Source organism: Moschus berezovskii, chromosome 25 (assembly GCF_049115385.1).
Source record: "Moschus berezovskii isolate FMDL1 chromosome 25, NW_MosBer_1.0, whole genome shotgun sequence".
NCBI classification, from domain to species: Eukaryota; Metazoa; Chordata; class Mammalia; order Artiodactyla; family Moschidae; genus Moschus; species Moschus berezovskii.
This window is the reverse complement of record NC_142484.1, coordinates 2,601,619-2,656,927: the sequence shown is the minus strand read 5'-3', so window position 1 is coordinate 2,656,927 and position 55,309 is coordinate 2,601,619. Positions and strand designations below refer to the sequence as shown.

At 56.6% G+C, this 55,309-nt stretch overlaps 1 protein-coding gene across 4 annotated transcripts; it reads left to right on the top strand.

The window, feature by feature from the left end:
* Positions 1–8,982: 8,982 nt before the first annotated feature.
* Positions 8,983–53,644, top strand: CARS1 (cysteinyl-tRNA synthetase 1). 4 transcript variants are annotated; one of them, XM_055415258.2, is made up of 23 exons: positions 8,991–9,073; positions 16,663–16,911; positions 20,082–20,173; positions 21,071–21,159; positions 21,469–21,565; positions 21,962–22,060; positions 22,873–23,022; positions 36,285–36,425; positions 36,620–36,708; positions 37,308–37,429; positions 43,664–43,776; positions 44,171–44,299; positions 44,571–44,700; positions 44,780–44,883; positions 45,205–45,302; positions 45,486–45,675; positions 46,084–46,152; positions 46,420–46,501; positions 50,564–50,644; positions 51,167–51,234; positions 52,432–52,491; positions 52,810–52,893; positions 53,382–53,644. In XM_055415258.2, exons 1-23 carry the CDS (start codon positions 9,049–9,051, stop codon positions 53,514–53,516), a joined length of 2,496 nt encoding a protein of 831 aa, XP_055271233.1. In that variant the 5' UTR covers positions 8,991–9,048; the 3' UTR covers positions 53,517–53,644. The 4 variants fall into 4 exon arrangements, with proteins under 4 accessions (XP_055271234.1, XP_055271233.1, XP_055271232.1 ...); XM_055415257.2 differs by having other exon boundaries at positions 20,079–20,173; XM_055415259.2 differs by lacking the exon at positions 16,663–16,911 and having other exon boundaries at positions 8,983–9,073; positions 20,079–20,173.
* The last annotated feature ends 1,665 nt before the right edge of the window (positions 53,645–55,309 follow it).

The window sequence follows — 55,309 nt, the reverse complement described above, 5'->3', positions numbered from 1 at the left end:
CTCTGTACTTGGACATCACAGATGGTCAACACTGAAATCAGATTGATTATATTCTTTGCAGCCAAAGATGGAGAAGATCTATACAGTTATCAAAAACAAGACCAGGAGCTGACTGTGGCTCAGATCATGAACTCCTTATTGCCAAATTCAGACTTAAATTGAAGAAAGTAGGGAAAACCACTAGACCATTCAAGTATGACCTAAATTAAACCCCTAACGATTATACGGTGGGAGTAAGAAATAGATTAAAGGGATTAGATCTGATAGAGTGCCTGAAGAACTATGGATGGAGGTTCATGACATTATATAGGAAACAAGGATCAAGACCATCCCCAAGAAAAGAAATTTAAAAAAGCAAAATGGCTGTCTGAGGAGGCCTTACAAATAGCTGAGAAAAGAAGAGAAATGAAAAGCAAAGGAGAAAAGGAAAGATATACCCATCTGAATGCAGAGTTCCAAAGAATAGCAAGGAGAGATAAGAAAGCCTTCTTCAGTGATCAATGCAAAGAAATAGAGGAAAAAAATAGAATGGGAAAGACTAGAGATGTCTTCAAGAAAATTAGAGATACCAAGGGAACATTTCATGCAAAGATGGGCTCGATAAAGGACAGAAATGGTATGGACCTGACAGAAGCAGAAGATATTAAGAAGAGGTGTCAAGAATACACAGAAGAACTGTACAAAAAAGATCTTCACAACCCAGATAATCACGATGGTGTGATCACTCAAACTCACCTAGAGCCAGACAGCCTAGAATGCGAAGTCAAGTGGGCCTTAGGAAGCATCACTACAAACAAAACTAGTGGAGGTGATGGAATTCCAGTTGAGCTATTTCAGATCTTAAAAAATGATGCTGTGAAAGTGCTGCAGTCAATATGCCAGCAAATTTGGAAAACTCAGCAGTGGCACAGGACTGGAAAAGGTCAGTTTTCATTCCAATCCCAAAGAAAGGCCATGCCAAAGAATGCTGAAACCACCGCACAAGTGCATTCATCTCAAACACTAGCAAAGTAATGCTCAAAATTCTCCAAGCCAGGCTTCAACAGTACATGAACCATGAACTTCCAGATGTTCAAGCTGGATTTAGGAAAGGCAGAGGAACCAGAGATCAAATTGCCAACATCCGCTGGATCACGGAAAAAGCAAGAGAGTTCCAGAAAAACAACTTCTAATTATCAACTATGCCAAAGCCTTTGACTGTGTGGATCACAACAAACTGTGGAAAATTCTTAAAGAGATGGGAATACCAGACCACCTGACCTGCCTCCTGAGAAATCTGTATGCAGGTCAGGAAGCAACAGTTAGAACCAGACATGGAACAACAGACTGGTTCCAAATTGGGAAAGGAGTACATGAAGGCTGTATACTGTCACCCTGCTTATTTAACTTATATGCAGAGCACATCATGAGAAATGCTAGGCTGGATGAAGCACAAGCTGGAATCAAGATTTCCGGGAGAAATCAATAACCTCAGATATGCAGATGACACCACCCTCATGGCAGAAAGTGAAGAACTACAGAGCCTCTGATGAAAGTGAAAGAGGAGAGTGAAAAAGTTGGCTTAAAATTCAACATTCAGAAAACTAAGATCATGGCATCCGGTCCCATCACTTCCTGGCAAATAGATGGAGAAACAATGGAAACAGTAACAAACTTTATTTTGTGGCCTCCAAAATCACTGCAGATGGTGATTGCAGCCATGAAATTAAAGGACATTGCTCCTTGGAAGGAAAGTTATGACCAACCTAGACAGCATATTAAAAAGCAGAGACATTACTTTCCCAGCAAAGGTACATCTAGTAAAAGCTAAAGTTTTTCCAGTAGTCACATATGGATGTGAGAGTTGGACTATAAGGAAAGCTGAGCACCGAAGAATTGATGCTTTTGAACTGTGGTGTTGGAGAAGACTCTTGAGACTCCCTTGGACTGCAAGGAGATCCAACCAGTCCATCCTAAAGGAAATCAGTCCTGAGTGTTCATTGGAAGGACTGATGCTGAAGCTGAAACTCCAGTACTTTGGCCACCTGATGCGAAGAACTGACTTATTTGAAAAGACCCTGATGCTGGGCAAGATTGAAGGTGGGAGGAGAAGGGGACGACAGAGGATGAGATGGTTGGATGGCATCACTAAATGACGGACATGAGTTTGAGTAGACTCCAGGCATTGGTGATGGACAGGGAGGCCTAGTGTGCTGCAGTCCATGGGGTCGCAAAAAATTGGACACGACTGAGCGACTGAACTGAACTGAACTGATGGGGTCGCAAAGAGTCCGAGACGACTTAGCAACAACATGATCCTGGAGGCTGGAAGTCCCAGATCAAGTCGTGGGCAGGGTCTGGTCCTGCCGAGGGCTGTGGGAAGAATCTGGGGCGGCCTCTCCCCGCTCCTTGTAGTCTCTGGAGTTCACGAGGTGCCTTGGCTGGAGAAGCACCCCATCCCCGTCTTCATCCTTGGAGACCTTCTCCCTGTGTCAGGCCCTGTCCTGTTTCCCCTTTTTATGGGGCGTCCAGTCCTGTGGGGTGAGGGCCCACCCTAGTGATCCCAGTTTGACTCTGTCATGGAGGAGGACGCAGTTTCCAGATACGGTCATGGTCCTGGGTCCTGGGACGACTTTAGCATCTCTGGGCAGGGGACACATTCAGCCCTTTACGGTCCACAGCATGACCTGCTGTCTGAGGGGACGTGGGCCCAGGGGGTGCCGAGGCTCAGGGTATATCCCGGGCGCCGTGGCTGGGAAACAGCAGGACTGAGGACGCTCACCCCCCTGGTGCTGGACGCTGCAGCCTCCAGAGGGGCCAGCAGAGCAGGCTGTGACGTGTGGAGAAGGAGCTGCAGGGGCGGGGCCGGGGGCTCGATCCCGTGAAGGGGGCGAATTGTCTCGGGGTGGCCGTGTCAGCTGTGTTGAGCGGGAAGGGAGCGTTCCCATCCTCTGCGGTGTCCCAGCTTGGTGACACCCAAAGAGAGTTTGCCAGCTGAGCAGACACCCGCCCCGTGGCCCTGGGGCCAAGCTCGAGGGCATGATGAGAAACCGTAAGGCTGGGCGAGGGTGGGCATTGAGGGAAAGGGCGCCTGAACGGAGATGCTGGGCCCCTGCGCCTTGAGGACCCTGACACTGGAGTCCGTGAGTCGGGACCTCACTCATCGTCTCAGGGGGCCGGCCTGAGGCCCTCTTTGATTCTCCAATGGACCTGAGACGAATCAAATGTGCAAGTTGGGGTCCCCGGCCGGTGTCCGTGGGGGACACTGGGAGGGTCAGGGTGGGCAGGCTGCTCCCCGGGTGTTCCCCCCGGGGCGGTGCTGTAAGAGGGCACTTGTGCGTACCTTGCTCTTCCAGTCTTGGGACGGGGGTGAGTCCCTGCCCACCATGGGCAGAGGCAGAGCTGAGATTTGAACACAGGGTCAGGCTCCCAGCTTCAGGCCCAGGTGGCTCGACATTAAAGGGAATGCCTGCCCTGGTCCCGGGGGAACCGCATACTTGGAGCAATCTCTCGTGGTGGTTCCTTCAGGCAGGTGGTCAGTTTGTCAGTCTGGAGCCCCGTCCAAGCTGATCTCCCTGAACTGGGAAGCTCTGTGGGGCCATCGCTAGCGTTTGTCCACCGAGCATGTCTGTGGACCCCTGCCCTCCCCACAGTAGGATCCCGAGAACCGGCGCCCCCAGGGACGGCCTGGGTCTGGAGAAGTTGTGAGGCCAAGTGCAGCCCAGCGCCGAGCCCTTGGGGCAGGTGGAAATGCCTCCAGGAGTACACTCCCAGGGCAGAGTCACTAGATACTCTTGTCTTCCAAGAATATAAACAAGCTCTCCCTTTTTTTCCCCCCAGCTATCAATAAGAACTTGTGTGGTCTGACATTAGTTTTCTGAAATGAACTGGAAGATGTGTATGGGGTTTACTGGATTTGAAGAAAATGACAAGATGTGGAAACACAAGTGAAGTCGCTCAGTCGTGTCCGACTCTGCAGCCCCATGGACTGTAACTTACCAGGCTCCTCCATCCATGGGACTTTCAAAGCAAGAGTACTGAAGTGGGTTGCCATTTCCTTCTCCAGGATCCTCCCAACCCAGGGACTGAACCCAGGGCTCCTGCATTGTAGGCAGACGCTTTTACCATCTGAGCCACCAAGGAAGTCCATGGAAACACAAACATCTAGCAAATTTTGAAAGACTCCTCAGGAGGAGGAATGGACTAGGGAGGGACGTTTCTATGTTTTGTGAGTTTTTTTTTTTATCTGGCTACGTGGCATATGGGACCTTAGTTCCCCCACAGGGATTGAACCTACACCCTGCAATGGAAGCGTGCAGTCTTAACCACTGAACCTCCAAGGAAGCCCCCATGGAGAGATGTCTCTAAATTCATGGCTGCCTTCCATAAAATGCAGCTACAGATATGGTTGCAGAATATTATAAACAAATTGGTTGCTGACAACACCTTAGATAGACCTGCAGAGGCGGCTCAGCAAACTCTTTTTTGGCCTAAGGTTGTGGCTATAGGCAGTATCCTGGATGGATGAGATCTGAGTTTCTTTCCCAGTTCTGATCCCATTGGAAACTTCATGAATCCCAGACGGAGCTGTGGCCTTTCTCCACATCAGTTCAATTCAGTTCAGTTGCTCAGTCGTGTCTGACTCTTTGCGACCCCATGAGCTGCAGCACGCCAGGTCTCTCTAGCACCAGCTCCCACAGCCTATCCAAACTCATGGCTATTGAGTCGGTGATGCCATCCAGCCATCTCATCCTCTGTCATCCCCTTCTCCTCCTGCCGTCCATCTTTCCCAGCAGCAGGATCTTTTCAAATGAGTCAGCTCTTCGCATCAGGTGGACAAAGTATTGGAGTTTCAGCTTCAGCATCAGTCCTTCCAATGAACAGGACTGGTTGGATCTGCTTGCAGTCCAAGGGACTCTCAAGAGTCTTCTCCAACACCACAGTTCAAAAGGATCAATTCTTTGGCCCTCAGCTTTCTTTATAGCCCAACTCTCACATCCATACATGACTACTGGAAAAACCATAGCCTTGACTAGATGGACCTTTGTTGGCAAAGTAATGTCTTTGCTTTTAAATATGCTGTCTAGTTTGGTCATAACTTTCCTTCCAAAGAGTAAGCAACTTTTAATTTCATGGCTGCAGTCACCATCTACAGTGATTTTAGAGCCCCCCAAAATGAAGTCTCTCATTATTTCCACTGTTACCCCATATATTTGCCATGAAGCGATGGGACCAGATGCTATGATCTTCGTTTTCTGAATGTTGAGCTTTAAGCAAACATAGATTCTCTATAACATTCCGGTGGGAAGGTCAGCTCTGCATGTCAGCAGAAGTGCTGCTCTGCCAGGGCAGGGTGGGTTGGGGCACTGCCTGTGGCGTGACAGAGCTAGATCCCAGTGGGCGGCTTACTGTACTGGGTGAGCTCACATTGGGTTGAGGCCAGGAGACTTTGGTGGTTGTCCCTCTGTCCCCAGCAACTCCTTGGTCTCAGAGTCATGCTGATGTCTCCACGGCCTAGGACAGGACCTGGCATTGAGGAGGTGTTCATAGATAGTAGGAGCAGGTGATGGCAGGCGGCCTGGCAGCCACTCTGCGCACTCACAGATACTGGTCCAGACCTGGCACTGCAGGAAGACTATCCCAGTCAAAGATGGACAGAAGACTCTCTTTAATACCCTGTGATAACCCATATGGGAAAAGAATTTGGACAGTAATGGATACATATATGTGTGTAAGTACGTCACTTAGCAGGGTGCTCAAGGACACAGGCTGCAGAGCAGTAAGAACAACTAGGGCACATATACACAATGGAGTCTTCAGTTCAGTTCAGTCGCTCAGGCGTGTCCGACTCTCCGCGACCCCATGAATCACAGCACGCCAGGCCTCCCTGTCCATCACCGACTCCCGGAGTTCACTCAGACTCATGTCCACAGAGTCGGTGATGCCATCCAGCCATCTCAGGAGTATTACTCAGCTCTAAGAAGGAGTGAAAGTGGGTCATTTGTAGTGATGTGCATGGTTGCCGTCTACGGGGTTGCAGAGTTGGACACGACTGAAGCGACCTCGCAGCAGCAGCAGCAGCAGCGTGGATCTAGAATCTGTCATACAGTGAAGCAAGAAAGAGAAAAACAAACATTGTACATTAACACATAGGTGGAATCTAGAAAAACGGTGCAGATGGACGTATTTGCAAGGCAGGAGTAGAGACGCAGATGTAAGGAACTGACGTGGATGCGTGGGAAGGGGGAGAGAGGATGAACTGGGTGATTGGGATTGATACGCTGCCATGTGTGAAATAGCCAGCTAGTGGTAAACTGCTGTATAGCACAGAAGGGGCTTCCCTAGTGATCCAGGGGCTAACACTGTGTGCCCTCCACATGGGGTTCGATTCCTGGTCAGGGAACTAGATCCCACATGCTGCAACTGACGACTTCTCACGCCACAACTCAAAGACGCTGCACGCCAGAAGAAGCTCAAAGACCACTACAATTAAGGCCCAGCACAGCCAAAAAATGAACACGTTAAAAAGCTGCCTGTAGCACAGGGAGCTCAGTTTGGTGCTCTGTGACTACACAGAGGGGCAGGATAGGGTGTGTGGGAGGGAGGGTCAAAAGGGAGCGGAGGTTGTGTGCACATGCGGCTGTTCCAGCTGGTTCTACCAGAGAAACTAAGAACACTTAATAATTATGTTAGGGGAGCACGCTGGTTGAAACCGCCCACTCTGGTCAGGCCCTTTAGTAACCATTCGCATGAGCTGTTTTATGACAATAGATCCCAGTAAGGAATACAGAACTAATGAGCCACCACCAACCGGAAGAGTTCAGGAAAGGTCAAAAGGAGACACCCGGTGTCCGTGCACTTCCCAGAATCCCTCTCGCCAGCAGCCATCTTGGCTGAGTGATGCGGGGCCACCAGGAAAGACTGAATTAGAATGGCCAGACCACCCGGAAACTAATCCCATCACCATAACACCTGAGACTGCGAGCCACGCGGCAGAGCGGTTCTCCTGGGTTCCCTCACCCTCCTGCTCTCCACCCAGGCGCCCTTCCCAATAAAGCCTCTTGCTTTGTCAGACCGTGTCTCCTCGGACAATTCTTTTCCGGGTGTTAGACAAGAGCCCAGTTTTGGGCCCTGGAAGGGGTCCCCTTTCCTACAACAATTATACACTTGTTTTTTTTTTTATTTTTTTATTTATAAAATTTAATAAATGGTACAAAGCACAATGCCATAAACATTAGTTGAATTAGTTCTAATGAGGTGGACGAAACTGGAGCCTATTATACAAAGCGAAGTAAGCCAGAAACAAAAACACCAATACAATATATTAACACATATATATGGAATATAGCAAGAGGATAATGAGAACCCTGTATATGAGACAACAGCAGAAACTTGGATGTGTGGAGCAGTCTTTTGGATTCCGTGGGAGAGGGCGAGGGTGGGATAATTTGGGAGAATGGATTGAAACGTGTATTATCATATGTGAAACGAATCTGACGTGGTTGGGGGCTCCCCACCTCATCACTCTGTGGATTTAAGAGGCCGTTTCTTCCAGAAGTGTATAAATTAGCCTGGGATAGGAACTGCACACTGAATTTACTAATTAAGAAATGAGAAACCAGAACTATAAAGGTGGCATAGAAATATAGGAAATTAATCTTAAGTAAATTTTTGAGGCTTTGAACAGAGTTACAGATTTTGCCATTTGTTGTGGACTGGTATATGTAATTTAGCCAGAACCATGAGAAGGTTGGTATTGTGTGTATTCTGAGGCACTTTCGACATGTAGGAGTGATGTGGACTTTTTTGAGTTTTTACACATTCATAAGTGAATGGTCTGTATCTCGTGCCTTTGTTGGTTTTCTGTGAGCTGTAGTTTCTGGGACGTGAGCAGCTGTCATTCCTGTAACTCTTGTAACCCCGTCATTCGTGTGCCTTCTTCATGAGGATTCAGTGCGGCTGCAGTGCTCTTATCCCTCTGATAGGAACTCTAACTCGGTGTAAAGCCCCAAAGACCTGTTACTTATTTTTATTTTATATTGTACTATATTTTATTTACAGTGTTGCTTGTTTCAGGTGTATAGCAAAGTGATACAGTCATATATATATATATGTGAATTAACAAAAGCAGTTCCCATCTTTCGATGGGGAGTTCGTGGTTTATAATATAGATGGCATTATTTTGAGAGAGGGATAACTTAGGTAAGGCATTGGGTTTTTTTTTCCTTTTGCAGCTTGAGGCAGTTGTAAAATAACTTAATGTAGCTTTTTGCAACTGTGTATTCCATAGTATTCTTTTCATTTGGTGATATTTTAACTGTTTTTTTTTTTAAGAATGACTGGTCCAATAGAGTCCAGACTGTGGGTTGTCAAGAGGTAGGGGGAATGGGGAGGGATGAAGTGGGAGGTTGGTGTTAGCAGATGGAGGCTTTTTAATATAGATTATCCACAGTGTCCTACTGTATAGAACAGAGAACTATATTTCCTATCATACTACATTTAATATGACAAGTCATAAGGGAAAAGAAGATTGAGTATATGTATAACTGTCACTCTGTTGTACAACATTGTTAATCAACTATATAAGTTCAGTTCAGTCGCTCAGTCGTGTCCGACTCTGCGACCCCGTGGACTGCAGCTTTCCAGGCCTCCCTGTCCATCACCAACCCCCAGAGTTCGCTCAACTCCTGTCCATCGAGTCGGTGATGCCATTCAGCCATCTCATCCTCTGTCGTCCCCTTCTCCCGCCTTCAATCTCTCCCAGCATCTGGGTCTTTTCCAGTGGGTCAGCTCTTCGCATCAGGTGGCCAAAGTACTGGAGTTTCAGCTTCAACATCAGTCCTTCCAATGAACATTCAGGACTGATTTCCTTAACGTGAATAAAAATTGAGTGAAAAAAAAAAAAAAAGATTCCCAGCATGCCTGGGGCCAGCGGCGTCGGAGCGCGGGCGGTTGCCTGGCGACCGGGCGGCTCCCGGAAGGCCGGCGGCTTGGGGGCGGGACTTCCGGGGCGGTGGTTGCATCAGATTCTGGGACGCCGCGGCGGCCTGGCGAGTGCGGGTTCGGGTGATGGCAGGGTCCTCCACGGAGCACGGTGAGCGCGCGAGGGGCGGCGGGGCGGCGCGGGAGCCGGGGCGGCGGGTCTCTGCGGGGCGGGCCCCCGGCGCGCAGAGGGCGGCCCGGACCCCGGGTTTCCCCGGCGCGGGCCCGGCCGTGGCCGCCCTTCCCGGGCTCTGCAGCCCCCGACCCCGGGGCTGGCCCTGGTCCCCTGCCGGCCCGGGCCGCACCGCCTGCGGCCCCCGGGATCTGGGGGCGCAGGCTCAGCCCCAGGGTCGTTTGCGGCCGCCCGGCCCTGGGTGACACTCAGGGGCGCGGGGCCGAGGGAGCCGGACGCGGGCGTCCGGGAAGGGTCGGGGCTTCACGGAGGCTGTCCTCTGAGGCTGCACGCACTGGCTGTCCTCTGAGGCTGCACGCACTGGCCGCGGGGACCTGCCCGCCCTTAGTTGCCGCCCCCGGGGTTCCGTGAGCGTCCCAGGCTCTGTCCCCACGCGTCACTCGTGTCACCAGCCGGCAGACAAGCCGCCCCCAGGCAGCCTCCGGGGCGCGCTGGTTCCCTGCTCACCCTCGCTCCTGCAAGATCTCGGGGCGCCGCACAGAGCGCAGGTAGTCCCCGGAGTCCGGGGCAAACTTTCCTTGGGAAGCACTCTGAGGGTGTCCTTTTTGTTCTCTGGCTGCCCTGCTTAGACTGTACACACTTCCCTGGCCTCTGGGGTCCCCCTTGCTCCTGGGGTTCCTGGCAGGGAGCTCTAAGCAGCTGGACCCGGTGACGTGGGAGGCCCTTGATGACAGGGTCGCTGGGGTACCCACCATCCAGGCACCCCGCATTCCACGGGACTGGTGTGCCTGGATTCCAGCATTGGCTCCACCCACCCAGATCCTCCGCCCTCAGAAGTCCACCGGGACTCCTGAAAAATAGCAGCTTGGTTGATAGCCAAGTTTCTGGGGCTGGCAGGGCTGAGGTTCCACCTCTGCCCCTTCCCCACGTGGGGCAAGTTTAAAAAGTCCCAACTAGCAGGATGCAGTGAGCCTTATAGGGTTCCGTTCTGTTCCGTCGCTCAGTCGTGTCCGACTCTTTGCGACCCCGTGGACTGTAGCCTACCAGGCTTCTCCGTCCATGGGATTCTCCAGGCAAGAATACCGGAGTGGGTTACCGTTTCCTTCTCCAGGGGATCTTCCCGACCCAGGGATCGAACCCTGGTCTCCCGCATTGGAGGCAGACGCTTTAACCTCTGAGCCACCAGGGAAGCCGGTAGGGTTTGGTAGAGGTTAAGAACCAGAGAAGGCAATGGCACCCCACCCCAGTACTCCTGCCTGGAAAATCCCGTGGACGGAGGAGCCTGGTGGGCTGCAGTCCATGAGGTCGCTGAGGGTCGGACACGACTGAGCGACTTCACTTTCACTTTTCACTTTCATGTATTGGAGAAGGAAATAGCAACCTACTCTGGTGTTCTTGCCTGGAGAATCCCAGGGATGGGGGGAGCCTGGTAGGAGGCCGTCTATTGGGTCACACAGAGTCAGACACGACTGAAGTGACTTAGCAGCAGCAGCAGAGGTTAAGAACACTTGGCTGAAATGGGTGCTGTGTCCGGGGTGAAAGCCCAAGATTGTTTCTTTTCTTCCTTCCTCCATCTCTCTCTTCCTTTTTCATTTGAGATCAGAAATGGCATATTCAGTTTTTTAGTTCTTTTCAGCTGCTTCAGAACTAGAGATTTTCAGAGCCTTAATAAGAATTGCCCTGTTTTTGGAAGATTGCTGCATAGATTAAGATTAAGGTGTCTGGGCGGCTGACAGGTTGTCCTGGCCCTAAAATTAAGGGCCACAGCTCTTAGCCCACACTCTGCCCTCTCTTGTTTTAGAGCTGATGCCCCCCCCCCCACTTCCCCACATATACCCCTTGTCTAGGCTTTTCTCAAAGACAAGAACCGTGGACCATCCCCTGAGAAAACAGGAAATGACACGGTAAGGGCTTCCTACAGCTGCCAGAGTTCTAGATGTTCTAGGTTTCCGGGTTCTGAAAGCTTTTCTTCCCAAGGTTAGAGTCGTCGCAGAATTTTTAAGGAGTCCCTCGTTTAGAACAACCTTCCCATTTCATATCGTCTTTCTTAAGTTGGTGGTCCCCTGCGATGCCACTGGGGTTAAAGCCTCTCCTTTGTAGCTCGAACACGAGGCCTGTTCCTGGGTGTTTTAGAAAGTTGAGTCTCATCCCTCGTGACCCCCAGGGTGGACTGAGCACATCTCAGAAGCCTTGCCCTGCAGGCCAGGCCTCTTTGGTGGCCGTGAGTTAGGTCAGACTTGCAGTTTAATTTTTTACACAGTAGAATTCAAAGTTGTTCGTAATAACAGTTGTCCAGTTGCTTAGTCGTGCCCAGCTCTTGGCGACCCCAGGGACTGCAGCGCGCCAGGCCTCTGTGTCCTCCGCGATCCCCTGGAGTCTGCTCAAATCTATGTGCATTGAGTCAGTGATGTTCTCTAACCATCCCATTATAGTACAGGAGCATTTAGCATTTTTCTCAGCATGAGCCTGTGCTGAGCACATCGGTGGGGGCCTGCCATCCTCAGAGCACGCCTTTGTGGTTATTGCTACCCTTGCTGTGCAGACGGGAATCCTGAGGTTCAGACCAGGTGAGTGATTTGTCTGAGGCCACACAGCTTGCCAGGGTCTGTATGACAGTAGCAGCAACCTTGACTACTCTGCCTTGATGATTCGGTTCAGATTAACATCAAATGTCCCAGTTCCAGAGGGGGTCAGTGCAGACAGGGGAGCAGGCTGTATTTTCTGTGTTTCCCAGAGAAGAGTGAAATGCCTCTGTGTGCAGACTACAGATGCTTGCTCATCCACGCCCTCCTGTCTCCTGGTGTTTCCAGTCTGAGAGCCGGGGACACAGTGTCCTTGGGTGGCGATGAGAGCGCCCAGTGTCCACGCTCCCGCCCTGCCCCGCCCTCCCCGGGCAGCGCTGCCGTGCAGACACATGTGTCTGGGCATCAGATGGTGATGCGTCCAGGGCCCACCAGTGCCCCATGAAAGCTCACACCTGCTGTTTCGGGGGGAACTTGTCCACCAGTTCACAGCAGCGTGCTCACTGGGTCTGTCGCTTCGTTCGTTTGGGAGAGACTCTTCACAGTAGGGCCTTCCGTGGGTCTGCCACTTCATTCATTCGCAGGTGTGCTGCGGGCACCGGCTCTGCCAGACGCTGCTGGGCGTGGGGGTGTAGCTGGGGGCAAGGCCGGGCGTCAGGCCTTCTTGGGCTTAACGTCCAGCGGGAAGGGGTGGCTGGAGCGCAGAAGCCCAGTGCTGCCCCGGCATGGACCATTCCTTTCTTGGTCACTTCCCTGTGTGGTGCTGCTGGGGGACCTGGCAGAGGGCATCGCAGAGAGCGCTCTCACCTGGCACTGAGGCCTGAGGACCGCTGCGTTGCTTTCCAGCAGGTTCCTGAGGCCAGAGGGTGGGGGAGGGCGGGAGATGGCTGCAGGCCATGGTCTGCAAGGGCCTGGAGCCATTTGCGGAATGTGGGTCTTGCCTTTGAGCCCTGGCAAGGCATCTGGCCCCTCCCCCATGTGGACTGAAGCAGGGAGACCAGGAAGTGCCCAAGACGCTGGTGACCCGTGGCCTGGGCAGTGGCAGCAGTGGGTGTGAGGAGTGGACGGGCTGGTGCGGACGGGGGCGGGTGCTGGGTTTGCCATGGGGAAGGCGGCCATGCCGTCCCTGAAGCCCAGGTTGGAGGCGAGACATGATGGCTGGGGGTACCGTGTGGACAAGTGACATCTGGCCGTCCGGGGCTGTGCTCAGGGAGGTGGGAGCCCTGACTCCCGGGAGTGGGTGACGTTGCCGCCGGTGTGGGGGAGCAGAACTGCCTGCGTCTCTCTGGTCCCCCAGATTCGTGGGGGGGGGAACTTTCGTTCCAGAAGGCTTCTCAGACTGGGAACCCCCCAGGAAAGAGGAATGGGCCTGAAGGGGTGCCCCCGGTGACAGGCGACAGCAGAGGCGGGTGGGGGAGCTGAAGGGGCCTTTGCAGGAAGGGCCTAACCCTCAAGGCTGGATGCCTCCAGGGCCTCGCGGCCAGCGAGAGGGGTGCAGACCTGCACTGCACCAGGCTGGTCTTGGAACAGAAACAGGCCTGGCCTGGGCGCTTAGGAGGAAGACAGGCCTGCCGGGGAGGGGTCTGAGTGTCAGCAAGCTGCCTGCGGGCTCTTAGCTGCTGAGGTTGGCAGGGCAGGGGCCAGGGGAGCCGGCCTTACCCCCAGGTTCCGATTCTGAAGGTCTCGGGAGGGCCTGGATCGGGTGCTTCTAGGAGCTGGAGGTGCTGCCTTGGCGCTGGGCCTTCCCCGAGCGAGAGCCTGGCCGGTGCAGAGCAGGCGGTGAGGGGCTGTTGGCAGGTGCGGGCGGTGTGCACGCTGTGGGCGATGTACACGCTGTGGCCAGGAAGCGGGGGTCACGGCTTGTGTGACTTGGTTTCCTCACCTGGCTCTCAGATTTGTGTAAGTTCAGTTAAGTATTTTCTAAACCGTGATGACCACGGTCCACGCTCAGGGCCTTCCCACAGTCAAAAGCTGTGTGTCTGGATGGCCCTGCAGTGGACTGGCGGCGGACGCAGCACTGGGAGTCGCGCTGTGTGTGTGCGCGGGGCTCCCTGGGGAGGGTCCCGGGGGAGGGGGGTCGGGGAGGCGATGGGCGCCCTGCTCCGGAGTCCACTCATTGCCTTTGGCATCACGGGCTCACAGCCAGACCGCAGTCTGGCCCAAACCCACAGCCACTTGAAAGCTGACCTATTTTAAATTTGTTTCCTCAAGTTAGGCTTGAATGCAGCTACCACAGTGACCCAATGACTGGCCCTCTGGCCTGCAGGCTTCCTGCTCCAGACGGGACTCTTAGTAATAAACACGTGTGTGATCTGTGGGTAAACTCCTCCAGGGCCATTACAGCAGTAATAACACAGGAGCGAGTAAAATAATAATGATGATAATAATAGCAGCTGATGGGCGCGGGCTGTGCGCCCGCAGTATTTCAAACAGTTTACGAGTGTCATCTCACTAACACCGCAGCTTTACGAGGCGTGTGTGTGTGTGCGTGCGTGTGCACCTGTTTACCTGGGAGGGGATCCGCCCAGCCGGGGAGGGGTGCAAACCTGCCGAGCCCTTGTCCCCTGACCTGCTTCGTCAGCGCTTTAAAGCCATCCAGTCGGTGAAACGTTTGACGTGTTTTTCTTACTATGGAAAGGACGCGTGCTTATTGCAGAAAATGCGGGCAGTGAGAGAAAAGAGGGAACTAAAGCACTCTGGGAGCACCCTCAGCCCAGGGTACCACTGTGCAGGTCAGTGGGTCCTAGGGGGTGCCTCTTCCCTGGCTTTCACCCGGAGTGAGGGCAGCCTGTCTGTCCAGTGCGGTTCCAGGGGCACGAGGTTGGGGGCTGTCCCTTCTGCGCTCCAGTCCCGGCCCAGGCGCCTGCAGCAGAGACGGGGAGGGTGGGCTTGGGGGGCGACGCGGGGCAGCCAGGTGCTCAAGGGCGATGTAGCCCCCCCGGGACACGCACTGGCCCTCCCCCCAGCTCCATCCACTCGCCAGCAGGCCCTCGACGTAGCTTCCTGAACTTTCATCCAGTGTAAGAGAGGAGCATGCAGTCAGTGTAGGAAAGCGGGCAGGGGAGTCCGTGTGTCAGAAATTAGCGCTCTGGGGAGATGAGGCAGCAGGAGAGGCCAGGCCCCGGGGGGTGGGCTCTCCTGGAACAGTGACCAGGAGGGCCGGTGGGAAGGGTGACCCCCATGGAGCCTGGGGAAGCAGGGAGGCTGGCCGTGTCCAGGGGGGCCTCAGGCAGGCAGGGGCCCGAGGGGTGTGGGGGACCCCGGCTGGTGTAAGGACCGGGCTCGGTGAGACGGGGGCCTGGAGGAGGAGCGGGGCTGCTCTGGCCTCGGGGCCCCGAGAAGCCCGGACCCTGGGGAGCAGGGGCGCCTGCCTCCCAGGGTCCGGGGAGAGCAGGGCTGAGACCTTCTGGCGGCTCTCCTGAGAGGCCAGTGCTCCAGGCGTGTCTGAAGATGCAGGCCTGGTCCATCCGGTGGTGTGACCCCGGCTGCCCTGAGGGCACCTGGGCAAGGCTGGAGGGGCGCTGAGCTGCGTGCCTCAGGGCTGCCCTGTGCAGTGGGCGCAACGTGGCCGGTCTCCCTGGCACGCCTGGGCCCAGAGCCGGGGAGGATCTGTCCCCGGGGCCCACGCCTTTCCTGTGGATGGAGAAGTCGGGGTTCGGTGGTCCCTGAGGCTGGGCCCCCCGAGGGCTTTGGTCCTCGCTTCCTGCCTCCATCTCGCCCCCATGCCTGGGAAGCCCGCCCCACACAGGGCAGGAGGGTCTCCTGCCTGGAGGAGGGTCTCCCACGTGAAGACCTGTAGGAGAGCAGCTCTTCCCCAGGGGTGCGCTGTGCTCTGCTTGCAGGCATCCTGTGGGCCTGGTTGGGGCACTGGTTCTCCTTCTGGGCCGGGCCCGGCCCGTTTTGGCCCGCATCTCCTCCCTGTCTGGAGCCGCGCCTGTGCTGGGCCCAACATGGTGGCCCAGGCCTCGTGCCAGGCAGCTGCATCTGCAGGCCTCTGGGTCGGGGTGTCTGCTCCGTGCCTGGGGGGTGAGGGCCTGGCTTCTGCTGGCACAGTCAGAGCCGCCGCCCGGGCTCGACGTGTCTGTGGAAGGAAGCGAGACCAGCCCCATCTCCACGGCCATGGGCCTGGTGCCACCCGCTTGCCCCGCCCCCCCGCAGGAGGCGAGGGCACCAGACAGTGGTTGGAGCCATGACACAGGGTCACGCGCTGACAAGGGAAGAGGTGGGGTCTTCAGGGGGGAGGAGGGGCGAGCGGGCTTGGTGGGTCGGGCTGGGATCTCAGGGTGGTCAGGGCCCAGGGCCGTCTGCTGGCATAGGCTGCTGGCTGGTCCTCGCTCAGGCTGCGGTTTTGTCCTTCCTTCCACACCCATCCTCGTGGCTCCAGGGCAGAGCAGTGGCCTCGGGCCCCTGCCAGGGGCAGGCCTGTGCCAGGCACTGGCTGGACGGTTGCTCTCCAGGCAGGTGGAGCCGCCTCAGGCTGCGGGCCTCCTTGGAGCTTGGTCTTGGCTGCTGGAAGCCTGGCCAGTGCCGGGTTTGGAAAGGTCTGCAGTTCTCATGGCTGCCCATCGCCCACCTGGGGTGAGGGGACCTGTCAGCAGGGACCATCTGGCACCCAGTGCCTAGCAGGGCTGTGTGTGTATGTGTGTGTGTGTGTGTAATTGGGGTGAAACTATGTGTGTGTGTGTAATTGAGGTGAAAATCAGCAGCCTGTGTGTGTGCGTGCGTGTAATTAAGGTGAAACTGTGTGTGTAATTGTGTGTGTGTGCGCATGTGTAATTGAGGTGAACATCACCAGCCGTGAGGTTAGCCACCTTAGTGTGCAGCTCGTGCATCTGTAAAATTCACAGCCTCCTGCAGCTGCGTTTATCTGGTTCCGAAACGTCCTCGTCCCGCCTGGAGCCCACAGGCAGTTGCTGCGCACCTGTCCCCCCGCCTCGGGCTCCTGGCCGTCCTGGGTGTCTCCTGCCCGGAAGCGGGAGCCCCGGGCCCGATCCTGGGCTTGCCGAGGCCCCCGGGCCCACTGACGCGCATCCTCTGTCTTTGCAGCTCCCGACTACAGGGCCATCCTGGGCATTAGTGACGAGGCGGCCCGGGTGCAGGCGCTGGACGCGCACCTCAGCACGCGTAGCTACGTGCGGGGCTTCGTCCTGTCCCAGGCGGACGTGGACGCCTTCAGGCAGCTCTCAGGCCCTCCGGCCGACCCGCAGCTCTTCCACGTGGCCCGCTGGTTCCGGCACGTGGCCGCTATCCTGGGCGGCCCCCCTGCTGCAGGCCCGCCCTTTGGGCTCCAAGCAAGTGAGTAGCAGGGCGGCTTCTGGCCGCGATACCCTCCCCACCGACCGCGGGGGAGCAGCTGGTCTGGGGGGCCTGCCAGCACCCCAAGGGGAGGTCAGGACGAAACCCGAGGCATCAACCCCCAAGGATCATGACCCCGCTCTGACTTGACTTGCTGCTTCTTAAGTTTTCCCCGAGGTCACTGGCGTGTGTGTGTCCACCATCGGATCTTGCAGCAGTGTTAGTGCTGTGAGCCCTGGGGACCCAGAGCGAAGGCGTTTCTGGGCTTTGAGAGAAGAGGGGCTCAGAGCTCTTGCTCTCCCCCCGACCCTGCTTGTAGTATGTGGGGGTGGGGGCATCTGGCTTCTGGGTGGCCTCTCCCCTCCCGTGAATCTGTAGATGAATCTGTGGTGGTCGATGCCCTCGAGCAGCCTGGCTTGGGGTGTGCACCCCCTTGAATGGGGGGCGGGGGTCCACGTGCCGTCTCTGTGGTCCCTGCTGGGCCGGGCAGACTGTGGGGTCTTTTCTGGATCCTTCAGCTGGGACGATCCCCTGGAGAAGGAAACGGCTACCCACTCCAGTATTCTGGCCTGGAGAATCCCATGGACTGTATGGTCCGTGGGGTCACAAAGACTCCAGTGAGCGACTTTCACTTTCCCCTGGGATGCTGGGGACCTGCCCTCTGGAACGGGCTGGAGGTGGGTGGTGTTCCTCCAGGCTGGGGTGGGGTGGGCTTTGGTTTCTGGGGGGATCCTGCCGCAGACACCACTTCCCCAGTGGAGGTGGTGCTTCTCCCCAGGGCGTGGCCTCTGGGGTGGGGTCAGGGTGGGCGGGGCACAGCCTTGGCGTGGCCGTCTGTCTGGAGCTGCAGCCTCCCACTGGGGAGCTTGTGGGGAGAGTGATGCAGGCGCCTGTTGGGAAGGGTGGGTGTCTGCCCGCAAGGGAGATGTGGGCTCCCCGGGGCGGTGAGGCCTCCCTGGTGCCCTACACGGATGCCTCCAGGGTGCCTGCAGGGACCCGAGTGGCAGGGGATGCCTGGTGGACTGGGGCTCAGAACCCTCAGGGTCGGTGTCCTCTGCCGAGTCCCTGGGTACCAGTGGCCGAGCGTCTGCCTCGCTGGCACGTCTCTGACGTCCCCCAGCCTGTCCTGGGTGGGCGGGCCCCTCCCCGGGGCGCTCTCTGCCACCCCCCACTGCCCCATCCCCCTCCCAAGAGGAGCTTCAGGACCTGCTCTTCCCCACGGAGGTTGGTTCGTGGCCCTGCGGGTCCCCAGGGTGTGACCTTCTGAGCCGCCCCTCTTGCGAGGCTGTGGTGTGTGTGGTGCCCGGGGCACGCAGGCGTGGGCTGGCACGTCCCCTCTGTCCATCCCCCCATCCACCCCCAACACCCTCCCTGCCCGGAGCCTCACTCTCCGGGCCTCGGTGAGCCAGGCATGCTGGTGGTGTGCTCATGGTCAGGGCTGCGTTTCTGCACGTGCCCAGGCAGGGGTGCCAGGCGCTGGTATGTGTGCTGTTCCAAGCAGCTGGAGGAAGGCTGGGCATGGCTGGGGGGCTGCTCCTGGTGGAGACCATCGGTGCTGGGCATGGAGCAGTGGGTCCCCCAGGGCTTCTGGCGACCCTCCCTTCTCGTTAAGCTGGGGCCCCGGGGACGCCTCCCGACTCTCCCTTTGGCCTGGGGACTGTGAGTGCCGGTTTCCGTGACTGCCCACCAGCTCTTGGGCAGTGGCTGCTCTCTGGGGGGCGCAGAAGTCCGAGTGTGACCTTGTGTCCTGGAGGGCGTCCCTCTGGCCAGGCCCCTGCCTGTGCCCGCTGCTGGATCCTGTCGCTGCTGCCCGCTCGCGTGAGCCTTCAGTCCCTCAAGCCCCGCCTTCACCCCAGCAGCTCCGGCTGGCCCTCCATCACCCCCTGTGACTGCGGCGTCTCTCATGCGGGGACCTGCAGCGTCGTGGTGGGGGGAGCGGCAGGTGGCGTCCCAGCGGGCCGCCCCGAGGAGTGTCGCTGAGTTGCCGGCTGTGTTTCCGGTGAGGCCTGGACGGCCGCTGACCACAGGAGCCCTTCCGTGTGTCCTCGACTCGGGCCTGGAGTCGGGAGCTGCTGGTGGCTCTGCCTGTCGCCCCACCGCCCACGGGTGTGCACACAAGCACAGCTGTCTCCCACCCTTTCACTGGTCAGCCGTGTGCATCCTCTGGGTGGCCAGGGCTGAGTTCTCTGTGACCCTCGGGGAGCAGTGGGCAGTCCTCTGGTGGCCGCGCTCAACACAGACTCCACACCAGGCAGGACGGTCTCCTCACAGATGCGGCAGCGGGGTGGGGGGGGCGCTGAGACCAGGAGCCTGTGCCCGCAGGGGTGCAGGGGGCACGCGGCCCGTGCGGGCTCTGGGCGCAGGCCGCCGAGCTTGGCCAGGTTAGGCGTGCAGCAGTGCCCAGGGTGGCGGGAGGGTCACGATGCTCTGAGTGGGGGTGGAGGATGTTAACATTTGGCGTCTCTCTTGGGGCCTCGGGACGGAGCTACCCCCCAACCCCATCCACCTCCCAGGCTCTCGGCGCAGAGCGTCAGGCCTGCCCTTCCTGCGGTGGGAGGCTTGGGCTCACAGCCACAGGGGCAGGGGAATGGCCAGGAGGAGATGATGGGGGTCAGGGAGGAGAGCGGGGCTTCCCCGGTGACTGTAACCGGAGGAGGTTGGGCTCCATGAGCCCCTGTCCCACCACCCCCATTGCGTGCACCGCGGGCTGTTCCCAAAGGCTCTGGGACCAGGGAGGAGCCCTGGGCTCTGCATCAGAGCCCTGCCCGGGAGCCCGCATGTTACGGGGGTTGGGATCCAGCCGCCCACTGGTGGAGATGGGCCTGGCCCTGGGCCGTGCTACTGACCACCCGCGGCCATGGGCCAGTGGCTGTTTCTGGCCTGACCTGGCTTGTGGGCCTGGAGGTGGTTCCCATCCCCTGAAGCCTCCAGAGAGGCGTCCTCCTGGGGGTGTGACCAGGTGCATTCGGTCCAGCCCCATGGCCTGCCTGTGCACCTGGGCGTGTGGGTGCCCTGTGCTTGGAGCGGGTGTGGCGGGCCGTCTCTGGTGCCACTCAGACGTGAGCAGTCAGAGCGGGGGTTGGGGGCGGTGGCGCTGGATCAGGCCCCACCATCAGAGCCCTGTGGTTTCCTTTCGTCCCGCGCTGACCCAGGTGTGCTTCCCCCAGCAGGCAGAGGGCGGCGTGCACAGCCCGCGTGGTCTCCTCCATCTGGGTCCGAGCCGTGCCAGCTCCGCCTGTACAACAGCCTGACCCGGAGGAAGGTAGGGGGCCGCGGGGGGCGGGGGCGGCTCTGGAGAACCCCTCGGCTGGTGGGCGAGCGTCCTCCGCAGGGTTGTCTTCGGAAGCATGTGTGCACACCCGTGTGGCACGCTTTGAGGGGCTGCCCGTTGGCCTCCTGGCTCTGGGTGTGTGCAGGGCCAGGAGTCAGCGTGCCCTCAGGGGGACATGTGGTGGCACCTGCTGTCACAGTGCCAGCCAAGTGGGGCCCATCGCTTTCGGGAGCCCGGCAGGCGTGAGGGTGAAGGCAGGTTGGCCCTGGACTGGCCAGGGCTCTCTCAGCAGGATTAGAGGCTCGAGGGGTTTTGCACAGGGCTGACGGGATTCAGGGGTTTTGCGCCAGGCTGACGGGTTTCCGTGGGCCAGCACCCTGAGCAGACGGGTGGCAGGGTCCCCCTCGTGGACTGGTTGGGAACAGCGGGCCCTGAACTGACCTGAGACCTTGGGAGGTTGGCGGGAGGCCTCATGCCCTAGGCTGGCTCCTCCAGGAGTGTGGGCCCCAGGCAGCTGGAAAAGGAAAGCTCCCTCCTCATGTTGTTCCTGGGAGCAAGTGCTGGGCAGTCAGCGTGCTCGGCTCTGGCCTGGCTCACAGCAGGTGCCTGATGAACGGAGGCTGCTCTCGTTAAAGCAGCAGAATTGGGGCACCCATCTCCTTGACCCCCGGCCTGTGTCCGTGAGTGGAGTCCCAGGGAGGAGGGGACCTGTGCCCCGGGCCCCTGGGTCATGGAGCTCACCATCGGGTCCAGTGCGGCTCCCCAGCCCCAGCCTGGACCATGGCTTGCTTCAAGCTCTGCAGTCCTGTGAACCTGTGCGAGCCACTCATGGCTGCTGGCAGTGGTCCTGCTCCCCTCATGACGGCCATTTCCTCGTTTCCAACCAAGGACGTGTTTGTGCCGCAAGACGGGAGGAGGGTGACATGGTACTGCTGTGGGCCCACCGTCTACGACGCCTCCCACATGGGGCATGCCAGGTAGGAGTGCACCCGGCCCCGAGCGGAGGCTCGGCGTCCAGCTTTTCTCTCTTATTTTTAAGATGAAAGCTTCTTATTCTATGAATATTCACTGTAGAAAAAGTAGAGAGTCAGATAACCAAGCAGACATGGTCCCCCAGCCCTGACGTGCCCTTTGGACTCTGACCAGACGCTGTCCTTCCTGTGCCTGCGAGTCCTCCCCACCCGCTGCTCCGGGGCCGGCCCGGGCTGGGGCCATGGGGCGAGGCGGGCCCCTCTGCACGCCGCACGTGCTGTGCCGGTGGAAAGGCCTGTCTCCTGTCGCTGCAGGTCCTACATCTCCTTCGATATCCTGAGAAGAGTGCTGAGGGATTACTTCAAATTTGATGTCTTCTACTGCATGAACATCACAGACGTTGACGATAAGGTACAGCGAGTTTTCAGGATTAAGCTTTAAATGCTGTGGGTGGCACAGGGAAGAAATGGCCTCGGGTGAGTTAATAAAGCCACGTTGGCTTGAGCCAGCTCAGCTCAGTACGCTGTTTGAACCCCCTGCGGGACTTGTATTGCGGTTTATGACGCTTTGTGTTCACCTGCTTTGATGCTGTTGAAAACCCTGGTAAATGTGAGCAACCCCTGGGGCGGGGGTGGGCATGGGGGAGGGTGGGCTTGGGCTGACCCCTGCTCAGAAGGGCGAGGGGGAGCCGCGTTCTCGGATGCCACCTGTAGCAGCTGGGCTCCCCGCCACCCCTGACTCAGGGTTGCCCTCTGTGCGGGTACCAGGCACTGCCCAACTGACCCCGCTTCCCTCCTCTGCTCCCAGATCATCAAGAGGGCCCGGCAGAACTACCTGTTCGAGCGGTACCGGAAGACGCAGCCCCAGGCAGCGCAGCTGCTGGAGGACGTGCAAGCCGCCCTGCAGGTGGGTCACTGCCGCTCCGGGTCCCCGTGTCCCCCCAATTCCCCCCTCAAGCACAGGCACCGTCCTCAGCGGGCTCCGTGACACCCAGGGTCACAGCACGCAGGGTCGTGAGGTCTCCATCCTGCAGCTCCCCTGGGCCATGGGGAAAACCACCAGGAGAGACACCCAAGAGCAGGGCGGAGGGTGGCCACTCTGGCCACTTACAGGGTGCTCAGCGCCGGTCACCGTGGACTGCGCTGACCTGGAACCTTCCACATGGAGTCACAACCGAGCCAAAGGCACGTGACCTCAAGAGGCTGAAACTGCCAGGCTTCTAAAGTGGGCAGTCCTGGAGATTTTCAGAGTTATCTGAATAAATTCGTTCTCTCCAGTCTAACATTTTGTTTTGGAAAAACAGTCTTACAGAACATGGTTCTTATGTTTTGAGGTCAGATGAGGCAAGTTCTCTTAATCACTTTCTTTGGTAGTTACAGCAGTGATTGCCCTTGTGCTTATGATGTACTGTCTCCGCCAGAAAAAATAGGGATAAAATTAGAGCTTAGCAGTCCTCCTCTAGCCTGATCAGGGGGGCCTCTGTGGCAGAGGCGTCGTGGGGGACACCCGTGTGTCCTGGGCGCCGCCTTAGGGCAGCGGCCTCAGTGCAGGGTCACGTCAGAGGGACGGCCCGCAACCGTAGGGCCACCGGCCTCCTGGGGTCACAGGGGGTGACGCCCTGGGGACCCAGACCCCGGAGGCCTCTTGCGCGCGGAGCCCCAGGGAGCGCGGGCTCTGCTGAGCGGGGCTGACTTGGTGGCCTCTCCTCCCTCGCGCAGCCCTTCTCCGCGAAGCTGCAGGAGACCGCGGACCCGGACCGGAGGCAGATGCTGGAACGCCTGCAGCGCGCGGTGGCGCAGGCCGCGGAGCCGCTGGAGGGCGCGCTGCGGGCCGGGCAGGCCGGGCAGGAGCTGGAGGGCCGCGCGCAGGTGAGGCTGAGGTGCGTCCGCCGGCCTGCCCTGGGGGCGCGGGGCGGCTTCTCGGGGCGCTCTGTCCACGGCTGGCAGCAGCGCCGCCTGGGGAGGCCGAGCGGACACGCCGCGGGTCCCCCTTGGGCGCGAGTGCGGCCCCTGAGGGCCCGGCGCCCTCGGCCTGAGCCGCACACCCCTCTCCGCCCGCGGGCCCCGCGCCGCTGGCCCTTCGCCTCGACACTGGCGCTCCCTGCTGGCCGCTCATGGAAGGTGCAGAAGACCAGGCCGGGGAAGGTGCGTGCCTGCAGGACCGCTCCTGGGTGTGCGCATCCCGAGCTGGGTGAGGTCAGCTCGTGGGGACGAGGCTTTCCCTCACCTGCTTCTGAGACCACAGACAGTATCAGGGATGCCTCAGGCCGGCCGGAAGCTGGTTACGTTTCTGTTTCCAACAGCGATGCAGAGAATTTTCTTCGGCGATTCCAGTAACGTCCTTCTTACTAAAATTGTACAGTACACATAACATGCGGTTTCCCAGCTTAACCAGTTTTAAGCACATTCACATCGTTGCATGAACACCACCACTGCCCATCTCCAGAAATGTTTTTAATTTTCCCGAACTGACAAGCTGTCTCCAGGAAATGCTCACTCCCCACCCACCCCCAGCCCCTGGCCCCACCGTGGTGCTTTCCACCCCCGTGGAGCCGGCTGCTCTCGGGACCTCACTGATGCGGGATCATTCGGGATTCCTCCTCTAGTGGCTGGATTATTTCACGTAGCAAACTCCTCCAGGTTCATCCACGTTGTAGCCGATGTCAGAAGCTCGTTTGTCCCTGAGGCTGACTAGTGCATCATCACGTGGGCTGGGCCACGTTTTGTGTGTCCCGTCGTCTCCGATGACCGCTGTTTTTCCCTTTGTTGTCGACCTTGCTGCTGTGAACACGGTGTGCAGATCCCTGCGCTTTGTTCTTTTGTGTGCGTCCCCAGAAGCGGCTCGTGCAGAAACTCAACCCAGTATTCTGAGGAACCACTGTGTTAGTTGGCAGTAATAAGCATTACATCCTGACTTTGCAGGACATTTGGTTCACGCCAAGAGGTCCTTGGAGTTCGGTTCTCTGATAGCTTAGCTGGTAAACGATCCGCCTGCAATGCGGGAGACCTGGGTTCGATCCCTGGGTTGGGAAGATCCCCTGGAGAAGGGAAATACTCCAGTATTCTGGCCTGGAAAATCCCATGGACTGTATAGTCCATGGGGTCGCAGAGAGTCGGACACGACTGAGTGACTTTCAGTTTCACTTTAAAACATCCATGGTCATACTTGGTCCATGCCAAACGGTTCCAGGTACAGCCACACTTCAGAGCCTTTTGGTGTGGACCGGATGCCGTACATGTCACTGTGCCCTCCTCCTTGAGTGTTCCCGGTGTCCTGTTGGTTTGCATGTACGGCGGCACGCTCTGCGGCCAGCCTCATTCCTGCGTGTCAGACGCAGACTGTCAGGTGGTACCCCTGGTGTGAAATTGCGTTTCTCGAGCCTCTCGTGGGACTGAGTTTCCCTTTGTGTGTTCACTTCCTGGTCGCCATTCTGCACAGGCATCTTCCATGCCACTTACTGGTTTTTAAGCATCGTTATGTTTCCTGGACGCTAGTTGTTTGTCATTTAAATGTGTTGCAAACACTCTCTCCTCACGGGTGGCGTTTCCTTTGATGACACAGCGTCTTAGTTTTAATGCAATCAACTTTATCAGGCTTCTTTTATCCTTATCATTTCTGTCTTAAGAAACCTTTCTTATCCTGAAACATGAGTTTTCTCCAGTATTTTCTTCTAAAGATTGTAAGGTTGTACAGTTAGTTTACATTTAAGTCTTTGATTCCCAGAATTTGTTGCGGTTTTGAGGGTTTCTCTGTGTGTGTGTGTAGCTGTACCAGGCGGTTTTGAGGGTTTTTCTGTGTGTGTGTGTGTTGATCCCCAGAATTTGTTGGGGTTTGAGGGTTTTTCTCTGTGTGTGTGTGTGTGTGTGGTGTGTGTGTGTGTCTGTGTGTGTCTGCGTCTGTGGTGTGTGTGTGGTGGGTGTTTGTGTGTGGTGGGTGGCTGTGTGTGGTGTGTGTGTGTGAGGGTTTTTCTGTGTGTGTGTGTGTGGTGTGTGTGTGTGAGGGTTTTTCTGTGTGTGTGTGTGTGTGTTGATCCCCAGAATTTGTTGGCGGTTTTGAGGGTTTCTCTGTGTGTGTGTGTGTGTGTGTGTAGCTGTACCAGGCGGTTTTGAGGGATTTTCTGTGTGTGTGTTGATTCTCAGAATTTGTTGGGGTTTGAGGGTTTTTCTCTGTGTGTGTGTGTGTGTGGTGTGTGTGTGTGAGGGTTTTTCTGTGTGTGTGTGTGTGTCTGTGTCTGTGTGTGTCTGTGTGGTGTGTGTGTGGTGGGTGTGTGTGTGTGGTGTGTGTGTGTGAGGGTTTTTCTGTGTGTGTGTGTGAGGGTTTTTCTGTGTGTGGTGTGTGTGTGTGTGTCTGTGTGTGTCTGTGTCTGTTTGGTGTGTGTGTGGTGGGTGTGTGTGTGTGTGGTGTGTGTGTATGTGAGGGTTTTTCTGTGTGTGTCTGTGTGTGTGTGTCTGTGTCTGTGTGTGTGTGTGAGGGTTTTTGTGTGTGTGTGGTGTGTGTGTGTGTGTCTGTGTCTGTGTGTGTGTCTGTGTCTGTGTGTGTCTGTGTGTGATGTGTGTGTGGTGTGTGTGTGTGAGGGTTTTTCTGTGTGTGTCTGTGTGTGTCTGTGTGTGTCTCTGTGTCTGTGTCTGTGTCTGTGTGTGTCTGTGTGTGTGTGTGTGTGTGTCTGCGTCTGTGGTGTGTGTGTGTGTGGTGGGTGTGTGTGTGGTGTGTGTGTGTGAGGGTTTTTCTGTGTGTGTGGTGTGTGTGTGTGTGTCTGCGTCTGTGGTGGGTGTGTGTGTGTGGTGTGTGTGTGTGAGGGTTTTTCTGTGTGTGTGTGAGGGTTTTTCTGTGTGTGTGTGTGTGAGGGTTTTTCTGTGTGTGTCTGTGTGTGTGTGTCTCTGTGTCTATGTGTGTGTCTGTGTGTGTGTGTGTGTCTCTGTGTGTGTGTGAGAGGGTTTTTCTGTGTGTGTATGTGTGTGTGTGAGGGTTTTTCTGTGTGTGTGTGTCTGTGTCTGTGTGTGTCTGTGTCTGTGTGTGTGTGTGTGTAGCTGTACCAGGTCTTCGTTCTGGCATGTGAACTTTTTATTTTGACTTTTTACTTTACATTGCGGTGTAGCCAGTATCAATCTTGTGATAGTTTCAGGTGGACTGCAGAGGGACTCGGCCACACATACACAATACACGTACCCACCCTCCCCCAAAGCCTCCTCCTGTCCAGGCTGCCATGTAGCACTGAGCAGAGCTCCCTGTGTCCGTTTTAAATACAGCAGTATGTGCACCTTGGTCCCAGACTCCCTAGCTGTCCCTTCCCTGCATCCCTTCACCCTGGTGACCATCAGTTCATTCTCTGTGAGTCTGTTTCTGTTTTGTGAATGAGTTCATTTGTATCATTTCATTCTAGGTTCCAGTACGAGTGAGATTTCTTCTTCTCTGACTTCCTTCCCTCAGTATGACAATCCCCAGCTTCACCCGGCGGCGTGCGAGCTCCTGGTTGTGGCGTGTAAGATCCAGTTCCCTGACCAGGGATTGAACCTCAGTTGCCTGCACTGGGAGCGCGGAGGCTTAGCCACTGGACCACCAGGGGAGTCCCCAGAATTAGCTTCTGAAGTCGTCTGAGCAGGGGTCCAGTCCTCCCCAGACATGGGAAGCCCCGCTTCCCTCAGGCACCGCAGACCTGTCTGCCGTGTGTCGGGCCTCGCTCTGCCCCTCTGGCCGGTTCGCCGCCCTGCGTGAGTGCTGTGGTATCTTGGCACGCGTGCCTCACGCCGCTTTGGTTCTCCAGGTGTGTTGTGAATGCTCCTCTCCTCGCCGAGTCCCACACAAGACACTTGGACTTTAAATGTTGCGTGTTGAAGGATCGTTTCAGAGATCCGCCTCTGGCTGTGTCGAACCTCTCTTTCTGTTTCACTAAGACTTTTTAAAAGAGTGTGTTATCCTAGAGCAGTTTCAGGTTCCCAGTGAAATGGACGGGAAGGCGCAGAGGTTTCTGTGCCCTTCCCCGCCCCTGCACCCCCCATGCACACGGAGCCTCGCCCCGTCAGCATGCCCCCGGAGCTGTTGTTTGTTGCGGCTGGTGAAGCTCCACTGACACGTGTCATGGCCCAGGGTCCCCGTCCACCCTGGGTTCTCTCTTGGTGGTGAGCCTCCTGCAGGCCTGGACGCGTGTGTGTTGATGCGCCTCTGCCCTCACATCCTCACGCGGAGTAGGCTCCCTGCCCTGAAAGTCGTGTCTGCTCCGCCTGTTCTTCTGTCCTCGCCCGCAAACCCTGGTAACCACCGAGCCTTTTACAGGCTCCAGAGTTTCGCCTTTTCTGAGTATCGCAGACTTGGAATATCTTGTGTGTCCTGCTCAGGTCGCCTGCTTTCACTTAGTGATTTAAACTGAAGGCTCCTCCAGGTCTTACCGGGGCTTGAGAGCTCGCTTCTTTTCAGCACTCAGGGTTGGTCCTCGTCTGGACGGACCGCAGCGTGTGTGTCCATCCACCTACTGAAATGCATCTTGGGTGCTTCCAGATTTTGGCGGTGATGCATAATGCTTCTTGGAACACCCACGTGATGTGTGGACATGAATTTTCAGCGCCTTTGGGTGAGCGCCAGGGCGCTTAACCGCGGGACCACAAGGTGAGAGTACGTGCAGTGTGCTAGGAAGCCCGCAAGCTTCCGGAGCGGCTGCGCCCTCCGCGCCCACCAGGCGTGCTGCGCTCCAGCGCTCCAGCTCCGTGCCGGCGCTGCCGTCGTCAGGGTCAGCATCTGGCTGTTCTACTTGTCGTGCAGTGGGCTCTTGTTTTCATTTGCGTTTCCCTGACGACGAACGACGTGGAACATCTTTAGGTATTTGTTGGCCATCTTGTGTCACGTTTGGCGGAGTGTCTGTTAGCACCTTTGGACCATTCTGCAATCAGGCAGTTTTCTTCTTACTGAGTTTTGAGAGTTCTTTGTTTTGGTGACAGTCCTTTATCAGGCATGTCTTTTGCAAATGTTTCCTCCCAGTCCGTGGCTTGTCTTTTCATTGTCTTGACAGTGTCTTTCCCAGAGCAGAAAATTTTAATTGTGAAAGAATCCAGCCTATCGGTTCTTACTTTTCAAGAACCGTGCACTGGTGGTGTTGGCAAGAAGTCATTGCGGAAACCAAGGTCGTCTAGGTTTTTCCTGTATTATCTCCTAGAAGTATCGTACTTGCCCATTTTACACCTCGGTCTGTGTTCCAGCTTGACTCAGCTCTTCTGCAGTGTGTGATGGGTGGTCCTGGATTCATGGTTTCTGTACGCGATGCCCAGCTGTTGAGCACAGTTTGTGAGAGACTGTTTCTGCTCTCTGTACTGCTTTTGCTCCTTTGTCAGAGAGCAGTTGACTGTATTTATGAGTCTGTTTCTGGACTCTGTTCTCTTCATCACTTCACTTGTTAGCCCCACCCTGTCTGTTTTTTTGGCTGCGTTGGGCCTGCAGGGTCATTTGTTGTGGTGCGTGGACTCTGCAGTTGTGGCACACGGGCTTACTTGCTCTACAGCGTGTGGGATCTAAGTTCCTCGACCAGGGATCGAACCCGAGTCCCCTGAATGGCAGGGCAAATTCTTACCTGCGGGACCACCAGGGAGGTTCCAGCACCGCCTGTCTTGCTTGCCGTAGCTTGACAGCGGGTCTTGGAGTTGGGGACTGTCAGTGCTCCGGCCTTGTTCTCCTTCAGTGTTGTGTTGGCTTTCCTGGGTCTTTTGCCTCCTGTCCGTGTAAACTTTAGATTCAGTTTGTCAGTACCCGTGAAACCACTTGATACGAACTTGATGAGGATTGAACTGAATCTCCAAATCAAGTTGGGAAGATCTGATGCCTTGGCGGTGTTGAATCTTCCTACCCACAGACATGAACTTTCTCTCCGTTTCTCTTTTCAGAGGTTTGTAGTTTTTCTCATGTAGATCTTATACGTACTTTGTACAACTCACATGTAGGTATTTCATTTTGCAGGAGCTAATGTAAATGGTATTGGGATTTTAATTTAAAATCTCAAATGTGTGTCTTGGCATATAGTTTTGTCCTTTTTCCCAGTTAGTGTGCAGATGGTCCCCGACCCTGGACAATACGACTTTTCAGATTTTTTGGTTTTAAAATGGTGCAGAAGTGATAAATATCTGGCAGAAACCGAGCTTTGAATTTTGATCTTTTTATGGACTAGCGATAGGCAGTCTGCTGTCTCCCGGGTGGCTGGGTGTCAGTGGTGAGCCTCAGCTCCCAGCCAGCTACTCGATCACGAGGGTAAACAACTGATGTACCAGATTTTCCTGGTGACTCAGTAAAGAATCTGCCTGCCAGTGCCGGGGACATGGGTTTAATCCCTGACCCATGGGAAGATCCCACATGCTGTGGGGCAACTAAGCCCACGAATCACAACTACTGAGCCTGTGCTCTGGAGCCTGGGAGTCACCATAAGAGAAGCCCCCATAATGAAAAACCCACATGCTGCAACTAGAGAAAAGCCCGTTCAACAGTGAAGGCCCAGCACAGTTCAGTTCAGTCACTCAGTCGTGTCCGACTCTTTGTGACCCCGTACACTGCAGTATGCCAGGCCTCCCTGTCCGTCACCAACTCCCGGAGCTTACTCAAACTCATGTCCATCGAGTCGGTGATGCCATCCAACCATCTCATCCTCTGTCATTCCCTTCTCTTCCCACCTTCAATCTTTCCCAGCATCGCGGTCTTTTCACATGAATCAGTTTTTCGCAACAGGAGACCAAAGTATTGGAGTTTCAGCTTCAGCATCAGTGTTTCCAATGAATATTCAGGATTAATCTACTTTAGGATGGACTGGTTGGATCTCCTTGCTGTCGGAGGGACTCTTATTTAAGAGTCTTCTCCAACACCACAGTTCAAAAGCATCAATTCTTCGGCGCTCAGCTTTCTTTATAGTCCAACTTTCACATCCATACATGACTACTGGAAAAACCATAGCTTTGACTAGCTGGACCTTTGTTGTCAAAGTAATGTCTCTGCTTTTTAATAAGCTATCTAGGTTGGTCATAAATTTCCTTCCAACGAGTAAGCATCTTTTAATTTCATGGCTGCAGTCACCATCTGCAGTGATTTTGGAGCCCAGAAAAATAAAGTCAGCCACTGTTTCCATTGTTTCCCCATCTATTTGCCACGAAGTGATGGGACCGGATGCCATGATCTTAGTTTTCTGAATGTAGAGTTTTAAGCCAAGTTTTTCACTCTCCTCTTTCACTTTCATCAAGAGGCTCTTTAGCTCTTCTTCACTTTCTGCCATAAGGGTGGTGTCATCTGCATATCTGAGGTTGTTCATATTTCTCCTGGCAGTCTTGATTCCAGCTTGTGCTTCATCCAGCAAAGCGTTTCTCATGATGTACTCTGCATATAAGTTAAATAATCAGGGTAACAGTATACAGCCTTAACGTACTCCTTTTCCTATTTGAAACCAGTCTGTTGTTCCATGTCCGGTTCCAACTGTTGCTTCCTGACCTGCATATAGGTTTCTCAAGAGGCAGGTCAAGTGGTCTCGTATTCCCATCTCTTTGAGAATTTTCCACAATTTGTGGTGATTCACACAGTCATGGCTCAGCTGGTAAAGAATCCGCCTGCACTGTGGGAGACCTGGGTTCGATCCCTGGGTCGGGAAGATCTGGACATGGGACAGGATACCCACGCCAATATTCTGGCCTGGAGGATTCCATGGACTCTGCAGTGCATGGGGTCGCAAAGAGTCAGACAGGACTGAGCGACATTCACTTTCAGAACTTCCCTGGTGTCTCAGGCAGTAAAGCATCTGCCTACAATTCAGGAGACCCGGGTTCAATTCCTAGGTCCGGAAGATCTCCTGGAGAAGGAAATGGCAACCTACTCCGGTATTCTTGCCTGGAAAATCCCATGGATGGAGGAACTTGGTAGGCTGCAGTCCATGGGGTCGCAAACAGTCAGACATGACTGAGCAATTTCACTTTCTTTTCTTTCTTTCTACAATCAAAGGCTTTGGCATAGTCAATAAAGCAGAAATAGATGTTTTTCTGGAACTCTTGCTTTTTCGCTGATCCAACGGATGTTGGCAATTTGATTTCTGGTTCCTCTGCCTTTTCTAAAACCAGCGTGAACATCTGAAAGTTCACACTTCACATATTGTTGAAGCCTGGCTTGGAGAATTTTGAGCATTACTTTACTAGCGTGTGAGATGAGTGCAGTTGTGCGGTAGTTTGATTATTCTTTGGCATTGCCTTTCTTTGGGATTGGAATGAAAACTAACCTTTTCCAGTCCTGTGGCCACTGCTGTGTTTTCCAAATTTGCTGACATATTGAGAATATTTTTTTGCAGCTCTTTTATAGCATCGTCTTTCAGGATTTGAAATAGCTCAACTGGAATTCCATCACCTCCACTAGCTTTTTTCATAGTGATGCTTCCTAAGGCCCACTTGACTTCACATTCCAGGATGTCTGGCTCTAGGTGAGTGATCACGTGATCATGATTATATGGGTCTTGAAGATCTTTTTGTACAGTTCTTCTGTGTATTCTTGCCACCTCTTCTTAAAATCTTCTGCTTCTGTTAGGTCCACACCATTTCTGTCCTTTATTGTGCCCATCTCTGCATGAAATGTTCCCTTGGTATCTCCAATTTTCTTGAAGAGGTCTCTAGACTTTCCCATTCTATTGTTTTCCTTGATTTCTTTGCACTGATCACTGAGGAAGGCTTTCTTATCTCTCCTTGCTATTCTTTGGAACTCAACATTTGAATGGGTATATCTTTCCTTTTCTCCTTTGCTTTTCAGTTCTCTTCTTTTCACAGCTATTTGTAAGGCCTCTTCAGACAGCCATTTTGCTTTTTTGCATTTCTTTTTCTTGGGGATAGTCTTGATCCCTGTCTCCTGTGCAATATCACGAACCTCCGTCCATAGTTCATCAGGCACTCTGTCTATTATATCTAGTCCCTTAAATCTATTTGTCACTTCCAATGTATAATTGTAAGGGATTTGATTTAGGCCATACCCGAATGTTCTAGTGGTTTTCCCTACTTTCTTCAATTTAAGTCTGAATTTGGCAACAAGGAGGTCACCCCCATCTTCCTTACCTCCACCATAGTTTGGCCCCAGGTAAATAGCAGGGAGTGAACACATCTCCACCCATCAACAGAAAATCTTTAAAAGATTAAAGATTTACTGAGCATGGCCCCACCCATCAGGACAAGACCCAGGGTCCCCCTCAGTCAGTCTCTCCCATCAGGAAGCTTCCAGAAGCCTCTTATCCTCCATCAGAGGGCGGACAGACTGAAAACCACAGTCACAGACACTAACCAGTCTGATCTCACGCCCCACAGCCTCGTCTGACTCAGTGAGACTGTGAGCCACGCCGGGCAGGGACCCCCAAGACGGACGGGTCACGGTGGAGAGCTCTGACAAAACGTGGTCCCTGGAGAAGGGAGTGGCAACCACTTCAGTATTCTTGCCTTGAGAACCCCATGAACAGTATGAAAAGGCAAAAAGATGGGACACTGAAAGATGAACTTCCCAGGTTGGTAGGTGCCCATTATACTACTGGAGATCAGTGGAGAAATAACTCCAGAAAGAATGAAGGGACGGAGCCAAAGCAAAAACAACTCCCAGTTGTGGGTGTGACTGGTGATGGAAGCAGCGTCCGATGCTGTGAAAAGCAATATTGCATAGGAACCTGGAATGTTAGGTCCATCAATCAAGGCAAATTGGAAGTCATCAAACAGTTGATGGCAAGAGTGAATGTTGACATTCTAGGAATCAGTGAACTAAAATGGACTGGAATGGGTGAATTTAACTCAGATGACCATTATATCTACTACTGTGGGCAAGAATCCCTTAGAAGAAATAGAGTAGCCCCCCATAGTCAACAGAACAGTCTGAAATGCAGTAGATGGATGCAAACTCAAAAACAACAGAGCGATCTCTGTTCATTTCCAAGGCAAACCATTCAGTATCATGGTAATCCAAGCCTATGTCCCAACCAGTAACGCTGAAGAAGCTGAAGTTGATTGGTTCTTTGAAAAGCTACAAGACCTTCTAGAGTTAACACCCAAAAAAAGCTGTCCTTTTCATTATAGGGGACTGGAATGCAAAAGTAGGAAGTCAAGAAACACCTGGAGTCACAGGCAAATTTGGCCTTGGAGCACGGAATAAAGCAGGGCAAAGGCTAATAGAGTTCCGCCAAGAGAACGCACTGGTCGTAGCAAACACCCTCTTCCAGCAACACAAGAGAAGACTCTACACATGGACATCACCAGATGGTCAACACCGAAATCAGATTGATTATATTCTTTGCAGCCAAAGATGGAGAAGCTCTATACAGTCGTCAAAAACAAGACTGGAAGCTGACTGTGGCTCAGATCATGAGCTCCTTATTGCCAGACTCGGACCCAGCACAGCCTTAAATAAACAAGTAAAAGGACCATGGTACATTAAAAAACAGCGACACCTGATGGACCTACACTGACTCTGTGCCCACACAAGCGTTTTGTTTTTTGCTTCCAGTACAGTATTCAGTACATGGCATGAGGTATCAGCACTTAATTATGATAAAGTAGGATTGGTGTTAAACGGTTTTTCCAACTGTAGGCTGACAAATTCTGAGCATGTTTAAGGTACACCAGGCGAAGCTAGGACGTTTGGTAGGTGAGCTGTGCTAAATACATTTTTCAGCTTAATGGTATTTTCAGGTTAAGAAGGATTTATAATCCTGTCATTAGTTGAAGAAGTTGTGTGTGTTTTTTTTCCTTTTTCTTGCCTTACTGCAGCAGCGGGGACTTCGGGTTCGATGTTGGAAGAGGGATGGCAGGGGACGTGCTTGCATTCCACCTCATCTTCACGTTTCTCACCCTTGAGGCTGGTACTCACTGTGGGCTTTCTGTAGCTATTTTCTGTCAAGTCGGGGAAGTGCCCTCTATTCCTAGCTGACTGAGAGTTTTTGTCGTGAATGGATGTTGGATTTTGTCCAGTGCTGCTGCTGCACTGATATGGTGCGATGCTGATACTGATATGATCATGTGATTTTTCTTCTTTAGTCTGTTGGTGCGATAATTTATAGCACTTGGTCTTATAAAGTTGAGCCAGCCTTGCGTACGTGTGATGAACCTGGTTGTGGTATATGATTTTCTCTATGCTTTTGTAGATTGTTTGCTAGTATTTTGTTAACGGTGTTTTAATCTGTGTTCGTGAGAGATACTGTTTTCCTGTAGTGCCTTTGGTCCCCGTGTTAGGGACGCCGTCCTCTTCTAGTTTCTTAAGGTGAAATCTGACTCCAGATATTTTTTCTCTTCTGAGAAATGCGTTCTGCGTTACGGATTTCTTCTGAGCGCTGCTTTTGCTGCATCCCATAAATGTTGATGAGTTGTGTTTTCATTCTCATTTAGTTCGAAGTATTTGACATTTTTTCTTGAGACATCTTCTTTGGCCAGTGTCTTACTTAGAAAGGTATTGTTTAATCTCCATGTGTTTGGGGGGATATTCCAGTTATCTTTCTGCTGTAGGTGTCTAGTTTAATTCCACTGTGATCTGATAGCACACACCTAAGGTTTCTGTTCCTCTTAAATGTCTTGGGTGTGTCTCATGGCCCAGCATCTGCTCTGTCTTGGGAACTGCTCCACGTGCCTGGAGGGGGCGTGTCTTCCTCCTGTTGTTCTCGGTTACGTCCAGTCCAGTCGATTGACTGAGGTGTTGAGTTCAGCCATTGCTTCTGCTTCTCTGGATCTGCCCACTGCCGTCTCCAGCTGTCACACTGGGTTCGTCTGTTTCCCTTGTTCTGCCGGTGTTTGCCCCGCTGTGTTTGTGCTCTGTTTCTGATGTGTTTGCCCCGCTGTGTTTGACGCTCTGTTGAGAGGTGCATATGTATTGAGGGTCGCTGTATCTCCATGCAGAATCGCCCCCTTTATCAACATGTGATGTTCTTCTTTATCCTCCCTTACGGACCCACCAGGAGTGGTTGACTTCATTTTGTGACACCCTTTCACTGGTCGTGGGGACGGGGTGGTGGCTTTCACTGGGAGGCAGAGCTGGAACCCGAGTCCCATCTCACCAGCCGCTGCCCCATCTCTGTTATTTTGTCTTTGGGTTTATTCTGTTCCTTTTTGTCTCACCACTTAGGAGTTTAGCTCGTTTTTTGGTTTCAGCATGTAAAGCCATAACTTTTTCTCTAAGTAAAGTTTTTGCTGCTTCTCCCTATGTTGACATTCTTCTGCTTCTCAATAGGTTTTTATTTCCCCTTTGATTTTGTTTCGAAACTCATGAATTATTCAGGCGTTCGTTTGATTGGGACCACCTTCCTCTGCTGTCTTGTTCTGTGTTGATCCTGTGGGCAGTGGTGGGCTTTCTGCCCCTGCACGTGGGGCAGGCCCACAGCTCACTTCCAGCTGCAGCCCGACAGCGCCTGCCTCCCTGGAGCCCTGCCTCCTCTGCCCACCTGCCCTGGGCACCAACTGGGTCCTGGGAGGTTTCCCAGTAGCTCTGCTTTGTCTGGGGGCTGCTCAGGGGCCTCCCCGCCTGCCTCTGCCTTCCAAGCTCCCTGCGCCCCCAACAGTGGACCACAGACCACCTGCCCGTCTGCACACCCGTCGCCGCTCCAGCTAAGGAGCTGAAGCCCTGGATCCTCCAGGGCAGAGCGCCAGGGCTGCTGGGCACTGGGGCTCGGGCGCAGCGCCGATGCTGTCTCATCGCGTCCCAGATGGCTGTTTGTGGGTGTGACGTGAGGACGGCAGTGACAGGATGTGACTCGTTCCAACGCTGCACCATTGTGGTCATGACGTGGGCCCTTCAGCTGATGGCATGTGCCTGGTGGGGTGGCCTGGGCATGGGGACCTGCCTCTGTACCACGGCTCCTTCTCCTTCTCTGAACCTCCCCTCAAGCAGGTGTCCAGGCTGTGCGTTACCGCACCATGTGCCCTCCCTCCCTGCCCCAGGAAGTCCCGCCACACCGCTGGGCCTCCCCAGGCCCACCCTGACCCTCCAGGCATGCGGTCAGAGCTCCAGCCTCTGGATGGCCAGGCCATCCCTGGGAGCTCTAGGGTCTCCTGCTGGGTCGGGTGCTGGCCGTGCACGGCGAGTCTATAGGTGCGAGGCGGAGACAGACACGCGTTGACCACACCCGCCAGGGGCCCTGGGACTTGCACACCGGTGCACACACCTGCTTCCTTTTGTTCAGGTGTTGCTGGAGGAAGCGAAGGATGTGCTTTCTGACTGGCTGGATTCCATGCACGGCAGTGAAGTGACAGACAATTCTATTTTCTCCGAACTGCCCAAATTCTGGGAGGCGGAGTTCCACAAAGACATGGAAGCCCTGAACGTAAGTGTCGCCGACGGTCTTGACCTTAGTCTCTTGGGCCTAGGCTCCATGACCGAAGTCCTCATGGGATCCAGACGCTCTTCATTGCCTGTGCAAATTCTCTTTAAAAAGACAGCAGAGAGGGGCTTGGGGCGGGGCGGGCACCTGGGCCCAGCGGTGCCAAGGCTGCTGGATGCACGCTGCCCCATCCCCAGGTCCTCCCTCCCGACGTCCTGACCCGCGTTAGTGAGTACGTGCCGGAGATCGTGGACTTTGTCCAGAAGATCGTGGACAACGGCTACGGGTGAGCTCGAGGCTCCAGGAAGCTGTGCCCAGGGTTGTGGCTCTCGGTGGGCTCGGGAGAGGGGCAGGGAAGCGCAGGGAGCCGCCAGGGTGGTGCCCCAGGCTCCTGTCTCAGACCGCATGGCACGCGCGCGACAGACGGGTCACCACGCGGCTGCAGCGGTCCTTAGGGCGCTCTCCCCTCACCCCTCCCTGGGCCCCCAGCTCCTCCTCTTACAGGGACACCAGTCGTGCTGGGTCAGGGCCCACCCTGAAGGCCTCGTTTTAACTTGATCTCCTCTGTGAAGACCCCTTTTCCAAATGCAGTCAGACTGCGAGGTGCTGGGGGCCAGGGGCAGCAGGCAGAGGGGAGGGCAGCAGGCAGAGGGGAGGGCGGCAGGCAGGGTGGAGTCTCCCAGGCAGGGGGCAGGCACGGGCCTGGCCACTGGGGAGTGAGGGGCCCCTGTCCTGGTCCCGCGTGGCCCACTCGGTGGCCATGTTGGAACAGCCTGCTGGCCGGCCCGCTGCACAGGGCGCAGAGCAGACCCCGATGGCCTCTGGGTCTCTAGGCCGGTCCGGCGGGCGGCTCGTCACACCTTCCCCAATGGCTTTATGTTCCAGCTACGCTTCAAATGGGTCCGTGTACTTCGACACAGTCAAGTTTGCCAACAGTGAGGGGCACAGCTACGGAAAGCTGGTGCCCGAGGCCGTCGGGGATCAGAAAGCCCTGCATGAGGGGGAAGGTAAGTGAACCAGCTGGGCTCAGAGCCTGGGGAGCTATGGCCTCACCCCGCATGGCCGTGCGTGCCTAGGTTCACAGGGACCCTGGCTTAAAAACTTCAGGGATTTTAGGAGCTTTCTACACAGAACCCCTAAATGTATAATTACCTAAGGAACAGAGCAGTGAGCAGCCACAGTGCCGTCCTGCAGAGCAAACAGGCCTTGGTGTCTGGGTTGGAGCTGACTGATCTCTCCGCACCCAGAGCCCCCAGGATTTGGGCTGGGCCGGGCTGGACTCCTGCCCGGGGGTGTGCAGAGGACACAGATGGTGACCTGCTGAGTGAGTGCCCGGCACCTTCACGGGGCAGCAGGGGTCCTGGGGAGAGAAAACCCCAGGGCGCTTTGATGGAAGGCAGGCAGGGCACCCAGAGGGGCAGGAGACACAGGCTGTTCACTTACAAACCCCAGAAGGGACCCGGGGTGGATGCCGGGTGGGGGCAGGGCAGCCCCCGTCCTGGGATAGGAGCAAGCAGCCGTCATCTGTACGGTCGCTGCAGGGAACCCAAGGTGGGGGACTTGGGCCACAGTCAGAGCGCATTGTGACCTTGAAGTCTCGGCTCTGGGGGTAGACAAAAGCAAAAGTAATATTTGAGCACGTGTGTTTAATCTGGGTAGAGTTCGGTCATGTTCCGTGTCATAGTATGCTTCAAGTATAGCTTAGTTGCAGTGTGTGTGAGGCTGTCATTTAGACCAGGGAATGCATTTAGTACTAAACCATAGCACGTCGGCCACCGTGATCACTCACACTGACAGCACAAGAGCCCTCGTGCTGAGCTTGGCAACAGGGCGACACGCTTGAGACCGCCCGGCAGCCGCTTGGAACGGCCACATCGCCACCACCACGAGGGTGACCCGCGTGTACCCGCCCACCTTAACCCAGACACGTTAAACAGAGACGCGAGGCTTTTCCTGGACGGGCAGGGCTCTGTTCGTCTTTAATTCATGAGTGTTTTCTCCAGTCTCACCCTGTCACACCACCAGACGCACTTGTTGCCGCCAGCGTTTCTGGAAGGCACTGGCACCGTAAAAATGTTTATCTTGCCTTTTTTTTGACCATGGGTACAGTTTTCACATTTTATTGTCCTTACATTTAAATCTCACCATTAGATACCTGGAGCCTAAGTACATACTGGACCCTAATCCAGATTTTTGACACGCGATGCTGAATGGACGTGTGGCTGTAAGGGTGTGGCGTCTGACACGTAGAAGAGCGTGAGCAGTTAGAAGGTGTAGCGGGTGTTGGCTTCGGTCTGTGCTCGCACCCAGGCAGACGTGTGAGTCTCTGGATCGTAGCTGGAGGAAGCACCGTCCAGGAGCGGATGGGGCTCCCCAGTTTCTGAGTCTCCACGGACTCGGGCGTCTCTGTCCCGGTACGAGGGCAGCTTCGTTGTACAAGTTACAGCTTCCTCAACGTACGAATGTACAGTGTCTTATGCTTGGGTCCGATGACGCCTCCTTAAGGGCTTTGTTGTAAATAGATTCAGTTCAGTTCAGTCGCTCAGTCATGTCTGACTCTTTGTGACCCCATGGACCGCAGCACACCAGGCTTCCCTGTCCATCACCAACTCCCAGAGTCCACCCAAACCCATGTCCATCGAATCGGTGATGCCATCCAGCCATCTCGTCCTCTGTCGTCCCCTTCTCCTCCTGCCTTCAATCTTTTCAGCATCAGGGTCTTTTCAAATGAGTCAGCTCTTCGCATGAGGTGGCCAAAGTATTGGAGTTTCAGCTTCAGCATCAGTCCTTCTAAAGAACACCCAGGACTGATCTTTAGAATGGACTGGTTGGATCTCCTTGCAGTCCAAGGGACTCTCAAGAGTCTTCTCCAACCCACAGTTCAAAAGCATCGATTCTTCTGCGCTCAGCCTTCTTCATACTCCAGCTCTCACATCCATACATGACCACTGGAAAAACCATAGCCTTGACTAAATGGACCTTTGTTGACAAAGTAATGTCTCTGTTTTTTAATATGTTGTTTAGTTTGGTCATAACTTTTCTTCCAAGGAGTAAGCGTCTTTTAATCTCACGGTTGCAGTCACCATCTGCAGTGATTTTGGAGCCCAAAAAATAAAGTCTGTCTCTGTTTCCACTGTTTCCACATCTGTTTGCCATGAAGTGATGGGACCAGATGCCATGATCTTAGTTTTCTGAATGTTGAGTTTTAAGTCAACTTTTTCACGCTCCTCTTTCACTTTCATCAAGAGGCTCTAGAGTTCTTCTTCACTTTCTGCCATAAGGGTGGTGTCGTCTGCATATCTGAGGTTATTGATATTTCTCCCGGCAATCTTGATTCCAGCTTGTGTTTCTTCCAGCCCAGTGTTCCTCATGATGTACTCTGCATGTAAGTTAAATAAGCAGGGCGACAATATACAGCCTTGACGGACTCCTTTCCCAATTTGGAACCAGTCTGTTGTTCCATGTCCAGTTCTAACTGTTGCTTCCTGACCTGCATACAGGTTTCTCAAGAGGTAGGTCAGGTGGTCTGGTATTCCCATCTCTTTCAGAATTTTCCACAGTTTATTGTGATCCACACAATCAAAGGTTTTGGCATAGTCAATGAAGCAGAAATAGATGTTTTTCTGGAACTCTCTTGCTTTTTCCATGATCCAGCGGATATTGGCAATTTGATCTCTGGTTCCTCTGCCTTTCCTAAATCCAGCTTGAACATCTGGAAGTTCATGGTTCATGTACTGTTGAAGCCTGGCTTGGAGAATTTTGAGCATTACTTTGCTAGTGTTTGAGATGAATGCAATTGTGCGGTGGTTTGAGCATTCTTTGGCATTGCCTTTCTTTGGGATTAGAATGAAGACTGACCTTTTCCAGTCCTGTGGCCACTGCTGAGTTTTCCAAATTTGCTGGCATATTGAGTGCAGCATTTTCACAGCATCATCTTTCAGGATTTGAAATAGCTCAACTGGAATTCCATTACCTCCACTAGCTTTCATAGTGCTGCTTCTTAAGGCCCATTTGACTTCACATTCCAGGATGTCTGGCTCTAGGTGAGTGATCACACCATCGTGATTATCTTCGTCGTGAAGATCTTTTTTGTACAGTTCTTCTGTGTATTCTTGCCACCTCTTCTTAATATCTTCTGCTTCTGTTAGGTCCATGCCATTTTTGTCCTTTATTGAGCCCGTCTTTGCATGAAATGTTCCCTTGGTATCTCTAATTTTCTTGAAGAGATCTCTAGTCTTTCCCATTCTATTGTTTTCCTCTATTTCTTTGCACTGATCACTGAGGAAGGCTTTCTTATCTCTCCTTGCTATTCTTTGGAACTCGACATTCAAATGGGTATATCTTTCCTTTTTTCCTTTGCTTTTCACGTCACTTCTTTTCTCAGCTCTTTGTAAGGCCTCCTCAGACAGCCATTTTGCGTTTTTGCATTTCTTTTTCTTGGGGATGGCCTTGATCCCTGTCTCCTATATAGTGTCACGAACCTCCGTCCATAGTTCATCAGGCACTCTATCAGATCTCATCCCTTAAATCTATTTGTCTCCTCCGCTGTATGATCATAAAGGATTTGATTTAGGTCATACCTGAATGGTCTAGTGGTTTTCCCTACTTTCTTCAATTTAAGTCTGAATTTGGCAACAAGAAGTTCATGATCTGAGCCACAGTCAGCTCCAAGTCTTGTTTTACCGACTATATAGAGCTTCTCCATCTTTGGCTGCAAAGAATATAATCAATCTGATTTCGCTGTTGACCATCTGGTGATGTCCATGTGTAGAGTCTTCTCTTGTGTTGTTGGAAGAGGGTGTTTGCTATGACCAGTGCGTTCTCTTGGCAAAACTCTATTAGCCTTTGCCCTTCTTCATTTTGTGCTTCAAGGCCAAATTTGCCTGTTATTCCCGGTGTTTCTTGACTTCCTACTTTTGCATTCCAGTCCCCTATAATGAAAAGGACATCTTTTTTGGGTGTTAGTTCTCGAAGGTCTTGTAGGTTTTCAAAGAACCGTTCAGCTTCAGCTTCTTCAGCATTGCTGGCTGGGACATAGACTTGGATTACCGTGATATTGAATGGTTTGCCTTGGAAACGAACAGAGATCATTCTGTCGTTTTGCATCCAAGTATTGCATTTCAGATTCTTTGGTTGACTGTGATGGCGACTTCATTTCTTCTAAGGAATTCTTGTCCACAATAGTAGATATAATGGTCATCTGAGTTAAAGTCACATATTCCTGTCCATTTTAGTTCGCTGATTCCTAAAATGTTGATGTTCACTCTTGCCACCTCCTGTTTAACCACTTCCAATTTGCCTTGATTCATGGACCTAACATTCCAGGTTCCTGTGCAATACTGCTTTTTACAGCGTCGCACTTTACTTCCATCACCAGGCACATCCACAGGTGCGTGTTGTTTTTTCTCTGGCTCCGTCTCTTCACTCTTTCTGGAGTTATTTCTTCACTGATCTCCAGTAGCATATTGGGCACCTACCAACCTGGGGAGTTCATCTTTCAGTGTCCTGTCTTTTTGCCTTTTCATACTGCTCATGGGGTTCTCAAGGCAAGAACACTGACGTGGTTTGCCATTCCCTTCTCCAGTGGGCCACATGTTTTAAAGACATCAGTTCAGTTCAGTTCAGTCGCTCAGTCATGTCCGACTCTCCGTGACCCCATGAATCACAGCACGCCAGGCCTCCCTGTCCATCACCAACTCCCGGAGTTCACTCAAACTCATGTCCACAGAGTCAGTGATGCCATCCAGCCGTCTGATTCTCTATCGTCCCCTTCTCCTCCCGCCCCCAACCTTTCCTAGCATCAGAGTCTTTTCCAGTGAGTCAACTCGTCGCATGAGGTGGCCAAAGTATTGCATCAGAACCTAAAACAAGATGACACAGAAACCTGGAGGAAAGACCCAGCGACATGTTAGGTTTGGCCACTGGGTGGGTGGGGTTATCCGCAGACCAGTCAGACCAGAGGGCACACGTGCGAGCAGAGGTGACAGTGGAGCGGAGCAGGGGGAGGCCGGAGCACAGAGGCCAGGACGCTGGGGACACGTGAAGCCTGGGGGAGGAGCATGCGGGACCGAAGAGCCTGTCATAAGCCTTCAAAGTTGAGTTTTTTAAGTTGGAAACTCTCACAGCTGTGTGCGTTATAAAGAAGAACGTAAAGCCCCAGTGTGCGTTATCTGTCCAGGGAAGGGTGGGCAGAGAGGGTCGGCGCTGCAGGTGTGTCACTTGTCTGAGAAACTGCCGACACCGGGTGACGTGATCACGGTGGGAACGGGTGCGGCCCAGAGGGCCATGTGTCCCGCTCGGTGGGCGCCTGGACTCCGCTTTCATGGATGAAAACCCCACAGACCCACACGTCAGGACAGAAGGATGTCAGCAGTAGTCAGGGGTAGTTCATGTCCCGGCGTGTCTGCCTGTGGAGTGTCTTCCTGGGTCTGTAAAGTCTCCCAGGGGCTCTGGGTTTAGCGCCTGGCACACCGGCGCCACCCCTTTGTCCAGCGGGGCCTCCCTCCACCTCTTCTCCTGGCCACTGACGCGCTACCTCCTTGGCTTCTCCCGCCATGGCCGTGTTTGCAGCCTGGACGTGAGAGTCTGTGTCAGTCCTGTTCCGGAGTTTTCCACCGGGGACCTGGCAAGACTCTCTAGGGCCTGAGTGCCTCAGCCAGCACAGCCCCGACCCCCAGGGGCACACTCTGCGTGCAGGCTGGGCTGAGGGCGGGCATTACGTTCATAGCAGTTGCTGTGTCCACGGGGTCTGGGGGCTCTCCTGTGGGTGGGTTCCCTTTTGGCGAGACCAGCGGGGGTCCCAACTTGCAGCCTCCAGGCCCAACGGGCTGTGCAGAGTGGCCCGGCTCTCACTTCCCAGAATACGGCCCAGAGGCCACCAGGTGTTATTACAGGACCCCACCCGCACAAGCCGGCGTCCCCAAGGCAGGCCCATGAGAACAGCCCCTCACGCCTATACCAGGCTCCGTCATCACCCTGACTCAGGGACTGCGGGGGTGGGGTGCAGTGGGGGGCAGGGGTGGGGGTCCAGGCCAGGGTCTCATGATCTAAAGAGGTCATGGCCTTTAGACACTGGCTCATGAGGCCATGGCTTCTGAGCTTCAGTCAGGGTTTCGTAACTGGACCCTGGGCAGCTGCAGACTCTGGTTACGGTGAACTTGAAGGAGGGCTTGACCATGTTAATAAAAGCATAATTCACGTGTCCCTGGGCTGAGATGATCCCACGCTCCCCACATCCGCAGGCGACCTGAGCGTCTCTGCAGAGCGCCTGAGCGAGAAGCGGTCCCCCAACGACTTCGCGCTCTGGAAGGCCTCCAAGCCTGGGGAGCCGTCATGGCCCTGCCCCTGGGGCAAGGTGAGCGCGGCTGGGGGCGGGGGAGTGCGTCCCCACAAGGCCCACCCCCCGTTGGGTCATAACCTCCCTTCCTGGACTGTGTCTTCCCGTCTGTGGCCAGTGGGAGGGGACTGGAGCACCTCGGAGCCTGCATCCCGACCATCTCTGACCTGAGCTGTCAGGGATGGGTCTGCCCTCTGACGTCGCCTGTGCCGACACTCCGGGTGACCCAGAGCCACAGGCCGGGCATGTCGAGGCCGGGGCCCGGCAGTGCCTCGGCCTTCACGGGGCTCGCTGTCCCCTGTGGTCTTTCCACGTGTGGGGCTTGGCCCCCTGCTCCCGCGGAGCTCGGCTTCTGGGGGTGGTGGCCACTGAGGCCGGGTGGGGCACTCCCTCACCGTGTGTGGGTCCCCAGGGCCGCCCCGGATGGCACATCGAGTGCTCGGCCATGGCGGGCACCCTCCTGGGAGCCTCAATGGACATCCACGGAGGGGGCTGCGACCTCCGCTTCCCCCACCACGACAACGAGCTGGCGCAGTCAGAGGTAGGGGCCGCGGCCGCTGTCTGGGCGGGTGGCAGCTAGTGCTCTCCAGCAGAGCCTGGCCTCCGAGTTGGGGAGTGTGAAGTGGATTATCTGGTCTGATTCGCACATGAGCAGCCTGGCCTTGGCAGCGCCGGCCTGGCCCCAGCCGTCCTCACCTCCTGCCAGGGCCCTGCCCAGCGCGGGGGTCCCCCCTTCTGCGCCCCCTTGGGCCTGCAGAGGTGCCCCTGACCCTGCTCCCGCTCTTCCTGCTCCTCCTGTCCCGTATGCCCAGGCCTACTTTGAGAACGACTGCTGGGTCAGGTACTTCCTGCACACGGGACACCTGACCATCGCGGGCTGCAAGATGTCCAAGTCGCTCAAGAACTTCATCACCATTAAAGACGCGCTGAAGAAGCACTCAGGTAAGGAGACCCTGGCATCCCTGTCCGGGCGGGTGCGACTGGCCGGGGTGGAGCCTCAGACCTGCCTTTCTGCCTGCAGCCCGCCAGCTGCGCCTGGCCTTCCTCATGCACTCGTGGAAGGACACACTGGACTACTCGGCTAACACCATGGAGTCGGCGCTGCAGTACGAGAGGCTCCTCAACGTAGGTCCCGCCCTGGGCACCCTGGCCCTGCAAGGGCCTCACTCCTCTCAGACAGAAGGGGACGCAGGTGCTGAGCTGGGGAATGGCTCAGCCGCTTTCCCGAGATGCCCCGTCTTGCCCGCGTGGGACCCTCTCGTCCAGGCCCTCCCGCCGGCCGCCCCTCGGGGCCCCAAGGCCGAGATGGGACTCTGGTCCTGCAGAGAAACCTTTCAGCCCCCTTCCTGCCTGCTGCTGTGTGTGGGGGAGGCGGGGGGAGGGCAGTGCCCAGAGCAGCTCGGGGTTTTCTTGGAAATTCTCTTGAATGGGGTTTTCTAACTTCAGGAGTTTTTCTTAAATGTGAAAGACCTCCTCCGAATCCCCATGGAGGCGGCTGCTCAGTTTGAGAAGTGGGAGGACGAGGAAACAGAGCTGAACAAGAGGTGAGGCGGCACCTTGTCTGCAGGCCCGCACAGTCCCCGCGTCATGCCCGCTGACCGGCGCGGGGGAAGCTGGTGACTCACTCCCTGCTGTCCGTGCAGAACCGCGCTCAGAACCACTCAGCGCGGGCTGCCCCAGGCAGAGCTGTCCTTCTGACGGCGCCCCGCCTTCCTCTTCTCACTCAGCTTTTACACGAAGAAAGCCGCGGTTCACCAAGCGCTCTGTGACAACATCGACACGCGCACGGCCCTGGAGGAGATGCGGGCTCTGGTTGGCCGGTGCAACCTCTACATGGCAGCCCGGAAGGCCGCCCGGAGGAGGCCCCACCGCGTCCTGCTGGAGAGCATCGCCCACTACCTCACACACATGCTGAAGGTGAGCTGGCCTGCGCTGGGACCGCTGGGGGCCCGCGGGTCCTGGGATCCGTGCCCCCAGCCTCTCCGCCCCGGCTTTCGTCCCCCGCTTCCGGGGTTTGACGAGCAGAAGCGCTTTCCTACCCGCAGCCCCAGTGCGTCGTTCGGCACGCTCTCTTCCTGCTGACGAGTCCTGGGGGTCCCTGCAGGGGGCTCTGTGGTCCAGTGGCCTTGGCTGGGGGCCAGAGGGGCAGCGGGAACCGGACCTGTCCTGGAGCGGTGGGCGGGCACCTCAGCCTGGGTCTCCACCTCTAACTGCCCCCCCCACCCCCGCCGAGCAGGACCTCGGGCGCTGCCGCCCGCGCCTAGGATGTGGTCTGTGCCTGCCGTCTCTCAGCCGCGTGTCCTGCACGCTTGCTTTTTTCCCTAGGTTTTCGGGGCCATAGACGAGGAAAGCTCCCTGGGTTTCCCCCTCAGAAGAGCTGGAGCCAGCCTCAATGTGAGTAAAGCCCTCCCGGGCCAGGACTTTCTGCTGCCCATCCCCCAGGACCGTGTTCCCTCCTGGATGTCTGCGCCCAGGCTCCTGTGAGCCCCGGGCTCAGGCCACTGTCCTGTCTGTGCCGCCATGAGGGCGCCCCCGTGCCTGTGGGCCCCTGTTGGATGGGCTCGCACGTCCGTTGGCAGCCCCGCCCTGAGGCGCGTGTGCCGGGCTGTGGCCTTCACAAACGGGGCGCTGGTCACAGTGACCTGAACATTGTCTCTGCAGCTGGAGTCCACGGTCATGCCATACCTGCAGGTGCTGTCGGAGTTCCGGGAAGGAGTGCGCCGGATCGCCCGCGAGCACAGGGGTAAGGCACGCCTGGCGGGGCTCCGCAGGCCGAGGACTGGAGGGGTCCTGTCCTTGCCCGCAGAGGCCCGTGGCGACCCCACAGCGTCTGCTGGGGCCGCTTCGCCGTCTGCACCTTGCCTGCCCCTCATGCTCGGCCGAGGGCCTGAGGACGAGGGTGTCCGAATCCGAACGTGTCCTCTCAGGAGTCTCTGAGCGGCTGTCAGACGGGCAGCTAACAGCGTCAGAAAGGCGGTCCGCTTCCCCCTCTGCTGGTCTGGACTCACGGCGACCAGCAGGGCTGACCTGAGCCTTCGGTGGGCAGCAAAGGCCTGGGCCATGCAGGCGTTGGGGGGCGAGGCTGCAGGCGCAGTGAGGGGGCCCTGCAGGTGGCCACCACGGGGCGCGCTCCTTCCCGCCTGGAGCTGGGCTCAGAGCTTGGCACCTGCAGGGCCGAGAGGTCCCCGCGGCTGGCACGCTTTGCTGGCTGCCCCAGGGACGTCGCCTGCGGGCCCGCGTCCAGGAAGCCCATTTTCCTCTGCTGGCCTCCCTGGCGGCCGTGTCACTGCGTCCCTCTGGGAGCCCCGCTGGCCCCCGGCCACCCTTGTTGTGTGCACAGGCACCCCCACCCCACCCGGGGCACCCCACCCACTCCCCCGCATCCGCCCACTGCCGCCCCAGCACCTCCCGCCACGGGGCCGCCTCTACTCTTGTCCAGGCCGCGCATGAGGTTCCACCCCAGACTCGGGGGCCGCTCCTCCAGCCTTGGCTTCACTCCTGCCAGCGTGCCGGGGGCAGGGCTGGAACCTTCCGTCTCCACCTGTGAGCTTCTCCCCTCCCCGGAGGCCAGCTCCCACTGTGCTCCTCTTTTAGGGTTGTGTGAGTTGTTCTCAGACGTTTGTTCCGTGCGTTTAAGAGTTGGTTTATTGAATTCCTTGAAAATACCCAACTGGGGTTTTCCCTTAAAAAAAGTAGTTTATTGCGGTGAATTTACATGACATAAAACCGGCCACGTTGAGGTGCCCATTCGGGCTCCCAGTGCCTTCCTGTCCTGGGCAGCGCCATCCCCTTCCGGCTCCCAAACGTCCCCACCTTCCAGAGGCGCTCCCCTGCCCCAGCCTCCAGCCCCCACCAGCCTGCCTTCTGTCTTGGGGTTGTCCCGTTGTGGGCATTTTACGTAAGCGGATCATACAGCAGAGGACGAGACGGTCAGATGGCATCAAACACGAGTTTGAGCGAACTCTGGGCGATAGTGAGGGACAGACAAGCCTGACGCGCTGCAGCCCACGGGGTCGCAAAAGTGGGACGTCACTGAGCAACTGAATAGCAGCCGCAGCCTGCGACCTTGTTGGTTTGTCTTACCCAGTGTTCCCTCAGAAGTTCAGAGCGACTCCAGGGTCAGTAGAATCCTGGGATGCTAACTTGACTCTCCCGTCTGTTGAGTTCACTGTTCGCCCAGACTTCTTTTGAGTCTCGTGCCGAGATAAAGATGGGGACTTTCGCCAACAGGGGGCGGGACAGAGCCCTTCCCGTCTGTCCTCTGCTCGGCAGAGCGTTTTCGGGGTTACCCATGCCGTAGCGCGTGGCTGTGCCCCCTCCCTTTGTAAACCCGTGATTGTCCACCGGACGCACGGGCTGTGTTCTGTTCATCGCTTCAGCCCTGGATAAACATTTGGAGAGTTGGCACGTGGTGCACAGCACTGCTGTGAACACGCGTGTGTGAGCATCAGCCTGGCTCCCTCAGTTCAGGAGTTTTGGGTAACGCCTAGGAGAGGAGTTGAGGGACCATATGGTGGTTCTGTGTTTAAGGTTTGTGTAGTGAGTGTACTGAAAATTGCTCAGTTGTGTCTGACCCTGTAACCCCACGGACTGTAGCCCGCTGGGCTCCTCCATCCATGGGATTCTCTGGGCAACAATACTGGAGTGGATGGCCATTTCCTTCTCCAGGGGATCTTCCCAACCCAGGGATCAAACCCAGGTCTCGTGCATTGCAGGCAAATTCTTTACCATCTGAGCCACCCAGGGACGCCCATTAACTTCTTGAGGACCTGCCAAAGCCCTTTCCATAGTGGCTGCACCATTATATATTCCCACCAGCAGTGCACGAGGGTTCCAGTTTGTCCGAGCCATTGTCAAAACACCGGTCGTTTTCTACTCATTGTCGTTAGAGCCATCCTAGTGGGCGTGCGACGCTATCTCGTCGTGGCCGTGATTTGCATAAAGTGATGATTAGCAACGAGCTGCGTGGCCTTCTGCACGTCTCCTCTGGAGAGGTGTCTGTCCAGGCCCTTGGCTCATTTTCATTTGGGCCCTTTGTCTTGCTATTGAGTTGTCGGAGCTCTGTATTTGTTCTGGGCACTAGACCCTCTTCAGATCCGTGACTCAGAGGAGGCTGGGGAGAAAGCGGCTATAAAGTAACTAACAGGTTTGGAAAGAAAGCCTGGAGGGAGGTTTGTGCTCCGTGGACCAGAGGAGGTCTCTGTGGAGGTGAGGAGCCCACCTCGAGGACAGCCCCTGAGGGGCCCCAGGCAGGTGCATCCCACCCCCTTGCCACGGCGGTGCCGGTGGAGCTGGCCCGCTTCCTGTTACGGCGCGAGTGGCCATCGGGCGTGAGTGGCCTTTGCCCCCCAGGGCAGAATGAGAGAAGGAACCAGACATAAAGACCATCGTCCGCCCAGTCCTGCCCGGGGGCTGAAACGGGTGTCGGGAAGCGGGAGACTGCCTGCTGGCTGCACGGGAGACTGGGGCTCAGATGTCCCTGGGACGTGCAAGTCGCTCGTTCGTTCACCCGTGAGTGGACAGTTGGGGCCCCCAGCAGGCGGCGGGAGCACCCTGGGGTCTGGGGGCACGTGGAGACAGGACTGGCGAGGGAGCGGCCCCGTGGCTGCAGTCAGAGCTGCGGAGAGGGACGTGCAGGGCGGGCGGAGGGTCCACAGGCCCAGGTTTGCCCGCAACTGAACCTGCCATGCCCCGAGGCTGGGGTCTCGGGCCAGAGGGTCTCGGGCCAGAGGGTCTCGGGAGCAGCTCTTGGCGTCAGCAGGAATGGGTTTAGCTGGGGTGAGTGGGTTTAGCCCTTAGAAGGGCAACTTGTAAGCAAGCCCTTCAAGACCTGGTGCAGACAGGCTGGCCTCTCCCCGCCACTGCGTCCTCCCTGGTCTGGACGCCTCCCGCAGATAGGGCCTGGCTGGCATCAGCACTTCGGGGCGTTACAGGGCTGTCACAGGGTCCCCCTGCTCCTGGGCTGGGAAGGGAGTGAGCCAGGGGTCACTCGTGTTGCCTGTAGGATGAACAGAGAGAGTAACGCACGGGTTAGGAATGTCCGGACCTGAAGAGCCTGTCCAGGCCAGCCCAGGGCCTCCTGAGGAGTCTGCTTGCCCTGTCTGCTCCGCCTGCTCTGAGTCTGTCTTACCTCCTGGGTGCTCTTCAAGCCAGGGCTCTGAGCGGCCCCCTTCCTTGGGTGACGTGGGCCTGGCCAGGAGCGCTGGTGCCCAAGGCAAACTTGGGGGCGGGAGCGCTCTCCTGTCCCTCGCTTGGCCAGGGCCTCTGGGTGAGAGGCGCGGGCAGCCGTGGGGGTCACCACAGCCTGCAGGCACACGTCGGTCCCTGGAGAGCCCCGTGTCCATTCCCGCCTTCCTGGGTCCCGCCCGCGGGTCCCCGGGCCTGGCGTGCCGACTGCTGTGTGCCAACAGCAGGGTGCCGGTCCAGGGCTGGCCGTGACCTCAGGGCTCGGAGCAAGCCCCTGGTCCCAGATGGAGGGACGTGGCTGCCTCTCCCTGGATCGCTGCACGCTGGCCACAGGGCTCAGTGTTCCTGGGTGCCCGGGAGCCCCTCTGTGCAGCAGAGCCCTGGTCTCCCTGGGCTTGCCGTGGTGCCGGGCTGTCCCCACCCAGGGTCCTCGGGGCCAGTCTGCACGTCCACTGCTCAGCAGGGCCCGAAGCTGTGCCCAGGCGGCCGGGTCCCGGGGGTCTACTCTGTGCTCAGCAGTGACCGTGGTACGCATGTCGGCTTTGCCTGCCTCCGTTGCCAGTAGAGGGTGCCCGGGCGTTCCCGCACCCGAGGACTGAGCTGTGTCCTCTGCCCACAGTGCCTGAGGTCCTCCAGCTGAGCGACGCCCTGCGGGACGACGTCCTGCCTGAGCTGGGGGTGCGGCTGGAAGACCACGAAGGTGGGTCCTCTGGCTGTGATGGGGGGACGCCGAGGGGGGCTGTGATGGGGGGACACCGAGGGGGGCTGCCGGGTGCCGCTGGCTCTCGAGAGGAGAGCTGCCGGGACGGGTCCGAGGGCACCGCGCCTTTTGCGGGGTCCACAGGGCCGAATCGTGCCTCTTGGGCATCACACCAGCCCCTCCGCCCTGTCTGAAGACAACATCTGGGACTCTGCTCCTGCAGCCTGACTGCCCGGCACCCCGACTCTGCGGGGACCTTTCCCTTGGGAGGCAGCCTGTGTCGTGTGGATCGTCAGCGAGTTTCACAGCTTGTCTTTGGACTTGGCTGGGGTTTGGGCTGCACGGAACGTGATCGGGTTTTAAACACTCAGGAAAAGTCCTAATTTTGTGATGCCTGGCTGTTCAGGGCCCCCCACAGCACAGTTAATGTTTGGTCTGTGGGAGCAGTAAGGGGGGGCCCCGAGGGCGGGAGCGGTGGGCACAGGGCTGGGCTCGGGAGTCCCACGGCCATTTGCCTTTCAGGACTGCCCACTGTGGTCAAGCTGGCGGACAGAGACACCTTACTGAGAGAGCGGGAAGAGAAGAGCAGGGTGAGTGAGGGCACAGCCGGCGGAGCTGGGCGTTCGCCGGGCACGCGGTGCCCGCGGGCGTGGCTGCGCCTCACCTTGTAGGAGTCGGTGTTCACAGTCTTCTCACGGCATCGGTGTTCATAAACGCCGAAAGGGAGGACTAACCTGCTCGGCAGTTACACAACAACAGTATCAGCTCCTAACAAAGGGTGCAGAGTGTGACGGAAGGTCTGTTGGTTCTGGTGACCTGCAGACGTGTGGTTCCACCTGCCTGTCACCTGAGGGGTCACCCCATCCCGGGCATGAGCGTGTCCCCGTCCATGCTCCCCATCCCGGGGGTGAGCGTGTCCCCGTCCATCCTCCCCGTCTCGGGGGTGAGCGTGTCCACGTCCATGCTCCCCATCCCAGGGGTTAGCGTGTCCCCGCCCATGCTCCCCGTGTCCCCATGCATCCTCCCTTCCCGGGGGTTAGCATGTCCCCGTCCGGCCTCCCTGTCCCGGGGTGAGTGTGTCCCCGCCCATGCTCCCCGTGTCCCCGTCCATCCTCCCGTCCCGGGGGTGAGCGTGTCCCTGTCCGTCCTCCCGTCCCGGGGTGAGCGTGTCCCCGTCCATCCTCCCCGTCCCGGGGTAAGCGTGTTGTCACACCTCCCTTCGCCCCAGCATGAGTCCTTCTCACACATCAGACACCCTAGACCTCTGGGAGCAGGATTGCTCCATGAGTCGCGACTGACCCCGCTCTTGGGGACTCACTGTCCTGCCGAGAAACGGGGATGGAACTGGTACCCTTCAGAAGCTCTGGGTGCAGCTCACGGGGTGGGCCCATGAGGCCACAGGAGGAGACTGCTGTGGAGCTGAGTTTGGGGGACCGGGAGGGGCCTCCACAGGTGCCCGGGAGAGGAGCAGTGAGGCAGCACGGCTGCCCTGTGCCCCGGGGCACCACTGTGGATGCCAAGAGGGGTGTGCGCGGCGGGGGGACTCAGCAGACCCACGGTGGGCTCCAGGCCACTCCTCGCAGGCACGCAGCCCAGCACCCAGGCCACCCGCCCCCCGGGTGGCGCCGTCCCTGGTCCCGCCGCACGGCCGGGCAGGCCTCTGCTCCCTGGCGCCCACTCCCTGCCCTGTGTCCAGAGCAGGGCCGCACAGGGGGCAGCTTTTCCCGTCACCCTCCCCTCGAGCGGGGCCGGGGTGGCTCAGCCCACGGGGGTCTGCTGTCCCGCAGGCTGAAGAGGAGAAGAGGAGGAAGAAAGAGGAGGCCGCCAGGAAGAGGCGGGAGCAGGAGGTAGCGTCTGCCTGTGGGGGCTCCCTGCAGGAAGGCGCTTTGAACCCCGCTCTGCCGTCCGTGTCTCTCGGGGCCCGGCTGACCCCATCTCCGTCCCCCGCGTCCATGTGGCGCCCCAGGGAGGCCGCTGCTGCGGGCTGGCGCAGCCGCCCTGACCCTGCCTTGCGCCCCGCACCCCTCTGCCCAACAGAACCTCTGCTCTCCGCCTTTTACTCCCTCTGCCGTGTGTCGCCTCGGTCTTTCTGTCGCTCCCTGAACTTGGGGGCTGGCGCGGGGCCCCCATGGGCTCGGAGCAGTGACCCCACGTGTGTGTTCCAGGCAGCGAAGCTGGCCAAGATGAAGATCCCACCCAGTGAGATGTTCTTATCGGAAAGCGACAAATACTCCAAGTTCGACGAAAATGTAAGAGGAGCCTTTTTTTTCTTTTCAGGACGTTGTTAGACCATGAAACGGGGACAGCAGGGGTTTGAACTTGGCTGAGGAGCGTCTCTGCCCAGGAAGACGGGCTCATGTGGGCTGTTCATGTCCAGCCCCTGTACAGGACTGCCCTTCGTCAGCACGACCCGGGGCTCTGGCTGGGGCTGGTCAATGGGTTTGCAGAGCCTGTCCCCGCAGACCGTCTGGAGGGCGTGGCACAGCCGTGCCCCGGGTCAGGGGCTGTGCAGCGGGGCCCTCCTGAGACCCTCCGGCCCCCTCGTGTTCTTGTGTGTGTGTTTGCTGTGTTTTTCCGCTCACACCAGCAAGGAGGCCGCCGACCCAGCTGGGCGCCGTGCCGCTCAGTCCCGGGCAGGAGGGCGCTCCCCAGAGGCCCCGGCGCCGCAGATCGGGGTGCTGGGTGCAGAGGGTGGTGGGGTAGGGCCCGGGGTGACCACCGTGCTCTCGCCCCCCAGGGTCTGCCCACACATGACACCGAAGGCAAAGAGCTGAGCAAAGGGCAGGCCAAGAAGCTGCGGAAGCTGTTCGAGGCCCAGGAGAAGCTGCACTTGGAGTACCTGCAGCTGGTTCAGAACGGGGGCTCCCCGTGACCCCCAGGAGCCCGCCCGCACCGCCATCTGTTTACAGTGGCCCTTGGCCCCAAGGCAAGCGCTCTGTCCACAGAGGGCCGGGCCACCTCCTGCTCTGAGTCGTCAGTAATAAAGTCTTCCCAACTGGGGGCTGGGCTCTGTCTGCCATCAGCCTGCACGGTCAGCGCGCGCCAGGCTGGCTGGGCTGCTGGGTCAGCAGGTCACGACTCGGGGGCTCAGACCGCTGAGTGGCTTCGGCCAAGGACCGTCCCCCCCGCCCAGTACTGATGGCTATCAGCTAATCTCTGCTGTGTGGGCACATTGGGAGGCGTTTGATTAGGAAAAAGACGGGCTCAAACTGGCAGGGCCTGCTGGCGCCACACACAAAGCCTGCCCGGCCAGGCACTCAGGTCCTGCTGGCTCAGCTTGCCGCGCTGTCTCCATGGCGATCCTGCGGGTGGCCGGGTGGCAGGGCCAGCTCAGCACCACTGGGGTGAGATGGCCACGGCGTCCCCGGTCCCTGCCCGGGAGCATGTCCTCCCCACCCCCGTTCACGCGTTTTCACTCCCGGAGGAGAATCCCCACTGAGCTCCAAGGTGTGTCTCCAGCCTTGGTCAAGGCAGGGCACCAAGGGGGCCAGGTGGGCTCCGCAAGGGCCTCGATGGGGTCCTCGGGGCCGGGCCGATGGACTGAGGGCCGCCGTCCCGTTCTCGTGTGGCAGTCAGGGTGCAGTGCCCTGGCCCGTGGTTGGGGGGTGTTGGCCATGCCCAGGGCTGGGCATGCTCACCCTGCACCGTGCCCACAGGAGCACTGCTCCCAGAGCAGGTGGGTGCACTTGGGGGCCCAGCCCCATGGGGAGCATGAGAGTGGGACCCCACGAGGACAGGCTCTGGGTATCGGTATGGGTGTGCATGCCAGGGTGCTTCAGTCGTGTCTGACTGCACCCCCTGGACTGTAGCCCCCCAGCCTCTGTCCGTGGGATTCTCCAGGCAAGAATACCGGAGTGGGTTGCCCACACATGACATCCTGCAGGGGATCTTCCCGACCCAGGGACTGATACATTCAACAACAAAAAACATAAACACCAGTAAGAAACGAAGCCACAAAACAAAGTGAAACAAGCCCAGGCCAGTCACCAGTGCTGCCGAGCAAGCCGCCCCAGCACTCTGGGCCGACATGACATTGTTGAGCCTGGCCCCACCTGGCGAGTCACGGTCAGGGCCCCCACTGGGTGTGGTCAGTGCGGGGTCTGCGCTTCTGAGCTGGGGTGCTGGGGTGGGGCCCCCAGGTCCCCGGCCTCGGTGCTCCCCAGAGACAGGCACCACGTGCCCTTGGGTGTCTAATCTCAGAGATTTCAGGGACCCCCCATCACCCCCTCCCGAGGCTGGGGGCATGGCGAGGGCGGGGAAGAGGGTGGCAGCCATCTAGGAAAGCGCCCCTTCACCTGGTCCGGGTGTGAACGTGCCCCTTTGCTGCAAGTGGTCAGGGGGCGTTCTGAGGCCAGAGCAGAGGAGTCACGTGGGACCCCAACGCTGTGTCATTGCACAGAGCGCCGCGTGGCTGTCACGCCCGCGGGGTGTGGGGACAGAGATGCGCGGAGAGGAGGCGTCCTGGAGGGAGGAGACAGCAGCCGCTCACCCTCGGCTTGTCAATACTGGGCACTTCCCGGCCCTGCAGGCTGAGGGGCTGCCCTGGTGAACGTGAGCACCCAGGCCGGTTCCGGCTCTGAGCGGCAGCCCCTGGGGGTTCTCCAGGATCAGGCAGAGGGTCTCACGTGGTGAGACGACCTCCTCAAGAGCCCAGAGGGGCAGAGG

What these genes read in the sequence shown, in the direction of transcription:
- CARS1 (XM_055415257.2), top strand. Translation starts at nt 9,049, where the DNA reads ATGGCAGGGTCCTCCACGGAGCACG. An exon ending in TCCCACATGGGGCATGCCAG is followed by an intron (nt 21,160 to 21,468) that starts GTAGGAGTGCAC and finishes CTGTCGCTGCAG; the next exon opens with GTCCTACATCTCCTTCGATA. An exon ending in ACTCCAAGTTCGACGAAAAT is followed by an intron (nt 52,894 to 53,381) that starts GTAAGAGGAGCC and finishes CTCGCCCCCCAG; the next exon opens with GGTCTGCCCACACATGACAC.